The sequence below is a fragment of the Dasypus novemcinctus genome, chromosome 10, assembly GCF_030445035.2.
Source record: "Dasypus novemcinctus isolate mDasNov1 chromosome 10, mDasNov1.1.hap2, whole genome shotgun sequence".
Classification (NCBI taxonomy): domain Eukaryota; kingdom Metazoa; phylum Chordata; class Mammalia; order Cingulata; family Dasypodidae; genus Dasypus; species Dasypus novemcinctus.
The window spans coordinates 21142686-21200671 of record NC_080682.1 but is presented as its reverse complement, the minus strand read 5'-3'; the positions used below and the strand labels follow the sequence as shown (position 1 = coordinate 21200671).

Below are 57986 nucleotides of genomic sequence, written 5' to 3'. Positions count from 1 at the left end.
GAAGTTTTGTGGGACCAAAAGAGAAAGATTTTTAGAGTTGTAGTGAGAAATGACCCCTTCCACTGGCTGCAAGGAGAATACGGGCGTTAGTGTCCTTGTTACTGTACCGTACTCCAACTACTTTGTCAAATAGGATTGGATCCTTTTTGAAATGTCACTGTCTTCACTCAAAAGCCTCAAAACCATAACGGCAATTTATAGGCTCCCTATAAAGACCGGCAAATGGCAGTATCAAGTTCCAGCGTTGGTGTCACATTCACCTTGGAGCCAGACCTGATTTGAAATCACATCAGCTTGGGCTTGTGGAAGCCAAACCCTCCTCATATAGTCCCAGGGTGCATCTTGCAAAATCTGAGAAAGCCAGGCCTAGGAAAAATGTTTGAGTTTAATCCAATTTCCTCTTACAAATGAGAAAACTGGCCATCAGAGGAGTTGCCTAGGGTCTCCATGAGTTGTAACAAAGCTGGAGACTAGAACCCAGATCTTCTTACTGCAGTCTTCAGTCAGACTCACAATGACTCTACATTCAGAGTCATTGAGAATGTGTCCTATATGAAGACATTAGGATAGATATTAAACTCAAGATTTCCCTGACAATCTGACTTAAAACAGTTGCACCAGCTTGCTAACTCAATCCTGGGGTGACAGAAATGTACCAGTCTCTGGATAGTGGCTGTTCCAAGACAATCTAGCAACATAAATTCAATTGAATTCAATAAATATGTCTTGAAGACCTCTGACTGACACCTCCAGGCTTTGGGAAATAGTGAACAAGATTGAAACAGGTCCAGCGTTTGAGGGACACATAATCTAACAAATGACTCAAATAACTAAACCTACAGTTAAAAAGCACCGACGACAATGTGATAACTGGTATACAGCAGGTAGAGTTTCAGCCATTGTGAACTAAAGTTAGAAATATATGACTATTCACCCTATGCCAGGAGATCCAGAGAAATGTGCAAGAGACCCTTCCCCCCTGCCCACCTCCGACCCATGCCATTGGAGGCACCTTGGGGAGGAGATAGCTGCTGAATTGGGTGGCTTTAGACATACCTACAATCAGAAATGAAGGGCGTACTCAGCTCAGGCAGGCTATTAGGTGGCTGGAGGATGGAGCATCGCAAGGGGCTTTAGGGAAAGCTTGAGCTGGTGAGCCGGGACTAAGATGCAGTGTAAGAGAGCGGAACAGAGTCCGTAGACAGAGTGCAGATAAAGCATGACTCCCAGAGGGCCCTAACCAGCTGCATCCCAGGCAATCAGGAGCCCAGGATTGGAGACCCCACCCCTGCTGTGACATCACAGGGGAATGGGGTGGAGACAAACAAAAAGGGGGTCCCCCGCCCTGGCCCTGGACTCTTGGCAGCCCAGAGTATCAAGTGCAGAGAGAGCCTGGGCACTGGACTAGAGGTGCCTGGCTTAAAGGAACAGGATCCCCATTCCCCACACCCCTCTAAGCTGCCCCAGCCCCCCCTTCCAGGCCTCCATCTCTGTCTCCCTGTGCTGAAATCCTCTCCCTCCTGAGACTGCTTTCAGCCCCCTTCTGGGTGGCCCCTGAGCACTCAGCATGAACTGCATCTCAGACTTCTTCACCTATGAGACTACCAAGTCGGTGGTTGTGAAGAGCTGGACCATTGGGATCATCAACCGGGCCGTTCAGCTTCTGATCATCTCCTACTTTGTGGGGTGAGTCTGCAGCCCTTCAGCTCCTAGGAGGGGGGGCAGCTGCCTGGTCCTTCCCCCTCAACCCCCACCACACCGTGTGACCATCCAGCCTCCTGAGCATCTTCTCTCTTGGGGTAGTTTCTTCTGTGGAGCCATCTTATGGGACCAGCCTCTGCTGCCCACACCCAGGATCTGGTCCCCAGATGAGTCCTTGTTCCCAGGAAATGCTCCGGAGTTGGAAAGTGGTTCCTAGACACACATTCTGAGGTGTCGGGTCCTTGCCCAGCCTGCCCTCCACCAGGAAAAGTCCCAGGTGCTCCATCTCCCTTTCCTCATCCCCCCACCCACCCAGGCGGACCCCACCCCCATCCTCCTATTCTTCTCAGTCAGCTCTTTGGGATCTCAAAAGACAAGGGAACCCAAGAGGGGGCAGGGGAAGGCGCTGAAACAGGAGAGTGACAGGTTCGTCAAGTTGGTGGTGGGGAGGACAGGAGGGTCAGCTGGGGAGGAGGGCTCATTTTACAATCAGGAATTTCCCTCCTGGCTTGGTGAGATGGAAGAGGACTTGGAAAGGAGAGAAGCCCTTGCTCTTGGAGCGGGAGAGACACAGGCCCAGATTACACTCAAAGGAAGGGTAGCTGATAAGAAAAGTGGCTTTTCTGAAAAAAACGTGTAGGGGCCCTCTCCTCAAGAACCCACAAATGCTCTCCTTTGTCAGGAAGCATAAATTCTGCTTATACCCACCTTTGTGCTACTTAACCCATCCTGGGAGTTACTTAAAAGCCAGCAAGGTTCCCAAACTCCCTCTAGACCCCCACCTTTTGGAGGCACTCTATACACACAAAGGGCTATGGAGCAGACAATGGCTGGGAGGGAAAACACAGGTTCCTTCCTTCTTGTGATCATTTCCACAAACCGGTGGGCACCAGGGAATACAAGCAGAAACCTTGCGGGTTTTCTTTGTGTGTGTGTGTCTACTCTCATGTTGATCCTTGAGACAATGGGTCTGTGTGTGTGATACATGGAGTTAGTGACTGCCGTGAGTTAATTCAGGCAAGTTAAAGGAGATCTTCAATGTGAACATGGGCTGGAGAATTGCATGAGGGTGTGTGTGGAAAGGTGTAGATGCGTATTAAGCAGTCTTTTGGCTCCATGTGCTTCTGAGAGCCAGTGGGCTTCGGTTATGTGGGCATGACAGGCGAGGGTTGGACATCAGGTATGCCTCATGGGGCTATTAGAGAAGAGATTCAAGCTTTGGGAAAGGAATACAGGCCTTGAGGTTCCCCTCCAACTTTGAGGTTTAGAAAGAAAATGTTTGCGAATATCCCATGCCTGCATTTCCAGGGCCTGGCTCAGAGCTGGTTCTTAAATGTCCCATGTTCACGTGTGTTTGATTTTGATGCTATGATTATTTGTAATCACAGAGAGTATGTTGGTCCGGGGGAATGCAAAAGCTGCCTCAGCACATTCTAGCCTGGCCTGGCTCCATCGGCCCCAGGAGGGAGATTGATGGAGGATAGAGACAGCCGGCTCCTAGACTGGCCGCCCACTCTGCCCCCGCCGCCCTTGGCTCTCTCTCATCGTGATCCCATCCTCGGAGCTGGAGCCCAGCCTGCCCCAGCGAGCAGGAGAAGCTCTTTGGCATCTTGATATCCAAGCCCATCCATCTACTAGCCTGACAGCTCCCCAGGGGGCAACTCCTTTTTCCAATTACATCAGTACACTCTGCAGCCCACCCCCCTGGCCCAAACCCCATCTCCATGCACATGCCCTGTCATGACTCCAGAATCCATTGTCATTCATTTAGCAAATATTTATTGAGCATCTCTTCACACCACACATTGTGCACCCAGGAGGGTGCCCTTGTGAAGCTTGCCTCATGGAACTTATGGTATAATGCAAGAGTCAGGTGTGAAATCATCTCTGCAGACAAATGTAAGGTTTAAACTGTGGCTCGGAGTTTGAGGAAGAGGTGCACTGTGCTAGGAGAGCCACTAACATGGAGGTATTTGAAGGCCTGATTGGGGAACTAAAGGAAGATTTTCTGGGGAGGTTCCATCTAAGCCAAGATCTGAAGGACAAGTAGGAAGAACCCAGGTAAAAGCAGAGAAGGAAGGGATTCAAGACAGAGAAAACCATCTCTGCTAGGGAAACCTTGGAGAATAGGAGGAAGAAAAGAAAGTCATTATAACTGAGTAGAGGGAGCCAAGGCAAGGAGTATGGGATGGTGCTGGGAACCGAGGCAGGGGCCAGAGCTCAGACACCCTCAAAGAGCTTTCATTTTCACATGGGAGTAAATAATGGAAAGCTATTGAAGCCTTCAGCACATGCGTATGTGTGTGTGAGAGAGACAGACAGACATCTGGGTTGGGAAGATGGCGCTGGTTCATCTGCCAGCAGTGGATTGGAGAGGGCAGGAGTGGATGCCGGAAAGCCTGTTAAGAGGTTGTGCAGTGATGGAAAGAGAGACGATGGTGGCTTGGACTCAATCGAATTTGAAAGGAGTTTTAATGATGAGGTATTAATGCTTAACCAACCCTTGAATCTCTTCCTTATTACCCCCACCAGGTAGACAACACGCACAGCCTCACTAGACATGCCTACCGTGAACTGACCACCTCTCTTCTGCGTTCACAGCAACGTGCTGTCTGACAGGCTCCGCACAGGCTCCCGCTCCCTCCTCTGGCCTCACTGCTGGTCTGTGGTGGACGCCATCCCGCACTGGAGTCCTCCACCCAGCCCAGGTGGCAGTCACCAGGCTGCTCTATAGGGTTAATCCTCTTCCTCTATAGGGTTGATACAGTCAGTCCCCCTGCTGGATCAAATGGAGACCTAAAGGGCCAAACAGGAAATAGAAGGAAATCCCTGGAGCCCGAGGCCACTTTCAGGAGCCTTCCTGGAGGAAGCTGCCTTCCTGCGAATCAGTGCAGAGGGCATTCCCCAGTCCTTGCTGGTCCCTTCATCAGAGGAGCCTGTGCTGGTGATTTCTAGCCTGATCCTGCCTCTGCCATCCCTGACCTGCGCCTTCCCCTGAACTCACTGTCAGCACAGTCACCCACTTTGCTTCATGTGTTCAGCCTAAGTCCACATCTTATATAGAATCCCAATGCATAAAGCAGTTAAGAGGGGAAGCTGCTCTGGTTTAAAGAAAGAGATATGTAATTGCACCTTCTTGGCCCCCCACCCCATCCTTTCAACCCAAGGTAGCACCCTGAGGCACCTCATCAGTACAGTAGGTGACAAATCTGGTGGGAAAACCTGTTCTGATCCCTGTCTTATGTGGAAGGGGGGAGGGGGCGGGCAGAGAGAGACTCTCATCCCAAGCTCCTTTCTCCCCTCACCACAGGTCCCAGATGGGGAGACCATGGGATGGGGTTTGAAGCCTGGCTCTGATACTAACTCTAAATGTGACCTTGAATGAGTCTCTTTGAGCCTCTAAGTCTCTATCCTCACATCTGGGAAATGGGGCTCAGAATACCTCCTCCCAGGGATGTTATGGGGAGAGGAAATAAAATCTGTCATGTGCCTTGCCTGGGATGGGTGACTCAGTAGTAGATTGTGGCTCTTATCATTTCATCCACTGCCCCCCACACGCCTCTTCCCTCTGCCCAGGTCACACCCTCTGTTTTTTTTTAATATCTATTTTTTTAATTGTATTTTTTGGAAGATATATGGATCACAAAAAATGTTACATTAAAAAATATAAGAAGTTCCCATATAACCCCCACCCCCTCATCCCACTCCTCCCACATCAACAACCTCTTTCATCATTGTGCCACATTCATTGCATTTGGTGAATATATTTTGGAGCACTGCTGCACCTCATGAATTATAGTTTGCATTGTAGTTTACACTCTCCCCAATACATTCAGTGGGTTATGGCAGGATATATACTGTCCAGCATCTGTCCCTGCAATATCATTTAGGACAACTCCAAGTCCCAGGAATGCCCCCACATCACAACTCTTCTTCCCTCTTCTGCCCTCAGCAACTACCGTGGCCTCTTTCTCCACATCAATGTTACAATTTCTTCAATTGTTAGAGTCACAATAGTTCTATAGTAGAATACCAGTAAGTCTACTCTAATTCATATTTTAGTCCTCCATCCTGTGGACACTGGGGTGGTGATGTCCACTCCACCACTAAATTAAGAGGTGACTTAGATCCCACATGGTTGATGGATGTGATTCTCCTGCTTGTAGTTGTAGGCACTGTCGGTTTCCTGGCTCACACCCTCTTAAGAGACCCCTCTCCTCCCCACAGTGGGCCAGCTCTCACTCTACACACCCCCTCCCTGGTCTTCTCCTTGACTTCCTAGGATGGGCAGAAGGGTGCTGGATGCCTGCTCTGGCCTCCTTCCTGCATGTCCCACCTGCCAAGGCTCTGCCACCAGCTTTCCGCTCTATAAATAATAAACCAGGAACACAAAAGAAAAAGAAGTCAGAGCAGTGAATGGACTGCCAAGAATCAAGGCTCAGTCCTGCCCCTCTTCTCAGCCCGGGCCCCTAGAGACAGACACAGTCCCTCCTTTCTGGAAATGAAACATCCCCTCTTTTTGAACTTCCCGGATGACGTCCTCAGGTCCTGTGGAGCTGCTGAAATTCTTCCACTTGTTATTTACCTTGGAGAGAGAAGTCTAATGTGGCCTCTTCTCCCCGCTGGGCAAAAAAAGAGCCTTGAAGGAGAAAGAGTCCAGACGGAGGAGATCAGTTAATTGTTCCTCAGAGTTCTCGGCCCCCTCCTTCTAAGGTTTTCCTAAGCCAGGAGATCCTCTCCCTGGAGGTGGACCAGAGGCCAGCAAGACAGGTGCCAGGATCCAAGGGGCAGGGCTTGAGACCCTAGAGTGTAGTGGCTGCCTGGTTTGGAGCCCAGGTCCTAGCTGTGTGATCTGGGCAAGTTAACACACCCCTCTGTGCCTCCATTTCCTCATTTGTAACATGAGGACAAAAACAGAGCTATCTCATAGGGTTGTGGAAGGATTGGATGAATTTGTCCCCATAAAGCACTCAGTGTGATGACAATATTCCCAACTCAGCTTCCCATCTGCAAATGTCCCTAGACTTTAGGGGATCCATGGCACTAGATCAGCACAGAGAGATGCTTCCATTCTGTGGCTCAGCCCCCTGAGGTTCCCAAGGGTGTGTGTCTATATGGCATCCTCTCCAGTGAGTGTGAAGCCGTGGCCACAGTCCTGGTCCACCCACTCCTCACTCCAGAGGGCCCCAGGCAGGGGCTGAGAATGCTCATTTGATTAACATTGCCATTTTCTGCAAAGGGAACGCTCCCTTTTCTTCTGCCAGGACATGCGATGAGTGGATGAGATTTCTAGGTGAGACCTCGCTTCTTTGTGAGACTTTGACGAAACCCTTCCCCCTCCAAAAAAAAAAAGAACCCTGTTTGGGAGGCAAGCAAACAGCACGAGGAGCTTCCACAGAGCATTTTACAAGCGGGTGGTGCTCTGAAGGATGCATTAACCAGGGTGTGGCAACAACAATAAAACCGGTAACAGGTTAGGAGCCATTTGCTCAGACGCTGCCCTTTCTCTCCCACTCCTGAAGAAAGCATTCAGAATTCAAACAAGGAAGGGAAGCGCTGGTTAGGGAGATAACTCCGAGGCCCACTCCTTGAAAACTCAACAGGAACCACCTGCAAGCATCAGCACTGTTTGCAGTCGAGGCAGCCATCCCACAAGGGACCGTGATGCCCAGGGTGTCCCGGGAGCTGTGCTCCTCTTGGTCTTCCCACAGTTGGGGGCCCCGGGGTCGTTCCAATCCAACCTCTCCTCTCAGCACACCTGGCAGGTAGGCATAAGGCCTCTCCTTGAGTCTATCCGAGGATGTGGCACCTACTGCCTCCCAGAGTAGCCCATTGCTTGCAGTCCTAATCTACCTCCTTACCAATCCCTCAGGGTCAGCCCAAGTGCTGCCCTCTGCAGCGTCCCTGCCTGCAACTCCCACAGCTTTCTCTCAGGGCTGGACAATCAGGTTCCTTCCATTCATTTTCTGCTGACATGGTTTTCCAACCTTTCACCATCATGGTTAGAGGTTGAAAATGACCTAACCCAGCATTTCCAAAAGTGGGCTCCTTGATTCCATGAGATGTCACCAAAATGGGGCTCTGTGGTCAAATAGGATCAGGAAATGGTGGGATTAACAAAACAAACCTCTGTATGTATAGAGATATGTATTTGCGTTGCCTGGGAGACAGAGGGTCCAGAATTTTCCAAACGTCATTGACAAGGTTGTTCCATCTGTAAAATGGGACAGTAACAACATGTAGCATCCAGTGTGCCGTCAGTGACAAATGTGACACGGATGGGTCCCTGCACAGCAGCCGGCTGCAAGTGCTGGTGACAGAGCAGTGCCCTGAGGACTGTCGGTAAGGAATGTGATCAGTCATCTTGGCTGTGAGTGGCTTCCGGCCTTTCTTGCCACTAGGGAAGGCTGGGTGCCTCTGGGGAGGGAGGAGGGGATGGAGAAAAGGAAGGGGCCCTGCCTGATCCACGTGGCCCCAGAAGGGATTGAAGCTACCGGGAGATGCCAGGAAGGGTGAATGTCCACTGGGTGGCAGCACAATCCAGGGAATAAGGGAGGTGACAAAGGACCCCCCCCTTCCCAAAACACACACCTGGTCTCCCCTCCCTGTCCCCATTCCAACTCCACTGACCTGCCCTAGAGAAAGCTCAGCCGCTGGACTGTCTCCAGTCCTCCTCTCTCCTCCTCTGACTCTTGAATAGATGGAGACTGCCTCAGCTCCCAAGTGACTTCTTGGACTCAGTACCCATCTACCGAACACCTGCAGTGGGCCGGGCACTCAGGTTACCGCTGTAAACAAAGCCAGGGGCACACAGCACCTATCAGGAGGTCTGGGCCCCCTGCCCCTCCTCTCTCCTGGACTCCTGAGAGAGGCGGCCCTTCTCAGCCCTGCGGGGGGTGAAAAGTGGTTCTTGTGGGGTGAAAGCTACCTTACTCTGTTAATGTATAAAACACAAGTATCCGTACAGCACCTAAACAGAGATATTAAAATTTCATGGGGATTGATTAGGAAATAAAAAATCTTACAATACTCTTTAGGGGGATAGTAATTGGGAAAAAAACGGGGAGAAGCTTGCTCTAAGCCAGCCAAAGGCTTGCCCCAGGCCTTCACCTGCCAGGCAGACCCGTGTTGTCCTAATGTTGGAGGAAGGGAAACTCTCAGCTCTGATGGACTCATGGACTCTCCTCTCTTCCTCTCCACCCCTGCTCTCCTGCCCCAGGTGGGTTTTCTTACATGAGAAGGCATACCAAGTGCGGGACACAGCCATCGAGTCCTCGGTGGTAACCAAGGTGAAGGGCTTCGGGCGCTATGCCAACAGAGTCATGGATGTGTCCGATTATGTGACCCCACCCCAGGTATGGTCCCCAGGCTGCCCCCAGCCCAGCGAGGTGTATGGGTGCCCAGACCCTGTGCGGGATGGAGGGGAGGGGGCCAAGTAAGGGGAGTGCCAGTGGGATTCCCAATAAGAGCGCTAAGCATCAGCAATCCAGAGAACCCCTTTCCCTGCCTTGGGGAGGTGTGGACAGAAACTGAGCCTGCCCTCCAGAGTGTGGTACTGGGCCCCGGAAAAGCTGGGTCCCTCCCCAGACTCTTCCCAACTTGTGCTATAATCCCAGACAACTCACCAAGGGAGCAGGAGGGATCCTGTGGGCGATTGGAAAGAGCACAGTTTGTATCTCACCCCACCCTCTCCTAGCCCAGTGACCTTGGCCAAATCGTTTAACCTCAGCCTCAGTTTCCTCAGGTGTAGAGTGGGGATCATAAAACTACCTGCCTCGCAGTTGAATTTTTTCCTCTCCTTCCCTGTCCCCCCAAGGGCACCTCTGTCTTTGTCATCATCACCAAGATGATTGTTACTGAAAACCAGATGCAAGGATTTTGCCCAGAGGTAAGGGTGGGAGGCAGCTTGGACACAGCGGGTCAGGGAAGAAAACACTGGGGGGAGGCGAGGGTGGCAGGGAGAGGCTGGATATAAGCAGAGACCCCAAGTCCAGCCTTGGACCTGGGACCCTAGACCTCGGCCCTCTGGAGGCTGCCGGTTGTGGGGACGCAGTGACGGGGTTCACCCTGGGCCAGTGCAGGGCCCTCCCCCCACCTGCAGACTCGTGTCCCCACAGAGCGAGGAGAAGTTCCGCTGTGCATCAGACAGCCAGTGTGGGCCGGAGCGCTTCCCGGGCGGGGGTGAGTGCAGCCCTTTCCATGACCCCTCACACCTGCAGAGACTTAAGCAGGTCCCCAGGGGACAGCAATTCTCTGTGCGGAGAGCTCATCCCAGGAGAGGGAATGGAAATCGACTTCTGGGTAGTTCTGCAGGCATTCCTAGGGGCCCCCTCTGGGCCAGACCCAGCAGGGCTGCACAGGTGGCTCAGCCTCTGCCCCAAGCTGGGGTGGGGGTGGGGTGGGGGGGCAGATGGGTGTGCCACCACGGGGCAAGAGCTGCCAGCAATGTGCAAACGACTGTGGGAGCCCCAGGGAGGGAGGCCCCAAAACATCTTTCTAGAGCAATGACCTTGGGACAGACCCTGAGGATGGGTAGGATTTGGCAGGACAGAGGGGCTTTAGAACAGGCATTCCAGGTCGAAGGAGCAGCTGCGGCAAAGGCTCAGGGGTAGGAAGAGCCCTGTGTGATTGGAGAGCAAGGGGAATGAGGGGTAGTCTGGTGGCTGGGGCTTGGGATGTTACCGCCCTTTGGCCTGACTGGGGGCTGGAAAGCGGAGCTCTGCAGGGCAAATGTGCGACATGCCAGCCCCCCTGGCCCTGCCTGTTCTTTCCCCCCACATGCCAGGGTCCTTGGGTGTGGGTGTGGGGGATGTAGTGGGCCCTGAGGAGGAGGGACAGGGAGCTGCTAGAGGCAGGCAGTCACCCAGCAGTGTGGCTCTGCCCTCCCAGGGGTCCTCACCGGCCGCTGTGTGAACTACAGCTCTGTGCTCCAGACCTGCGAGATCCAGGGCTGGTGCCCCACCGAGGTGGACACGGTGGAGATGTAAGGACTGGAGCAGGTGGGAGGGCCGAGGACACGGCCCAGCTCCCTGTGGCCAACACGGGGAGCTCTGCGTCTCTGAGCTGGGCGAGGATCTCATGGGCTTCCCAAGGAATGTGCCTTCCTGGAGGGGTGGGCAGTGGCCTCAGGATATCCACGACCCCAGCCTGCCTCCCCTGCCACCCTGCTCTCCCTCTCACCCCAGACCCAGGGCTGCCCTTCCCAATGCCGGCTCTCGGAGCACTCGTTTCTGTTAGATGCAGAGGCTATGGCCATGTGCCCTCTAGGAGACATCCCCCAGGACAGGCAGCCCCTGGGGCGAAAACTCCCTCTTCCCCCTCTTCCCAAGAGCTAAGAGCTCTTGTTCTCGCCCCCAGGCCTGTCATGATGGAAGCGGAGAACTTCACTATTTTCATCAAGAACAGCATCCGCTTCCCCCTCTTCAACTTTGAGAAGTGAGTCCTCTCTTTCTCCCTAAAGCCAAGATGCACCCCTGCCCCACCCTGCCACCCCCTTCTCAGGAGGGTGAACAGATGCCCTGTTCACCACAGCTCTCCCACTTTCTCTTCTCTTCTCCCAGGGACTCCTATCCCCAGTCTCTCAGCCCCCCTTCCCCCACATGTGCACCTTGGGGCCATCTTCTCTGCCAGCCTCCCTGCCTCGGGGCTCAGAACCCAAATGGGAGTTTTGCTGGGGTCAGGGGAGGGGGCGATTTAAACCTGGCCCTGGGACAGGGACGTCTTCGGAGATTGGGGTCCCAAGGGACTCATCCGATTTCTGTCTCCCCACATCAAGGCCTCCTGTGGGTACCCCTTTCCTGTTCCCCACTTCAGCCCCTTCTCAGGGACTCATTCATTCAGTAACTACCGGATGTGCCTCGGCTGCGTGCAAAGCAAAGTGCCAGGGACCATAGGTGTACAGAAAGTAATCGGGCGCGACTCCAGCCCTCCAGGAGCCTCCAGCCTGGTTGCTGGGGAGAGTAGACATGGCACCCATAACCTAATAGGAGATGGAGGCGGGAGGGGCTCCCAAGAAATAGGCAGGGAAAGGAGCGAGGGAGGGGGTGTGTCCCAGGGATCGGGTCTCGGATCCCCCTGCCTGGGCGTGGAGGGACACTGAGGCTCCGTCAGGCTGGGGGAAAAGTTGTTCCTGGCTGTCTTCTCATAATGGGAGCCCCCCACCGCCTCTCGTCCTCCCCAGGGGAAACCTCCTTCCCAACCTGACAACCGCCGCCATGAAGACATGCCGCTTCCACCCGGACAAGGACCCCTTCTGCCCCATCTTGCGGGTGGGGGATGTGGTCAAGTTTGCGGGGCAGGATTTTGCCAAGCTGGCCAGCACGGTGAGGACCCAGACCCTCTTCCATGACCCCAAGAGTCGGGGACCTCAGCCCTACCTAAGGAGGGCATTGGGGAGAGGGAGCCGCCACGAGGCAGCGCCACCTGGTGGAAGGCTCCTTTCTAGCCACCCAGGCTCCCCCAGCCCCAGGTTCCCATTCCCACCTTCACTCATCCCCTGCAGGGAGAGGCCCAGGCGAGGGGAACACGGCTCTACGGCCTCTTGCTCTTCTCCTGTGTTGCAGATGGAGGAGTAAAGCTTCCCAAAGTGGGATTTAGAGGCCTAAGGGTTCTCACCCCAGCGGCAGCGCTTACTGACCAAGGAACGTGAAACCAGTCACTTTTCGTTCTCCCTGCCTCAGTCCTCCACCTAAAAAGTGGGGAGAGACCGGCTGCCACACTCCTCCACCCCCACCCTCACCCAGGCCGTGGGCAGGGTCAGAGGGCTATGGAGGGGCTCATATCTGGGTTGTTCCTTCAGGGCGGAGTTCTGGGCATTAAGATCGGCTGGGTGTGCGACCTGGACAGGGCCTGGGACCAGTGCGTCCCCAAGTACTCCTTCACCCGGCTGGATGGCGTTTCGGAGAGGAGCAGCATCTCCCCAGGCTACAATTTCAGGTAAATCCCCCAGTCTTCTGGGTCCTCGGGATGGGGAGGCAAGGGCTGTTGTGAGGAGCTTCATCTCAGCCAGCAATGCATATTGAGAAGAAAAGGTTCTCCCATCAGTTCACGGCTCAAAACCAGGAAGGACTTTCCAACAAGTCAGCCACTGAGCGAGGGATGGGCCGCCTGGGAGGGGATGACTTCCCCATCGCTGGAAGGGATCACGCCAAGGATTCAGGGCCACGGGGGCTGTTGGACCAGATGACCAAGGTCTCTTGAAATGTGGGGGTTCTGTGATTCTCATTCCATTCTTAGCTCTCACCCTGAAGCTATAACTCCCAAATACCCTATTCCCTCTCCTGTGCCTGAATTTTCTAAGGTTTCTTGATCCACAAAGTAAGGACAATAACTGGTATCATTTTACAAGATGGTAATTTTGTATTTCTGTCCATAAACTTCTAAAAAGGCCCCTATGCATCAAAACCATATTTATCTGGGTCACAAACAACAACAATAATAATAGTCATTAGTTCTTCTTCAATGTCTTTCCAAACAAGAACTCAAACCAGTCTTTAAATACCATCTAATTTATATTCCCAAGGACCTTGGGACCTAAAGGATCCTTTGCTTTCTCCATTTTGAAAAAGGAGAAAGGAACCAGAGATAAAGTTTTTGGGACCAGCTGAAAGCCCCTGAACAAACCTTGACCTTTTCACACCCTACTTCTCCCATCTTTGAAATGGCAATTAGTATTGTTATCTTGAGGACCCCATGAACCAATGTGAAACACTTCCACTTTCTATTCTGTTGTTCCCTTAATTTTGGAAGATCCATAAATTTCTGGCAAGGCCCTAATTAACTGCACAAAGTTATACACAAAATGGGATAAATAGGATAAATAGGGGGTAATCAGAAAAAAGAAAACATACAAGAGTATATTTCAGTTAGCTGTCCAAAGAATTGTTACTCAAAATTTCTCTGGTTTTATATCCCCTTTCAATGTTGTGATATTTTCCAATATAACGCTATACACAAACAAAAAAAATTAAGGTTTGCCTTTTTTTTACCTTTATTTGTAACTTAAAAAATAATCACCCACCCCTTTAAGGTTTCTATCTAATAGTTTAAAATATGTATGTATAGTCTCTGGAAAGAAGAATTTTTAAAAATTGAAAGTGCTGTCGTAATCAACTCCAAACTTAAAAAACTGTAGGAAACAACACATATTTTAAAGCAGGTTAAAAATACTGTTTGGCTCACTGGCAGAAATTGGCATGTTTATTCAATCAGTACATCCCACTGAAATCAATACAAAGGGTATTTGTATGGCACTTAAAATAGTAACATATTAATAAAATTCTCATGATCCAAAAGGCAAGTTTTCATCTTCATAACTTCCCTCTGGTCAGTAGGAATTCTTTATCCTCCAAATAACTCATTTGACAGAAGAGCTTATTATAAAGACTAGAACGCTATGCAGACCCCAACTATTAGTGTCCTACAATTTCAGAAAGTTTTCTACTTAACAATTGGTTTATTGTGCTATGTCTGCCACACCCCCTTCTAGCCACTACTAGTCCTAAATAAGCGTGGATTGTATTTGGGGAGACAGGGCAAAGGTCCCTAATCTCTAAGGACCCTCTAAGTATAATATCTGGGAGCCTAAGGGAGACCATCTGAGAAAAGCAGGTCCCTCTTAAGACCTCAAGCTGACTCCCTCACCAAAGACCTCCAGGCCAGAAGTATGAAGGGGACAGAGCTGCTCCATTTGACACTTGTGGCTTAAAAGTTTCCAGAAGGCCTAAGGAATAATGCTGATATGGAAGAACACTTGACACTCATGCAAGCAGAGGGCTCTGTCCACACCCCCTCGGAGCCCTCCACCTGGGAGCCCACCCCCTGCCCTCCCGCTGCCTTCAAGCCACTGACACCACATCACACCCAAATCTAAGCTAAGTGCCCATGTTGGGGGGGAAGGCTCTGCAAGACCACCTTTCTGAATTCTCAGATAAGAGTCAAGGGTCACAAGCCAAGTTCAGCGGAGGACACAGTGAGGTTCCTATGACTCAGTACAATTTTTACTGCCCTGGAGAATTTCACAAAGCTACTCATTAGTAGAAAGAAGGCTCACTGCTCTCTGTTGAGCCTATGTGCAAAGCATCTTGCTTGCTGTGGCCTTTTGTTCCTCACCAACCCTTCAGTTGAGTTTTGGCTCATTTGTTCCTCACCAGCCCTAGCAGTGCTACTAGTCCCCCACTTCACATTTGAGCAAGTGGATGCTCACAGAGCTAAATAAATTCCCAAAGTCACACAGCCAGTAAGCAAGGGAGCCTGGCCTCAAATGTATTTTCTTAGTTGCTCTCCATTCCTGTCTAGGAAGGCTAGGGAATGTGCCATTTATTTATCCTCCAAAAAACATCTCAATGTGGCTGAGACTCTCCTCCCTACTGAAAAACAAAGAGAGGCCCAGAGACTAGCAGATGCTGGAGGCACAATTCATAGCCTGGTCTTTGGTCTTCCAAACAAATTCATGGATCTCTCTTTAACAGTAGAGGCCAGATTTTTCAACTCCCAACTGTTGCTCTTTTGCTCTAGAGGAAATGGAATTATTCAGCCAACATTTAGCCTTGATTTAATCTGCAAACTCAGACATCCATAGGCAGTAATAGACTTGAATTTGCTGCTCCTTTCCAAATACCCCTTACTTTTTGTAGCTGCTTGCGCATAGTATCAGGGAATTCGAAAAATTATAGCTGTTCAAGGCCCCTGGGAGACTCCTAGACTGAGGCCCTTATTTTAGAGATGAGAAAGCAGAATCTCAGAAGGCGACAGTGGCTTGCCCAAGGTCGTGATTGTACCTGAGAGTAGCCTTGGAAGTCCTTTTTGTTTTGAGGTCCCCATATACCCCCCACCCTCCTCACCCCACTCCTCTGCCCTTAACAGCAACCTCCTCCATCATCATGAGACATTCATTGCATTTGGTGAATACATCTCTGAGCATCGCTGCACCTCATGGTCTGTGGTCCACACTCTCCCACAGTCCACCCAGTGGGCCATGGGAGGACATACAATGTCCAGTAACTATCCCTGCAGTACCATCCAGGACAACTCCAACCCCCGAAAATGCCCCCACATCACATCTCTTCCTCCCACTCCCTTCCCCCAGCAGCCACCATGGCCACTTTCTCCACACCAATGCCACATTTTCTTCGATTACTAATCACAATAGTTTATGAATAGAATATCAATAAGTCCACTCTAATCCATTCTCTATTCCTCTATCCTGTGGACCCTAGCATGGCCGTGTCCACTCCACATCTATATCAAGAGGGGGCTTAGATTCCACATGGATGCTGGATGCAATTCTCCTGCTTTCAGTTGTAGACACACTTGGCTCCCTGGTGTGGTGGTTGACCTTCTTCACCTACATGTTAGCTGAGTGGGGTAAGTCCAATAAACCAGAGTGTAGGAGCTGTGATCTTTGTCCACAAGCCTTGGAAGTCTTTTGATCCCAACTCCTACATCAGTCTCTCTGCGATGCAGCCCTGGACAAGGGACTGCCTCATGGGGGCGCCCCGCCCATCATGGGACAGCTCCACCTATTGGGAGTGTGACTCATATTGAGCCAAAATATCTCCTTTCAACTCCTACCCAGTGTACCAGGTGCTGTCCATCTAAATTCATCTTTATCTGCGTTAAGCTCCTGAAGGATTCTACTCCCTTCCCCCCAAAATTTGGCAGAAAGATTTTACTTTTACTCCTAGGTGTATTCTGCATGGCTAAAAACATGGTGTACACTTTATAGGAATCTTCTTGCCAAGTACATTGAGGACACAGTTGATGGGTTCATCTGGATTAGTAGTAGGCAAAGTGCAGCATTTCTGAAAATAGGAGCTGGTGAGAGCTCCCACACTGCAGGAGGCAGCACCCTACAGGGGGCAAGGGCCTCCCCACCAAGGGCTGGTTCCTACATCCTAGGTGGACTCTTGGTTCCCCAGGATTTTAATCAGAGTACTATGTTGGGAGTAGGCAATGCTGTTTGACTGTGTGTTAGTGTGAATATGGAAGTGTGCATATGAGTGTGCGTGTCTTTGTAAGCATGTATCTGAGTGTGTGTGAGTGCGTGTGAGTGATATGTATGAGAGCATGTAAGTGTGCATATGCATATGAGCATTAGTGTATGAGGGAGTGTGACTTTGAATGTGTCTGTGAGTGTGTGTGTTGTATAAGTGGGTGTACACATCTGTGTGGATGTGTGTGAGTTTGTGAGTATGTGTGTTTGTAAGTGGGTGTGTGCGTGTATAGGCAGAGATGGTGCAATCACATTTAAAATACTGTACCAGTCAAGGTCCCAGAAGGAAAGAGATGGCATGTTCAAGGAATGTATAATAAAGGGACTATTTCAAAAGTGTGGGGAGGGTATAAGGAAACCACAAAGATAGAGCAGTATTGGGGCTGTCCCAGGTCTGAAGGGGTGAGGGGAGGAAGCAGGTCCTGGAACGTGGAGAGAGAGCTGTGAGGAGAAGACAGCTTGACAGGAGCTGTGACCCAGCCAAGTCCCAAATCCAGAGGCCTGGCAGCAGCCTGTGCAGCCCAGGGCAGGGGGGAGAAGCGAGAGGCGAACGTGGAGGACAGTGTGGGGGCCAGCAGAGATGTCCAGTGGAAGTTCTAACTTTCATTTAGGAAACAAAATACGTTTTCCATGTGTTTATAAACTTATTATTATTGAAAGAATAAATATCCATGGATATAAAAAACAAACAATCAAAATACCATGGTAAGAATTAACAATTTAAAAAAAAATGTTTTGCTCTCCCAAGGTAACCATGAATAAGGTGATTTGTATTTTCTTCCTTATACATTGCTGTAATTTACAGACTTTCTCTAATGAACATGTATTGTTTTATAATGGAAAATAAGGCCACTTTCTCTAATATTATGCCCCTGATAAAAACATTATTGCCGCCCCTGATAAAAACATTATTGCCTCCTGCCCCCCGCCCCATGCATGTATTAGTAGACATGAAAACTTTGCAGGCAACTACCATTTTAAAGACCACTTTATTTCTACAAATAAGATACAAATACGTTCTCAGAGTAATAAAGCCAAACTACACTGTAATATTCAGAGTAATGACACAGAAACCCTCCTTTGCTCTCTAGTCCTGCTCCCCAGCAGGAAGAAAACATCCTGGAAAGTCAGGTGAGTTTCCTTCCAGTCTTTTTCCTATCTGTTTATATTTATGCAGCATAAAATTCTGGGACTTTGGAGACCTGTAAAAGCCCATCCCTGAACCTCAGATTAAGAGCTGCTGGAGCTCAGTTTGCCAAGCCCTTTCACTCCTATTTTTGATTTGGGCTTCACAGCTTGCCCTCCTCCTAGGGTAATCAGAGGAAGTTTTTATGATTCACCCAAGATTGCACAGCCTAATAAGAGGCGAAAGGGAACTTCAACCCCTTAACCTCATCTATCTCCATGGCTTCTGGTACACTTTCCAACTTTGCATAGCTTGCCAAAAAATAAATAAATAGTAGCCATGGTGACGATCACTGGAGTGAAAGGAGAGAAGAGAAACCTGGCATTTAGCAATGTCTGATTCTCGTTTCCTCTCTGAGAGTTCTTAAGACAGCTTTGCTACGAAAAGGCAACGCAGTTTTGGATTTCCTCTCTTGGTGTCTGGGACAAAAAACACTTGTTCAGCTGCTAGAAGCTCCTCGTGCAGTAGGTGTTTCTAGTGATGGTTTGGTGTTGGAAATGTACCCACAGCAGCTTTCATGAAGCTCTGAAATTTGGCGCCTGTTCCACTTCCATGCCGAAACGTGCAGATTAGCAAGCTTTTAGGCCAATTGACAGAGACAGACTCTAAGTGTGCCCTTGGCTCTGATCATTCTTTCTACAATCTGGATTTTTCTCCTTCCAAAAGCTCTGTGTTAAAAGCAGCCATTTCCATCATTTCTACAAAACCCTTGAAGGCCCTCTTCCATTGAGGCATATAAACTTGAATTTTCCATGACCCATTGTCCAATTCATCTTCCTTGGGTTACAGTGAGAGAAATAAGATCAATCCTGAATTTGTACAGCCCATTATAATGTTCATGGCTATTGTAGCCTCACAACAACCAATATTATCAGGTGACAATATTGGCTAACGCTCATTGAGTCTTACCAGGGAGCCAGGAACTTAGCAAATACTGGATTATCTCAGTATTTCTTAGCTGGGAAACATGGAGCTCAGGGGTTCATTTACCTGCCCGAGGCCACATGGGTCATTGGACTGGGGCCAGAACTCAAATTCTGGAATTCTGGCTGTGGAGCCTGTGCTTTTAACTACAAGCCACCTGGTAGGGCAGGAATGGTTATCCCCATTTTACAGATGAGGAAACGGAGGCCAAAAAAGATAACTCTCCTGACCAGGCAGCTCGTAACCTGACTCTCAGGTACATCTTCTGGCTCCATATCAACTGAACTTTTTTACTGCATTAATTACAGATAAATTAATGGTAATACATTAAAGAAAACTCAACAGCAAAGCATGTTTTTAATGTCTGCCCTTGAGGATGATTAGGTTTCTAGAATATCTGTAAATAAGCCCTTTTCCAAGGGGATGGGTCCCAGCCTGCTTGAAGGATATTGCCCCATCCTCAGTGCAATGAGTCTGCCAGGAGGTATTTCCCTATCAGTGTAAAATCAACTGTAAACGTGTACTTCAGCTGGCAAAACTACTTCCCACCAGCCAAAAGCTTTGCTGAAAACACCACCTCTTTCACGTAGAAACCTAAGTTCCAGGCCCAAGTTTTCCCTTGCAAGTCAAACCCAGATCCAGCGAGTTTGTTGCTGTTTTTCCTGCTGCTGCAACAGTTACATGTCCCTGCTTTGGGAAGGAATTTCCACCACTCTATGGGAGGATGGATCATTTCTAAACAGATGTCTGAAAGCTTCCAAGGGATTTATACATCATGATAAAAACCCTTCTTCATTCAGCAAGTGTTTATTGACTGCTGACTGCTACAAATGCCAGCCCAGCACGGGGAAGCACTTCTAAGAGCTGGAGCTATATAAAGCCAAAATTGGGCTGTCCCTGCAGGTAGTCGGTTTCCCTTCACTGGAAGAATTCAGGCAGCATCAGGGAAACCCCTTCAGGATACAGAGGGAGGATGTTGGAGGTCTCTCCCAACTTCCAAATTGTATCACAGGCTGGGCTTTATGGCTGATACAGAGATGAACACGACAAATGTTCAAGAGATTTTTTTTCTTCTTTATTTTCCTTTTAAATGTTACATTCAAAAAACATGAGGTCCCATATACCCCCCAACCCTCCCACATCAACAACCTCTTCCATCACTGCAGCCCATCCACTGCACCTGGCAAATACATTCTGGAGCACCGCTGCACCACATGGACAGTGGTACACATTGTAGTACACACACTCTCCCCCAGTCCACCCAGTGGGCCATGACAGGACACACAACATCCAGCATCCATCCCTGCAGCACCACCTAGGACAACTCCAAATCCTGAAAATGCCCCCACACCATATCTCTTCCATCTCCCTACCATCAGTAGCCACCGTGGCCACCCTCTCCAATTCACTACTACAATTTCTTCCCTTACTAATAACAGTAATTCCCCAGCAGAACACCAGTAAGTCCACTCTAATCCATACTCTATTCCTCCATCTTGTGGACCTGGGATGGCTATGTCCAATCCCCCCCTCATCAAGAGGGGGTTTAGATTCCACATGGATGATGGATGCAATTCTCCTGCTTGTAGCTGTAGGCACTCTTGGCTCCCTGGTGTGGTGGTTGACCCTCTTCACCTCCCTGTCAGCTGGCCAGGGTAAGTCCAAGAAACCAGAGGGGTAGGAGCCGCACATCTGCTGAGGCCCAGGGACTGGCCGTCACATGGACAGTTCTGAGATTCAGGTCTCTTGAGTATACACCAACCCAAACGCCAACCACAGGTCCGGTAAAGTCACAGAAGAGGCATGTGTAGAAAGGTCATATTTGAGTCCAACTCCATCACACTCAGGAACAGACACTCCAAAGTAGGGCCAAGAGATTTTTAATCCAGTGGAAATGATAAACTTGAAGCCAAATAACAAAAATGTTTTGCAAAAATATATATTTTATGTTGGGGTAAGCCAAGAATAATGAAGTTGAAGCAGGAGTAAAGCAGAGAGGCCCAGTGGTAAACCAGGAGTCACGGGCAGCTGGGTTAGGGTCCGGGCCTTGCCACAGAATTTCAGTGTAACTGTGAGCCAGTCCCATCCCTTCCCAGGGCCTCAATTTCCACCTCTCTAAAATGGGCTGGTCAAACGTTACAATTCCTAAAGCCTCTTGAACACTAAAACTCTGAATCAACACATGTGGGTGTTTGGGAAAAGTCTTGGAAACTTGGGCTGCTGAAGCATGCACTATTATTTATAGACCTATTACATTGGAATGCAGCTTCAGCCCTGCCCTGCAGACGCATATCTGACAAATGATTTATTATGGCAATTGACTCATTCTTTATCTATTGCTGCTCATGGCATAAGGGAACACACATGCACACACACACACCTATGTACAAAATGTCTCTGGTCTCAAAATTGTTCAGTTTGATCCTGGAGCAGGTATCTCAGCAAAGGTTCTTGTTGGGAAAAGCACACTCAGTCAGGGGTTGTGAAGAAGCTTACACAGTAGGAGCCAACAGGGAAGTTGAGGCACACAGGAGCTCACCAAGCGGGAAGCTGTCACCACCCCCAGACCTGCAGCCCCAGCAGGGATGAGGGAGAGGGAATGGTAGCCTCATCGAGAGCTGGGGTCCTTGGCAGGAGCAGCAGTTGCAGACAGACACAGCCACTGGCAGGACCACCGCCAAGCAGGGGGTCAGTGGGAGGAAGAAATACCCCAGCCTCTCTCCTTCCCACCCTTTGGTCCCCTGAGGGCCTCACATAGGGCCACCCCCTCCCACCCCCCACCCCCAGAAACCAGAGGGCGAGGGAGCCTGCAGGGTGGGAAAGTCGGAGACCGGATCGAGGCCCAGGTGGGCAGTAGTCAGCATGTCAGGGAACCCTCCCCTTTCCTTCAGATGGCTGGGCTCAGGCGGCCCTTCCAGCTGGGTCCATCAGGGCAACCTCCCAACCCTGCCAGCTCCAGGCCTGGCCCCTGTCCCTCCCAGGCCTTCCTTCCCCTTCTGGCCCCCATGCTGGCAGGTATCCGGACTGCTCTTTCCTTGGATCGTTAGGGCTTCTTCGTAGTCACAGCCTGGCTGTGCTTTCCTCAGCAGCTGAGGTGGCTTCCCGGGCACCAGCTTAATGAGCTCCTGTGCCTCTCGGGGCAGCAGCAGGCGGTAGGCAGGGGCTTTGGTATCAAGCCGCCAGAGTTCACATCCCAGCTGTGCCACTTGCTGACAGGGCAGCTGCCGTGCCTGACTCTTGGGTTTCCCAGCCTGTGAAATCAGGAAGGAGCTGCTTGATGATCAATAGCTAATGTTGATTGAAAGCTATGCTTCAGGTGCTATGCTCAGCTTTCACGTCCAGTAGTCGCGGAATCCTCTCTATAAGCTACCGCTATTGCTATTCTGTCCGTTTTACAGATGGGGATTTTATGTCTCAGAGAGGCAAAGTGGTATTCCTAAGGGTATATAAATAAGTCCAAGTGACAAAGCCGGTTGCAGCCCAGGGCTGTCTCCTTTCAAAGCCCCTAAGCCAAGAACAACTGTTGAGCTGTTGTTGTGAGGCCTAAATGAAATAATGGATATGGAAGGCTGTAGCCTGGCACTCAGCAGGAGTAAGTGCTCCCCAAATATGTCCCTACTCTTCACCCCATTTCCCCTCCACAGGGATGGGTTCCCACCAATAGCAGCTACTTTCCTACCTAGCCAGCTGCTGGGTCTAAATGTATTCTGTTTGAGAGAGAAAGAGCCTGTTACCACCTTTATACCAGCTCCACCTGCAGAATTGGGAGAATTTGGAGAACCCCTCGTCAGTAGGAGGAAACCTGGAGGCCAGCATTGCTAAACGCAATCTTTGAAATATGTAGAATCTCAAAAATTCAGATATTCTCCCAGCAAACATTTATATCCCCTCTACTGTTGGTCTCTCTCTGTACCACACACTTGGGCAAACAAACCCAAACTATTACACAAACTGTTAAATAAACCTGGTGTGATAAGAAAGTCATCCCAGGGGGATTTCACAGCCTCAGCTCTATGCTGGCAGACCAGATCTCTGGAGAAGAAGAAAACAAAACCGTGGTTTGTGGCATGTGCCAATTTCCAGAGTGTAAATGTTCCACCGTGGTAAATTTCAAGCTCCAAGTGAGAAGTCACTGAAGCCAGGGCGAGGTGGCTTCAGTCACTGCCATTTCCCTCCACCTCTGTGCTCCAGCCCACCCCACCAGTGTTCATTCAGCTTCTTCAAAATCATGTCCTCTTTCCCAAGAAGTTTTGTTTTTTGGTTTATTTTTGCAAGGGCCATGCAGTGCCCTTGCCTCTTGCCTCTTGCCTCTCCATCCTTCGAGTCTCAGCTTTAGGGTCACTTTCACAAAGAAGATTTCCTTGGCACCCCAGCCTAGAAGGAAGGTCTTTATTAAATGTGCTCTTAGAATGGTATTCCTCTCCATCCCAACCCTTCTCTCTGACTTTAGTCATTTATGGGATTATATGGCTAACATTTCTCTCATTCTCAAGGGAGTAGAGCTCACCAATGGCTCAGCAGTGCCTGGTGTACTCTAAACACTTGTTGAATGTAGAAGGAATGAGAGGCCTTCTGAGTTGGGCCCTAGTGGATGAATAGGAGTTTGCAAGGTGAGAAGAGGGATGAAGGCATTCCAGGAGAGGGGAACAGCATAGGAAAGGCATAGAAGTCCATGTCCATGGAGTGTGTTCAGGAAATACAGGGGGCTTGTAACAGGTGGACGAGGAAGATGGACTGGGCAGGGCAGGTGAGGGGGGTGGCTTGGCTTCCAAGCCAAGGTGGCTGATAGTGATGTCATTCTCACCGTCCCCATTTCCCAGCTAAGAAAACCAAAACTAGAGAGGTTAGAATCGGGGCATTTGGGAGGAATCGGGGCTCAGGTGTGGCATAGCTCAGTCCTTCCCCTTTCAGACTGACTCCGAGGATGGAACCTGTGCCTCCTGTTTCCTCCTGGCCAAGGACTCTGAGTATTGACCCCAGTGGGCAAATGTAACAGGGCCCCCCCAGCTGGAGACCTGAAAGAAATGGCTCAGGACCTAATAGGAACCAAGCAGCAAATAGAAGAGTCCAGAGTGCTGTTTAAGTGTGTGGGCTCTGGGGCCAGACTGCCTGGGTCTGAATCCCAGCATCACCCACTGACTTGGTTTCGTGACCTTGGATAAGTCGTTTAACCTCTCTTTTCCTGCTTCCTCCTCTGTCAAATGGAAAGAACGTTACCGAACAGCCTGGGGTTGTCATGTGGATTAAATGAGTCGCTACATGTAAATCCCTTAGCATAGTGCCCTGCATGTAGCCAGCGCTCTGTGAATGTTGTTCCAATGTTATTACCCAGGAGGCAGGAGAGTGTAAGGGCTAAGGGCACGTGGCCTGGAGGCCTTTGATTCTGACTGGACTTCCTAGTCATTTGACCAGGTCATTACTGTCTGTTTCCCCATCTGTGAAACCAAAATGTTGAGCCCTGCCTCATGGATTAACATGCAAGTCTGCTGGCATCACTCCTGGCCCGCAGCACGTGCTAGGTGAATGTAGATGATATTATTGCCCTGTATCCTTATCTCAGGATACAAAAGAAAAGGGACATGCTTAAAGCACTTCGTATCTGTAGGAACAATCTTACCTCATCCTACCCAGAGCTCTTTTTACTCCTACTTTTCAGTTGAAGTAAAAGGCTCAGAAAAGTTGAGTCATTTGCTCAAGGTCACATTTGCCCTAGGACCCAAACTCAGATCTCCTAGAACTTTCTTAGAGGGCTTATTCTTAGGAATGCAGCATCATGGGAATTTGCCCTCTCTCTGTCCAGTCCTGAATGACTGCTCAATTTTAACTCATTTTATGTCCTTCACAAAGCATGTCCCCTCCCTGAGTCTGTTTGCTCAGCTATAAAATTATGGGGAGGGAATATAACACTATATAATGTAACAGTGGAGTTGGCATTGTTGACTGCTGTAACAAATAACTCCGGCGACTCAGTGGCTTAACACAAAGATTTACTTGTTGCTCGGGGCACAGTGGGGCCAGGGAGCTCTGGGCTCCTTCCATCTCTTGACTGAGTTTCCCTAGGGTCTCTGAGTTCTCCCCTGGCTCCGCTGCAGCTGGCCATCAGGTGAGGTAAGAGAGAGCAGGAAGCAGGTACACTGCTCCTACACACCTCAGTGAGGAGGTAATAAACCTATTTCCATTCACATTCCACTGGCAAGAGCTAGATGCAAGGGGGCTGGGAAACGTGTGCCAAGAGAGAAGATAAGCCAGACCTTGGTGACTGCCGAGCCACTCTCCACCCCAGAGTTGGGCCAGATCCTCTAATCTCCCCCAGCCACTCTGAAGTTCAGAGTTGGCGGCTGCCTTCCCCTGTCTGCAGCCTGGGCCCTCCCTCCCTGAGTTTTGTTCCTCTGCCTCCCGCCTGGAAGAGAACCAGTCCCTGCCAAGCCTCCTCAGAGGGTGGGTGGCTGGTGAGATAATGATCTTACCAGGCTTATTGCCTCTTGGAAGGCAGGTGCTGGAGAAAAACCAAGTCCGCTTTGATTTTTCTCCCTGTTCCTTTCCCATTCCTTCCCAGGATAAATTTAGCCAGCCCTCGCTCTGAACGGCAGTGCCTCAGATACCGACTTTTTGTTCCCGCTACGATGTCAGAGCATTTTTCATGGTTGCAGCCTTGGGCTGGGAATGCAGACTTCAGGCCTCCCATCCCAGCCTCTGCCCTGCCCCAAACATCAGTGCCCCAACACCCCCACCTCTCCTAGTCCCCCAGGCATCAGTTGCCACACCTGTATGCAAGGGTCAGAAACTCTCGAATGGCCAAAACAGAACTCGGAATTTAGAAGGGCTTTGAGATCTCACACAGGAAGGGCAGCCTAAGTCCCTAACAGCTCAGAGGCAAGACGGTTCAGAGGTGAAGAGGTCGGACTTGGAGTCGGCTGTGTAGCTCTGAATCCTGGGTGCATCTGGTTACCTTCTCGGTCTGCTTCCACCATCTGTCAAGTGGGTCAGCAACAGTGCCTTCTTCACAAGATTAACGGAGATGTTGGGACTGAAGGATTTGCACACATCTCTAGTGTTTGCTAAATGGTGGGAGTGGAGATGACGATGGACCATCCTTACTCCTCTAGCCAAACTGAGAGCCACATTGGGGACTCGTGGAGCCTCTTGCGCATTCTGGATGCTTCTCTTCCAGATTTCTTAAAATTGCCTGAGTGGCCTCTTTGGAGATGCATGTCCTAAGCCCTCATCATTTTTCCAGAAACACTGTTCTTTCTGATGTCTCTCCCTCCTGCTGTGGCAACTCTAATTCATTCCATTTTGCTTGCTGCCATCACCCAGACCATATCTTAGCATATTTTTCAAGATGATTTAGCCCCTCCCTCTTTCCATCTTCAAGGAAAGTAGTTGCACTTCCTCCAGACTCCCTCCTGGGGCCTCTTTCAATTTTCACTCTCTTGAGAAGACCCTCTTGCCTCTCCTGCATTGCCCACAGGGAAAGCCCACAGCGAAACACCTTCCCCGGTTGGCTCTTCAGGAACCTTTCTCTCACAGAATAGTTTCGGCCATATGCAGGCAGCACTTGCGTGGCTCACTGGTGCTCTGGCTGTGTGCAGCCTCAGGCAGAGGTGGAGAGCGTGCTGCCCTCCATTCTGACCCAGATCAGCCTCTCTCGGCTTGAGTTCCCTCCTCTGCAAAATGGGAGTGATAAGGGTTGGGGTACTGAGAGGAAACAGATGGTTCACAGAGCACAGACAGGATGGAGGGAACCACCAAGGCTGGCGAAGCGCCCTAGGGCTGGAACACGGGGGAGCAGCTACCGCTGGTCTGTCAGGCTGTCAGGGGCGAGGACCAGAAGCACCCTCTGGAGAAAGCCGTGGCTATAAACGAGGTCGTCCTGTAGCCTGCGGCCTTAGGTAGGGGAGCTCAGCCATGGCCCAGCAGAGAGGGAGCCGGGAGCCTCGACACCCTCTCCTTACTGTCCTCCCCGCTCCCCCTCCTGGCAGTGCCTCCCATTGGCTGAACCCAACAGAAAACTGAGGACAAGGGTGCTTCGTCGAAGCAGTCCCTGCGAGCCAGGCTCTCAGGGCCCAGAGCTGGGCAGAGAAGGACAGAGAGGGGGCAGAGGGGCAGGCGGAGCCAGATGGTGCCACCTCGAAGGGCTGGTCAGTGAGCGTTTGGCTGCTCCTGCTAACAGACCTGGGAGGAGGTTGTGAGCACCCTGGTTGGACGGACGGACGTGGCAACGGGAGCCCTGAGGGCTGGATAACATCAAGGCCGTGCCCTTAGCAAGTGGTGGAGTCAGGATTTAGGCTCGTTTCTCCATGGTTCCCACAGTCGGTATAGGGCAGCCAGAGCTGGCAGCAGGCAGCGTTTTGTGATTTCAGGTGACACGCCCTCACCACCGAGTATCTTCTTCCCCTGCCTGTGACCCCTCCATTGTTGATTCACCTGGTCTGCGTGGCTCCTTCTCCCCGCCGCACATCTTTTTTTTTTTTTTGTTCTATAATCTCTTTTTTTTTTTCTTTTTAATGTTACATTAAAAATATATAAGAAATTCCCATATACCCCCACCCCCCCTCACCCCACTCCTCCCACATCAACAACCTCTTTCATCATTGTGGCACATTCATTGCATTCGGTGAATACATTTTGGAGCTCTGCTGCACTGCATGAATTATAGTTTACATTGTAGTTTACACTCTCCCCCAGTCCATTCAGTGGGTTATGGCAGGATATATAATGTCCAGCATCTGTCCCTGCAATATCATTTAGGACAACTCCAAGCCCCAAAAATGCCCCCACATCACATCACTTCTTCCCCCTCCCTGCCCTCTGCAACTACCGTGGCCACTTTCTCCACATCAAGGCTACAATTTGTTCCATTACTAGTTAAAATAGTTCCATAATCTTCAGATGCAAATATCCCTGGGAGGGGAGCATGCCAAACACTGCACCCTTTCAGCAAATGCGTTTCTCAGACCTCCCCTTCTGCCTTGAGAGGTCTGGGGCAGACCTTTTGAATTTGTGGAGACTGAGAGCACCGAAAGGGACGCAGCAGACACAGAGTAATAGTGATGTCGACTCTGTGCAGCCATGGAGCTTTCTGAGCCTGCTCACGCCCATCCTTTCCCTTGACCATCACCATTCTCCTGAGATACAGACCTCAGGAGCCCGTTTAGAGCTGCAAAGAGTCTACTTCGCTCATGTTAGAGTTTTGCCTCTGATGGGCAGGACCAAGCAGGAGGAAAGTGTTTTGGCTTAGAAGCCAAAGACTCAGATGATTTGAGTCCTAGGTTCAGTGCTTACTGTGAAACTATGAGGCAAGTCCCTTCACCACCATAGGTGTCTTCAATACAGGAGTATGAACGCCCAACTCGCCACGTGGTGATGAGAATTAAGTGGGATAATTTTTACAAATGCCCCCAGCATAGTGCCTGGCCTCCAGCAGTAGAGGCAGGGAAGGTCAAGGGGGAAAGCCTTGGACTTGAACACATCTAGCTTTGAGTCCCAGCCAGTTGGATAACCCTGGACGAGCCACTTAACTCCCCTCCCTTGGAGCCTCTTTAGAAAATTAAGGCTGTCGCAAACCTGTTCCACAGGTTTGTTGTGAGGGTGTTGAAAAGCACTTCTTCAAACCGTTTTATAGATGTAAATATATTTCTTCAGCAATAATCACAGCCAACATCAGCGAACATTTGCTGAGTGCTTGCTGTGTTCCCGGCACTGTTCTGAGCACCTGACGTGCGTGTAGTTTCATTCGATTCTCATGGCAACCCTGGGAAGCAGGACTTTTGTCTCACTCCCACTCACAAATGATATCGATTCTCAGAGAGGTTAAGTAACTGGCCCCAGATTGCACAACCGGTAGGTGACAGAGTCAGGATTTGAACCCAGATAGTCAGAGAAGCCTGTGCAGAGGGAGCTCCAGCCATGAGCAGGGCCCCTGAGGTACCCAGACAATGGGAGTCAAAGAAGCTTAGAGACCAGCAGTTGCTCAGACACACAGGAATCATTTAGAGATATTTTTTAAAAGGCAGACTTCCAGACCCCACCTACATAAATGCTGATCCTAGAGTTCCAGAATGGAGCTGGGGAATCTGCCTTTTTAACATTCCCCAAGGTCAAAACCATCATGAAGCCAGGGGCTCCAGAAAACCTTGACGGTTCAGGCAGGAGGGTCTGGAGCCCACAGCAGCCCACCTTCACCTCTGGCCTCCAGGTTTGCCAAGTACTACAAGATGGAGAATGGCAGCGAGTACCGCACTCTCCTCAAGGCTTTTGGCATCCGCTTCGACGTGCTGGTGCATGGAAACGTGAGTCCTTGGGCCGAGTCCACGGGTGGAGCGGGAGGTGACCTGGACCAGCTCTTGGGCCAAATGGGGCTTCTCTGGAGGACAGGGTTCTGCCCTGAGCAGCCCTGAGACCCTCAGCTGGTGACGTAACCCATCTGCTCCCCTGTACCGTGAGGGGGAGGGCCTGCTGATCCATCAAGAGCCCCTCTGGCTCCATGGCCTCGCTGGCTGGGAGTCCGAATTCAGTCCCAGGCCCACCCCCACCCTTCTCTACCCACCCGCCTTGGTCTTTGTGCCCGCAGGCCGGCAAGTTCAACATCATCCCCACCATCATCAGCTCCGTGGCAGCCTTCACCTCCGTGGGAGTGGTGAGTTAAGTTCCTCCAGGCTGGAGGCCAGTCAGGGTGGAGCATGGAGTTGAGCTCCGGGGTTCAGGCTGGCTCAGGTAGTAGGCATGGGAGGGACCCTGCTTCTGAATGTAAAGTCCATCTTCCTGCCAGGGCTTCAGTCCTCTCCACCATCTCCCTCTCTTGATCACCTCCAATCATGGACAGCTCATTACCTCCAGAAGCAACCTCTTCATTTTCAGGAGGTGCCCACTATTCTCAAAGTTACTCTTTCTCACCTTGAAGGTTGAGAAGGAGACTCCAGGGTTTCCAGAGACCCAAGAAGCTTGGACGAGGAACAGAGCCCAACTGGCTGGGTGGGGACTTAGCCCCTCTCCAAGGGACTTCTATTTCTCAGACCCTCTGCTTTTCCCACCACATCCTCTCTCCACATCAGGGTCTGGGGTTCCACCAAGGAGCGGGAGAGGCGGGTCGTGAAGATACTGCAAAGTCCCTGAGAATTTTTCCTAAGTGAAAACATCAGCCGTGGCGTCCCTGGAGGACTCGCTGCAACCCCTTCCCTGCCGCTCTGCCCAAGGGCAGTCCTGCCTGCTGCCTGGGCAGCTTGGGGGCCACCTGAGCCCTCTTCCCTGCCACTCTGTGCCCACCCATTCTGGGCAGCCCCTCAGAGCCCACCCTGCCTCTCCTTCTGCTCTAGGGGACTGTCCTCTGTGACATCATCCTGCTGAACTTCCTCAAGGGGGCCGACCAGTACAAAGCCAGGAAGTTTGAGGAGGTGAGCTGGTGACCTGTGGGAGGCAGAGGGGACAGGCAGGCGGGGCACAGGACCCCAGGACTCTCAATGGCTCACTTTTCAGGATCCCACCCCCAGCATAGCTGAGCCTCAGGTAAGAGGGGCTTTGGCCAAAAGTGGGCTCTGCAGAGAATCTCAGGGGCTTGTGGATCCCCAGTGTCAACATTCCCACTGGCTCCTTGTCCCCTCTCCATTTCTGGGGCAGGACAGACCCTGCTATGGGTAGCTCAGCTGTGTTTCCCCTTGCAATGTGGGCCACGTCTACCAAATGGGGTGACATAGGACTTTGCCCATAGAGGATGATCATGCCAACCCTCCTGCTGCAGGTGAGCGAGACGACACTGAAGGTCGCTGCCTCGGCCAACCCAGTGTTCCCCAGTGACCAGGCCACGGAGGAGAAGCAGTCCACGGACTCGGGGGCCTACTCCATCGGCCACTAGGGCCTCTTCTTGGGGCCCTGAGCTTGTCCTTGGGCTCCAGGCCTCCCAGCAAGGAACCCAGCCCGGGCAAGGTGGAGAGGGTGAGGGGAGGGCTCACATTTGCACTGGTCACCCCCAGGCATCCAGTTGTGAGTGCTCAGCAGACAGGTCGTGCTCCCTGCCGAGACCTCGCCTCTCCTCCCCCCCTTGCCTTGCCACTCTCCGCTTCCCAGGACCTGGGGCCAGCGGCACCTGAGTCATCATTCCCCTTCCAAAGAGGTGAGATGGTAATAGTAAGGATGGGTGGCCACAAGGCCACGCGGGCATGGGGCACCTCCACACCCTTCACCTCGGGTAATCCTTTGGGTCATCATGCAAGGTCGATACCAGTTTCCCTGTTCTGAAATAAACTGAGGCTCAGGGAGACTGAGTGATTAGTTCAGCTCCCCAAGAGTTCAGGCTGCATTTGAGGGGGACTGGTTTGATGATAGCCTGGGGGGCTCCAAATTCAGGAGGAAACCGGAGACATGACTGTCAGTGATTTTCCCTTAGCTCACCCCAGAGCTCTGTCCCCAAACCAGAGAAGGGGCTATTCATTTCCTCCTTCTGGGACCTTCCGTCACACCCCAGGGCTCAATGTGACTCTGAGACCTGGACCCTGTTCTAGGAAGCCAGTCGCCCCAACATTGATGGAAGGTCCCCTGCTCTTTCACTGCTTTGGGGGAGGCACTGCTCAGCCAAGCCTCCCCCCTTAGGGTCCTAAAAGGCCTCAGGGTTCCAGTACTAGAAGCTGAAGGAGTCTTAGGAGCCATCTGTCCGGCACTCTTGGTTAAAGGTGAGCATTCTAAGGCCAGCAATGGGAACTGACTTGTCCAGTGTCACTTAGTGCCTCAAAGACAATCCGGTGTCCTCCCTCTCAGGGAAGGAGGCAAGAAAAGGAAACTGGCACAGCCATGGAGAGGTCAAGTCCACCCCTGCCTCCATTTACCCAGACTTCCCTCTTCCCCTTTCTGGGTCTTCCTACATTAAATGGCCTGGAAAACCCACCAGGGCATAACTGGGGAGCAGATCCAGGTTCTGGGAGGCCTGAAGCATATATACTTTGGGGCTTTCTTTTTTTTAAATATTGTATAAAATTAGATATTAGAAGGGGCTCAGGCAAGTGAGTGGCCCTGAAGTTTAGGTTTCATTAACTGCATGGTCAATCCACCTCTGGGAAAGGCAGAGTGTGGGCCTGGCGGAGAGGGCTTGGCAGGAGCAGAGCTTGACTGTGGGTACAGGGCTGGCCTCCCGACAGAGAGGGCAGGGAGACGGGCGGGCGTGCGGGGAGACGCTTTGAGAGGAATTATAGTCAAACAGGGGCCACTTATAAAGGCCTCACCCCAATGATCCCCCACCCCAGGGGGAGAAGGGGTGGGATACCCCACAAAAGGCCTTGCCCTTTCCCTCTCTCTGCCTTCACCCACAGCCCCATCCTCAGAAGCAGGGGATAGGATCTCCCAAGAGCCAGCCTCAGGAATGGCTCAGTGTCTGGATAGCTGACCAGACTTGGCTTTTGCAGCAGAGGCTTCAGGGAAAGCAGTGCCGTGTGCCCCAGCCTGGAGTTCCACGGGGCACCCCTGGTGAATCCAGACCTCAGGCAGCAGGGTATTGTCTAGTGAGGAGATAGGTGGAGGCAGCTGTTCTGGAGAGACCCGCTCCCCCAAACCCCTCCCTCTCCTCCAGACTGGGGTGGGCCGCCTGGGGGAGCATGTGAACCCGCCAGCGAGCATGTGAACCTCGTGTGCGAGCCTGCTGTTGCCCGCCCCATAGGTGAGCTAAGGTCTCGCTTCTGCGTGCTCGACTTAGGGTCAGTGCTGGTGGAAATGGCAATGGCTAATTCGTCTTGGTTGCACCATGATTCACTCAGCACAGTCACCGACACAGTCACACCAACCCTGGAGAGGTTGCTCTCGTTCTTCATTGATCCTGTTTAGTAAAAAAAAAAATGGAATTTACAATATTCAGATATTAAAACTGGACCCCTGATAATTCCTAACATTACCTTGCTTCTTTAATTACTTAGCATAAAAACTAACATTTATTGAAAAACTAACATTTATTGATTACTTGCCACTGCCAAGCAATAGGCTAAATGTATCGTCTACTTCAATCTTCATTTTATGGAAGAAGAAACTGAGGTTCGGCAAGGTTAAGAAATGCATGTGGTAGAACTGGGACTTGAGCCCGGAGCTTCATGACTCTGGAGCCTGGGGTTTTGATCTCTGCACTACGTCTGTCTGAGAAAAATTAGGAAATTTGTTGGCACCCTCTTTCTGTCTGTGTTAGTTAGGATAGACCAGGCTTTGCTAGTGTAACAAGTGAATGCCAGAATCTCAAGGTTTAATGCAGCAAAGCAGGCAGCACAGTCCCCTTCACCTCTTAGCTATGCCATCTGAGACACGTGGACTTCAGGCTACTGTGTCACAGAAAGTGAAAACTAGAGTACTGCAGGGGATCGTTTTTTTTTAGAAGATTTATTTTTTATTTATTTCTCTTCCCTCCCCCCCTCCCCCCCCCACCCCGTTGTCTGCTCTCTGTGTCCATTCACTATGTTCTTCTTGGTCTGCTTGCATTCTAGTCAGGTGGCACCGGGGATCTGTTCCTCTCTTTGTTGCGTCATTTTGCTGCATCAGCTCTCCGTGTGTGTGGCGCCTCTCCTGGGCATGCTGCACTTTTTGCGCAGGGCAGCTCTCCTTGCGGGGTGCACTCCTTGCACATGGGGCACCCCTATGCGGGAGAACCCCTGTGTGGCACGGCATTCCTTGAGACTGCGCATGGGCCAGCTCACCACATGGGCCAGGAGGCCCTGGGTATTGAAGCATGGGGGATAATTTAAAGGTAACACCTGGAAGTAGTTTATGTAATCTCTAACCCCATGCCATTGCTCAGAATGCAGTTGCATGTTTCAGAGCCCAATTTTACTGTAAGGAATACTGGGAAATGCAGTCTTTCTGGGCCCCCTGGAAGAGAAAATGGTGAACACAGCTGTTTTAGTTTGCTAGGGTGCTGAAACTGTTATATCAGAAGTGTGCTTTTACAATGGGAATTTATTAGCGTACAGGCTTACGGTTCTGCAGCTGTGAAGAAGGCCAAACCAAGGAACCATCAAGATGATACCTTCTTCCTGAAGATCGGCTGCTGGTAATCCTGGACTCCTCTATCACATGCCAAGGCACATGGCAGCATCTCCTGGTCTCTCCCTTCTCTTCCAGTTTTTGTTGCTTCCAGCTCCCTGCTTCTGTGGCATTTTCTCTCTTTGTCTAAATTTCTTTCTCTTATAAAGGATGCCAGTAAGAGGATCTGTAGCAGTTTGGCATTATTTATGAATTCCAAAAATAGATATTGGATTATGTTTGTAAACTGGTCTTTTCCTCTGGGCATATTAGATTATATTGGATTCAGATGTTTCACTTTTACTTGATTAAATAATGATTAAGGCTTTGATTGGGCCATGTCAGTAGGATGTGGAGTCCCTGCCCCCTTGGGGACTCACAGAGAAACCACACTGAGAAACCACACCGCAGAGAAGGGAGGTTGGAGTTTTGACCTAGAGCACACAGAGGAGCAGAGGCCCCAGAAGAGAAACGAGCCATTCACTTGATAGTCTACAGCTGGACTTCTGGAACTAGCAGAGCAGATGATCCCAGAGAGAAATGATCCCTGGAAAGAGAGGAACCCAGGGATCCTGAACCCTTGCAGGCATTGGCAGTCATCTTGCTCCAACACATGGCAATAGACTTTGGTGAGAGAGGTGACTTGTGCTTTATGGCCTGGTAACTGTAAGCTTCTACCCCAAATAAATACCCTTTAAGAAACCAACCAATTTCTGGTATTTTGCATCAGCACCCCTTTGGCTGGCTAAATAGGACCTACTCACTAAAGGATTCTATTCTCAATGAGTCCACACCCAAGGAATGGACTAACTTTAAGAACATACTTTTCTGGTGTACATACAACTTCAAGCCATTGTAACAGCACTGTCTCTACTTCATTGTCTCCTTTTTAATGGATTCTCTTCTCCCCTTCACTCCTACTAACTGTCCACACATCCTCCCTTTAGTAATTCTTCTCACAAACCTTGTTCTCAGCAAGCTACCAACCTATCTGCTAGGGGTACAAATAGATAACACGCTCAGGAGTTTCTTCTCCCAGGAGTATTTACTTTCTAATCAAGGGCTGTTCAAGACTGGAAGGCCAAAGGAATCAATATATAATGGTTAAATTCTAGGCCCAGTAACAGTCAGCCATCCACCCTTATCTACCCTGGGCTGCCTCAAGCAAGCTCCAGCCTAGAGGGGTTTGAGCCCCCCTCCCTCCCTTCCCACCTGCACCCCTGACCTTGGCTGGCAGGATGTTGGGCTACCGGTCTTGGCTAGAGCCCTTTCCCCATCAGGGAGAGAAGTGGAGGTGATAAAAGGGGCCTCGTCCTTCAGCCATTGCTCTGCAATACCAATCCCAGAGCTGCTGAGGCAGAGCTTCCCTCACTGCCTAACCCTTCCAACCCCCCACAGCCAGGTCTGTTCTTTGAGAAGCAGAGCATCAAGAATTGTTTCTTTGCCATGTTAACTAGTGAGAGTAGGATCCTGGTTGGGAGCCTGACTCCCCAGAAGCTCTTCTTCCATATTCTTGGAGGAAATGCCTGCCTAACCTGCTGTGTTTAGGAACTGCCTAAACCCATTCTCCACCCAAGACAGATGGACAGACCCCTCCACGGGGGACAGGCCTTTTCATCTGGAGACAGCCTGGGCCCCAGGCTTGGTAAAGTTCACTGCAAATGCTGGGGTCCATTCTCCAGTTACCAGAGGCCAGTCTGTGGCCAAGGGATTCACCCCTGCTGTTTCTTTACCATCACTTCTCCCCAGGTTCTCTGATCCTGTCCTGTCTCCTCCATTCCAACACCCTTGGAAACAGTATACAGGTATACTCAGAAACAGTCATATATATACTCCTGCCCACACTGGCCAAAGACACAGAGGCACACATACATGCACGCACGTGTGCACACACAGATTCAGGATACAAAGACATACACATTCACAGATGTACACAGATCTACAGGCACATCCATAAATTCTCAGAAATGTCTAAAATGCCTGCACACAACACACAAATACACACTAACTCACAGAAATGTATGCACATTTACATATATATTCACATATGCATGGGAATATGCACAAGTATGCAAAGAGTGGCTTGTGTGTACACACCAAGATTCATGTACACACGTATACACACGGAAATTCTCAGACGTTCCTCCTGCGCCCTATGTAGACCTCTATCCCAGGAATCTCCCCCCAGACACGCTCTCTCTCCCACAACCCAGGGTCCTCTGCTCTCTTCGTGCCCAGTCTCAGGTCTCTGCTTCCTGTCTGATTGACCCCAAATTCTTCCTGGAATCTAGCACCCCACCCAGGACAAAGTTAGGAACAGAAACCATCTTCTCTCCTAGTGTCCCCAGGGCCTGGTGAAACAGGAGGAGGGGAAGAGGAAGAAGTTGAGGCCTGGGGCTGTCAAAGCAGGAATTGGCAGCAGGCTCCTGACTGGCTGTAAGGCCCTCCTGGGGGTGCTAAGTCCCTACTGAGAGTGTGGCTCTCTACAAGATAGGCTGAGTGGGGAGAGGGGTCAGTCACCCTCCTAGGAACGGACTGAGGGGCACATCTCCGAAGCCGCTGGGGGGGACTAAGAGGGAAAAGGGAGTCAGGACAGGAGGCCAAAACAGGCAAAGGGCTAGGGGAGCAGACGGCCCCAAGACAGGACTCCTTTCTCCGCCCTTCCCTTGGATGACTCCACCCCAACCCATGAATCAGCTCCATTACCTCCATTTTGGAAAGCCTCCCTCACGCCATTTGCCATGCTGACTCCAAGCAAAGCGGAAGGACCAGTTCCCCACCCTGCCTCAGATTGGATCATCCTTGATCACCACAGCCTGGGGAGGAGGCGGTACACTCCAGGCCAGGGCTGAGAAGGGCTTTGGGACACTGCTACCTTGTCCCTGAGAACGTCCCCAGGGGGTACTGCAGCTAAACGGCTCAGGGCCACCGCCCTCCCATTCCCACAAGGTCACCCTATTGCACCACTTTTGACTTTTCCTCAGTGCCCCATCACACAGGAGTGTGCACAGCCAAGATTTTCCCACCCAGAGGGAAAACCCCCCACCCCCAAGGTAAGCAATGAAGAAACAAGAGTCAGGAAGTGCTGCCAGAAGTTGATTTATTACCAGGAGATACTGGAGGCTGGATCCCAGTGCCCAGGGTGGGACAGGGGCAGCAGAAGCATGTGAAGGGAGAGGGCTCCAAGGAAGGGTCTCCGTGCCACTGGCTTAGTAGGAGCAGACGAAGGGCAAACGCCTCCTGCATGGCGCTCGTCGCCAATGACCCCCTAGCAGCAGAGAGCACAGTGAGGTCAGCTGCCCTTCTGGATCTGGCCTGTGCCCTCCCTCCTGCCTCCTCAGGGACCTCATACATCCCCTTCATCTGCTGTCATTAATATCTGTCACCTGTTTGTTTCCCACAGACCGCTACTACCCAACATTTACTGAGCTCTTATCAGGAGCTAGGCAGGATGCTAAGTGCTTCATGTGGATTATTGCACTTAATCTTTACAATGACTCCAAGAGATAAGGGCATCATCCCCATTTCACAGGTGAGGAAAGTGAGGCTTAATGGAGGTAAATAACTTGCCTATATCCCAGCAAGTGGCAGAACTGGGATGTGGATCACGGCTGTCTTACTCCAGGCCATGTGGTCTCTGTTACTAAACTAAACTCCGTCACATCTGGCATCCAGGCTGTTGTCCACAGCTCATGCAAAGCTGGCATCTTCTCTCCCGGCCATCCCTCATTCCCACATCTTTCTTTTGCCCCTCACCCACATCCTATCTTCACATCTGCTACTCTCATCTGTGACATCAGTTGCTCACATTTGCCGCCCTCAAATCAGGGGAGGTAAAGGATTCCCCAGGCTCTACCCATGAAGAGGGAGAGCCCACATCCCACTGTCCACAGGGCACTCCTAGTTTTGCTTTGAGGACTCCCTATAGCTCAGCTCTCCTCACAGGCAAGAGTTTAGTTCCCTAGTTGGGAGAAGGTATTAGCTTGGGAGAGGTCTGTTTAGACAGCTCAAAGGCCAGTATGTAAAAGCTCACTTTGCCACTTGCCACCCCTTCTCCTTGTCCTAGTGCCCATTTCTCCTCACCTTTGGTGCATAGGGCCACGCAGCAGCCACCCCCATTCCCAGGCTGCCCTGCCGCCCAGTATCCAAAATTCCAACGGCTCCCATCAGTCCACTTAAACTTCTTCCACAGGAACTAGAAAGGTGATAGTCTGAGTCAGAAGGCAGAATCCAGGAAGAATGAGGGTCCCGGGATTGCCCACTGCTGGCCCTTCTCACTGCCCACCCTGCCAGGAGCCAGATGCCTTAGAGAACCTGAGGGTTTGCAGGCTATGACAGTGAAAGAGCAACCAACATTCCCAGCCGACACAGAGCAAGTTTCTCAAATTTTCTGTGCACACAAATCTCCTTAGGATCTTGTTAAAATGCAGATTTTGATTCAGAAGGTTTGGAGGGGGACTCAGGATTCTGCATTTCTAGCAAGCTACCAGGTGATGCTGATATTGCTGCTCCATGGACCACACTTTGAGTAAGGTAGATAAAGAGCACTTGTTCAGCCAAAATCCCAGCATCATCCTGAGAGAAGACAGTTCCCATTTTAGCAATGAGGAAGCTGAGGTTCTGAGAAAGTCATCCAGTTAGTAAGTGAGCATGCTGGGCCTGGAACCTGTCTTCTGACTCTAAGTGGTGTGCTGGTAAACTCTTAACAACCACCTCTGGGGGTGGGGGCAGTGAGAAGGTGGGCTGGGGCAGGTAGGGAGAGAGCCCTGGTGAGTGACTATTGCCAATTTCCTTGGTAAATAACCCCACTATGCAAGCATGAAGTCACTGAGCAGGGAATTCAGAAGAGATGCACACTATCAGCTCTCCCAAAACAGTTCAAACCCACTCGAACACCTCACCATTCCAAGGGCACCTCAGCTGGTGGGCTGAGGCTTGGCACCGGCAGCTCCTCCCTGAAGACAATCTGAAAGAACTGCTTCTGGGGGTTGGCCCCGCACTTACCCAGCCCCTCAGATAGCCTCCAATCCAGATTTGGGCCTGGTTGAGTGCCCTGACTGTGCTTTGGATAAGGTAATTAAAGCTGAAGCTGTGGATGGAGACGAGGTTGCCGTGGTAGCACCTCCTGCAGACATTCTTCAGGGAGAAGAAGGACATCATGAGAAGCACTGGGGTAGAGAATTCACTCTCACATTGTTCTAGTCCCTGAGTCTCCAGGAGAGGGCCCCACACCCCTCAGTCAGAAATCAGGGACCTACTCCCCTCCTCCCCCTCCCCCAACTCAGTCCTGTCTCTTGTTCCTTTATCTGTTGCCTGGAGCCTCCCTATGGGAAATAATAAGAATACTCATAACAATTATAGCTACCATTTATTGAGAATTTGTGCTGACCCAGACCTGTTTGAAATGTTTTCCATGTATTACCTCATTTAATCTTCACCACAACTCTAAGAGGTTGGTGCTATATGTCCCCATTGTACAGACAAAAATACCAAAGCCCTGGACCATGAAATATAGAGGTGAAGCCCAGGCAAAAGAATCAATGAAAAGCAGAGTCAGGATTTAACACAGGTATATCTAATACCAAAGCCTGTTGTCTAAATCAGTGGTTCTCAAAGTGTAGTCCCCAAACCAACAACATCATTAATGATTTATTATAAATGCAACTTCTCAAGCCCCACCCCAGGCCTGCCAAATCAGAAATTGTGAGGGTGGAGCCCAGCAACCTGAGTTTTAACAAGGCCACCGATGATTCTGATGCAGACTAGACTTTGAGAGCCACTGGTCTGAATGAACAAGGAAAAAATGTTGAATCTACTCTGCTCTCTCCCAGCCCCTCTGCAATAATTTCAGTGCCACTTACCTGAGCTGACCTAAACCTCTTGGGGGTCCGCACCAACAGATAGCGGCGGGTCTTATACCCAGGGCTGCCCATAAGTTGAACCGTGTCTTCTTCTCTGGGGCACTGCAAGTTCTTGTCTAAGGCAGCTGGGTCTGACTCCAGGGCCTCCTTGTCCTCAAAGTCATCTTCACACCCAAAAACCTTGACCTCCTCTCCCTCTGATGGAATCATCTCCTGGGATGGGACCAATTCTCCCTCCTGCTTTGCTGAACCTTCCAGATCCTGGCTCAGGTCTGCCTCTGTCTCTAGGATCTCCACTGGGGGGGCATCATTCTCTGGGAAGGAAAAGTAACCTGTTACCAGTCGGGCTTCTCCTTTTTCCAGCACCACGGACAGCGCATACTGCTCCCCTGGGTTCTGACACCGTCAGCCTACAGGAATGCTCTCCTCATTGTTGGGTGAGGAGAGATCTCCTGGGTCACACCCTTAAATAAATGAGAACCTGACTTCTGGCTAACACCACAGGTGAGTATTTTGGGAATGAGGGAAAGCACCTGTGAAAAACCTGGTGAAATCACTAGCCTTTAAGAGATGTGGTGTCTGTTCCTTGTGGAGGAGCGCTGGCAGAAAGTTCAGCTTCTGAGTCCTGGAGGAAGCTTACCAGAGATGAGCTGGGTCAAATGAGGAGGGGAGGCTGTCACCCTAGCCTCATGAGTTCAAAACAATGTAGGAAAGAGAAGAGAGAAAGACAGATGAGAAGGGAATGGGGGGACTTACTCAGATGAAGAGCAGATACTGTCCCCAGCAGGAGAAGGGTCAGAATCAAGGGGTGTTTCATATCCACTCAGTCTTATGGTAGGACACGCAGTTCCACCTTCCCTCCTTGGGGTTTGTCCTTATGTGTCTAGCACAGTTCCTGGCACATGGGGAAGATGCAAGGAAAGTTAAATTAATTGATCTATTAAAAGGCAAACCAGAAGGATTCCTCCTCCTTCTCTTCCTCCAATGAACAGATCCTAGGTTGGAGAATCAGGAAAAGGGCATGAGGGCAGAGGCAGTTCTGATACAAAAGTCCCCTTTCCCTGAGATCTCCATTGCTGCTCTCCAGGACAATGCTTAGTCCAGACCACTGGCCCTGCCGTAACAGGTCTGCTCAGGGTCAGGGCCAATCTCACTCATGCTGGGAAAGGAGGTGGTCAGGAAGGACAGTGACCATGACCACGGATAGGCCTCCTAGGGGTTTGCCTTAAAGGGTCCTCCCACCTCCCAGGCCCCAGATCCCTCCTCCCTGGGCAGCCAAGGAGCACTCACCTCTCTGAGAGTCAGAGGTCTCCACTTTCAGTGCCTCTGGCTGCTGGGTGCCAGAGGCAGCCTTTATAACCAGCTTTTGGGGAAGTGGGAAGAGGCCAGGATGATTGCCCCAGGTTGGGGTCAGAGCAGTGGAGCTGATAACAAGAAGTTTGCTGGGGCTTCTCACCCTGGGCCCTGTTTTCTGCTGGGCCTACTGCCATAGATGTCTGCCCACACATTCTAGTTTGCTAAAAGGGGCCTGAGATGTTTTACCTATTGTCCAGTCATAATTACTAACAGTGTCACTTAAAGTTCTCCAGCCTGAACCCTACCCCTTAATCCCAGGAACAATCTACGCTCTGGTCAATATCCTACAAAATGGAGAATCTCAGGGAGCTGGTGGAAGACCAGTGAGAGGGGAGGTTGGGGATGCAAAGAGGAGGTTCAGCCCTCCTGAGCTTTTGTCTGGACATTAAATCTCTGAATTCTTGCCTTCAACCTCATTCTCAAATGGAATGTATTACAAGCCCTCTTCACAGATGAGAAAAATGGGATTCAGAGAGGGAAATCAAGGTCATACAAGAAGTGGGAGATCTTAGATTTCTGTCTTTTTGGACCCAAAACTTTCTGCCAAGAGCTAGTAGGCTCATCAGAATGGGTGACCCAACTCTGTCACATCCTAGCTGAGCAGTTTTTATTTATACCCCATATTCCAACCCAGCCCTCCAGAGCTCAGAGCACCTACAGGAAAGTAGCCCAGAAAGCAAAAAGTCTTGGATTTCTTCCCCACCTCTGCTCAACCAAGGGACTCACAAATAGAGAAGTATCTAAGAGGCCACTTCTGGGCCTAATTACAGAATAACAGCCTTGGCTGTTATCTCCCAGCCCCAATAGACCAGACCCTCAGCTTATCTACCCAACTGTGGGGGGATTAGCCAATCTCAAGGCCCAAAACCCTGGCCTCCCAATTTCAACTTCAAACCTCCCTAGCTGGGGAGGGGATGGAGGGCTAGACCCTCTCCCCATGATTCTCCCCATCCTGATCCTGGAACCCAGGTGAGGAACACCATTTCAGTTGGTGACTAAGACATGATCCAGCACCACAATAAGCTTTACATCCATTTTCTCCTTTCAACCTTCCTGTTTTACAAAGAAGGAAACAATGTTTCAGAGAGTTCAAATGAGTTGCCCAAGATCACACAGAGACCCTGAGCTTCTGGCTCTTTATCCACCCCAAACCCTGTAACTGTCTTCTACAGTCTCCTCACATCATCCCTCGTCTTTTGCACTATCTTCTCCCTCACAGTTGAACCTGTTTTCTTTCTTTTCTTTTTTTAAATTTATTTCTCTCCCCTTCCTCTCCCCAGTTGTCTGCTCTCTGTGTCCATTCACTGTGTGTTCTTCTGTGTCTGCTTGTATTCTTGTCAGTGGCACCGGGAATCTGAGTCTCTTTTGGTTGCATCATTTTGCTTTGTCAGCTCTCCATGTAACCCCAGGAAGGTTACACTTTTTTCACACGGGGCAGCTCTCCTTATTGGGGCACACTCTTTGTGTAGGCTCCCCTACACAGGGGACACCCCTGCGTGGCATGGCACTCCTTGCATGCATCAGCACTGTGCATGGGCCAGCTCACCACACGGGTTCGGAGACCGTGGGTTTGAACCCTGGACCTCCCATGTGGTAGGTGGATGCTCTATCCATTGAGCCAAACCCACTTTCCTGAACTTGTTTTCCTTGCACACAAACCCGTAGCCAAGATATTCCAATGATTCCAAGCAGCCTCCTAAATGACCACAGTAATTCCTGTGTGATATAAAATTGGAAATAACATTTTTGAAGCTCCAACATGGACTAGACATTATGCTTCATTAAGGTTTTTACTTCCATTATCTTACTCAATCCTTAAAATAACCCTAGAAATTAGGTATACAAGCATCTCTTGTCTACATACTTTCTACCAAAATCAGAGAGGTTACACTACTTGCCCAAGTTCACATGACACAGCAGGAAGTGGCACATCTGCCCAACACCCAAGTCCTTGCTCTCTTTGATATACCCAAATGTGCTACCCCCAGAAAGCTGAGCCAGTGGCATCAAAGTTGTCAGCATTCATGGAACTCCATGTTTCCACATATGATATTCATGTTATGAAGTTCCAAGATCAGTACAGCCCACATAATGCAGAAAATGGGTCTCGCTATCTTGGGAGACAGTGTAGAGTGATGTAGGATGAAATCAAAAGCTCTAGAGTCAGTCGCTCTGTGTCTGTTTCCTTATCTGTAAAATGAGAGTAATGATAGGATCCACCTCTAAAGGCCCCAAGGTAGATTAAATGAGATCAGTTCAAAAGCTCTCAGCACAGTGCCTAACGCTTGGAGTTGGTGGCCCTTGTCAGTCACCTTCTCAGGCAAAGCACATGGAGTTGGAGGTAGCCCTTGTCAGGAAACCAGAACTAGAACTGTGACCCTTATCAACAATTTAGCAGCAAGTATTGATCAAAGTCCTACTCTGTGTGGTATGCCATGTGAGAAATACCAGAGATTCAACTGTAAAGAGTTGACCTTGGTTTCATAGAGTTTAGTATCTTGTTGGAGAGGAAAAATGCACACACAAACCCATATTTCAAGATATAAGGCCCACCCCTTTATTAGTTTTACTTTTTTGCTGTTGACGTATAACACATCCTGTAAAGCAGAGTAGACTGCTCAATGTATTTTTAAAGTGAATGCACCCACAGAACCACCCTGAGATCAAAATGTAGAATATTTTCAGGAACCCAGAAGCCTCCTTCTTACCCCCTCCTTTATATTACTTCCCCCAAAGGGGATCTCCATGAACTGGAAGTCACATCTCTACCAAGCACACACAACCAACAGAAGAGATTCATAAGGGAGAAGACATGGTGTACCAAGCACTTAGCACAGATTGGTACCTGGTAAATCGATAAGTCTGGGACATTATCATTATTGGAAAAGAAGGGCAGCAACCCCTTCTTACACCAGAATATAAGGTCCAGGACAAGGAGTGAAAGTTCTACTTCTGCTTGTCCACAGCACCAAACACAGAGCTGAACTCATAATGTTTCAGAGTTTTACCATTTTTGAAATCAACAGACTATCATAGAACACCAGTTGCAGTGGATCTAAGTTTAATTTCTATCTCTTTCTCAACTTATTGTGTGTAACCTTGAGCAAGTAGCTTTCCAGCCCTGGGTCACATTTAAAAAATTAAAGCCCTTGATTTTTCTCTCCCAAAGACACTGGTCGTTTCTAAAAGTTCGTGAACTTGAGGAGTCCTGGAGGAAAAAAAGCACTTCAGGGCATGGAGCTTTTCCTTTTTGCTCACCTCCTTAGTGCAGAAGTGTTTTTATAAAACCTTCCGTCCTCATTTCTGATTGGGGCTCCTTCATTTCCATTTGGGTAAAGGTTTTATGCCCCAGTTGAACCCAAGGGTAAAAGAGCCCATGTTGCCTCCCCACTGTGCTCCATCCCCAGTTGATCACATCAGGGAGAGTTGAGCAGCCACCCTTCCAGTCATGGAAGCATAGCAGTTAAAGGAACATGCTATGTAGCAGATAGAGCTGAGTTTCAGCATTGGTCTCATTTAGAGTTTTAACCTTTGACAAGTCTTTTACCAGGTCAGAACCTCTCTGAGCCTAGTCCTATAAAATGAGGATAATGACAATCACAAAAGGTCATCATGTAAGTGCCTGCTGCAGCAGTGGGGTACATTGTGGGTGATTAATAAGTGGTAGCAATTAGCAGATGTTGTTGCTCTTATATTATAAACAACTGTATGCTCCTGAATGCCAGGGTACTGTGCCTTGGCTTGTACCCAGCCCTTATATAAAGCCTGACACGTGGGAGGTCGTCTTCTATTGGGTTTCCCCAGAAAGCAGACCCTGAGACAAGGATTTGAGTGCAAGCAATTTATTAGGGATGTGCAAGGAACATTGGTAGAGGAGCAGAGATTTGGTATGGGGAAGGGAAGGTAGACAAGAAAATAAGTGTTATAAAGCCAACTACCTTAGTGGGCAACTGGAGGTGAATCCCACTGTGAAACCCTGTAAATGGTGCCCAATACAGGCTTTAGAATTATTCCACCAAAGAGTCAAGGGACTTGGATATTTAAATATCATTCCTGAGAATTGTAGAGTGTTCTGAGGGGCATGTTACTTTCCTGGCACTTCAAGCCAGCCACAGTTCTGGGGGAAGACAAGGTCTTTGAGCACGGAGGTACAGGGCCAGGCAGTTGGGAGTCCACCCAGCACCTTGAAAGGTCTGAGAGATTAAGGAGTTCCAGCAGCACCTGCTACACAGGTGCCTGGTAAGTGGGTTTTCTATGAAGTGAGATAAATGATCCCATTCCTCTGTCTTCAGGAAATCCCCACCCCACCCGCTATCCTCCATAAAGTGATAACTTCTGGTCCCTTCTATGAGACAGTGGAGTGGCAAAGAGCAGGGATTATGGGGCAAAATGTTCAACCATGGGACTAATGAGAGTACATCAATGATCACAAGAGAAAGAAGTCCGTTTCAGGGAAACAGTTTTATTGCTGGATAGTGGAAGGAATGGGAATTAGGCAGGGGAGGGAAGGCAGCTGCCCAGGAGGGAGCATCTCTGAACTCCTGGCTGGGTCTAGCTCAGTAGGAACAGATGAAGGTCAGGCGCCTACGGCAGTGAGCTCGGCGCCAGTGGCCTCCTGTGAAGACAGAATCAGAAGGGACTTTCAGCCTCTTGCCTACCTCCACTCTGTTCAGGGAGGGATGTTCTTTGCTCCACTACCCTCTTCCTCAGTGGAGATGGAGTCTAAGGACCCAGGAGGCCTCCAAGGATTTGGCTTTTCCTCCCACCTCCTCCATGAGGTACCTCCCACTGCCCAGGCCTTTCTCATCCTCTTTGTCCCCAGCCCTTCCTCACCTCGGGTACACAGGGTCACACATCTGCCACCACGGGCCCAGGGCTGACCAGCAGCCCAGTATGCAAAATTCCAGGAGCTTCCATCAGCCCAGCGAAAGCGTCTGCACCTACCCTAAGGATGCAGGAGGGAAGAATTGGGCTGGGGTACAGGGCAAAGGAAAGACAGATGGACAGAGCAGGAGCTGTCCCTGCTAGATCATCCTGCTGCCCCAAATTGCTGGGTCATGAAGGACCCTGTCCTGTTTAATGCAGCATTGATTCACCATGGTCATCACCACCACATTCCATGCATCCCAGTCACATGCTTTCCCTTCCAGTCCTAATAAGAGATAGGGGAATGGTTGCCAACCAAGCTTAGAGATGAGGAAACAAGCTCACCGTCTGGCCTCAGTCATAAAGATAGTCAGAGCAAGAACAGGACTTGAATCCAAAATTCCTGACAAAATCCTTGTCTCCTCCCAAAGCCATACCTCAGGTGTCTCACCCAAATGCCAAGTCCCCCCAGTTCCCACGTCAATTCTTCACAGGGTCATTGGAGAAAGAAATAGCAGAGTCTCTACAGACAAAGCTGCAGCAAGCTGAACTCTAGTTGGGGCTGTCTGGGTTAGGAAGAGCTCCTCATTTAGAGCTGTGACCCCACTTACCCTGCCTGTGAGTCTGCCTCCAATCCAGACTTGTCCCTGGTTGTATGCTCTGAGTGAGTATTGGATACGGTAATTAAAGTTGAAGCTGTGGATGGAGACGAGGTTACCCCGGTAACACCTCCGGCAAACGAACTGCAGGACAGGATAAAAGAGGAAGAATGGAGTGCTCACTAACAGGACCTCAGATGGCCTTAGTCCCAAATCTCTAAATCTCCAAAATTCACCCCAACATCCCTTGAAGGCTAGAGACCGAAATGCAGCTTCTATTTCTTCATGGTCTTCACCTCTGACCCCCACTACCTCTTCAGTCCTCAGCCTCTGCTGACACCTCCAGACCTCTCCATATGGAAAATAACCAGTGATATGGAAGCTGGAGATATGGCCTTTCTCCTGACCCTAGATCTCAGCTCTCTCCACCACAGAACACTCACCTGAGCCCGATTAAACCTCCTGGGGCTCCTCACAAGGAGGAAGCGGCAGTTAGTCTTGCATCCAGGGCTGCCCACCAATTTTACTGTGTCCTCTTCCTTAGGGCACTGGAAGTCCTTGTCTGCCTCCGCCAGGGCTGAGACTGACTCTGCATCTCCGTCTTCCTCAAGGGCCTCTTCACTTCCAGAGCCATCCTCCTCTTCTTCCAACAGCATCAGCTCCTGAGGGGTGGCCTTCTCTGCCTCCTGTTCTGGCTTGTCCCCCTCCTGAGGCAGGGTCTCCTTTTCCAAGGGGGTCTCAAAGTTGGGAGTTTCATTCCCTAGCAGGGAAAATGACCAGTTGTCCCTCCTTCTCATTCTTACTTCTCATATTCGCCCACTCCTCCCCAGGACCATGGACAGCTCCCACCTTGCCCTAAGCTTCAGAGGGCTCAACCCTAGAAGAGAGGAACCTAGAACCAAGTCACCATGGGATGACTCCAGCCTCCCACATGAGGACCTGCTGGCTAAGAACAAGGCCTTAGTGTCAGGCAGCTGTGGGTTTGAGTACTGGATTCATCATCTGCTAGGTTTTTTCATTTGCAAAGTGGGAATATAACAGCCCCTACCTCACAGGGATGCTATGAGGATTAGAGGAGATGATGCAGAGAAAATCTTAGGACAGTGCAGTTTGTAAGTTCAAAGTAAAAAGCAGTTATTATTATTGTGATTATCTATCATTCACGCTCTGTAAAAAAGATAAAATTGGGAATATCACAGTAGAATAAATACTGCAGATATAAGAGGAGACCCATCAGTTCCCAGCTATAGTCACTGCTCCTTTAAGTGTGCAGAGATCTTAAAAGAGGGGATGGCCACAAAGGAGGTGAGCATGTGGCTCTGACCCCATGTACTATAATAAGGAGCAAAATGGAGGGAGAATGACTGAAGACAAAAGAGACTTACTCAAATGAACAGCAGAAGCTGCCCCAAATAGAAGAGCTAAGAGTAGGGAGAATTTCATCTTGGCTTTGTCCTGCAATGGAGAACACAGTTTGTCACACACACACCAGCCACAGAATTAGGAGGCCTTAGGAGCAAAGTGGAGAAAAGAAGGTATGAAAAGAAGCCAGGATGAGCCAGCTAATGCTGAGCCCAGCCCCTGACTCTCCAGGACCCTGAGATCTCTTTCTGAATAGAATAAAGCAGACCAAGATGAGCAGCAATGGTTGACTTTCCTTGGGCCTGGAAGTGAAGAAGGGAATAACATTTCATTTATTTTCTGAACTAAATTGCCCCTCAGAATCTATGAAACAAGAGAGGATTGAGGAAAAATCACTACTGGCCTCCCAAGGGGCATACAGCCTTTTAGAAAGTGTGTCCTCTCCTCAAAGCTCAAAAAGCCACACATCCCCACTTCCTCCACCCTCTGCCTTCCCCAGCCAAAAAGAGCTTTCACTTGCCTCCAAAAATTCTGTCTCCACTATACTCACATAACCTGAAATCCAGTCCCCCAGGCCCTGTCAGTGTCTGGACCCCTGCAGAAATTGAGCATTCACTCAGAGTCAGCTCCACCACACAGGGAAAGCACTCACCACCCAGAAGTCTTCTTGGGTCGTTAGGAGTTCCCAAAGCTCAGATCCTCCTTTGTTCCCTCCACGGAGACAATGATATTTTATATAAGGGCCTTGGGGGAAGTTGCCCTGGGGAAGGAGAGTTTGCCCCATCCTGAAAAAGATAGGAGGGCTGATAAGAACCATTTCTTCACTTCCCTGGGGAGCAATCATTCTTTTGCTGCCAGTTTTCTCCCAACACCCCTTTTAGGGACCCTGGGGGTCATCTGGGCTCAAAACCTAGGTGGCACATTGGAATCACATAGGGAGCTTTTTCAAAATACTCAGCTCTCCTGTATTACTTGTGGGAATGTGAATTTCCACAGATATTTTGGGAACAATCTGTCAATATCTATTAAAATGTAAAATGCACAGGGAAGCAGACATGGCTCAACTGATAGAGCGTCTTTCTACCATATGGAGGGTTCAAGGTTTGATATCCAGTGCCTCCTGACCCGTGTTGTGAGCTGGCCCATGCACATGCTGCTGCACTCAAGGAGTGCCATGCCAGGCAGGGGCACCCTCACGTAGGGGTGCCCACGTGAAAGGAGTGTGCCCTGAAAGGAGAGTCACCCCGCATGAAAAAAGCACAGCCAGTCTAGGAGTGGCGCTGCACACACAGAGAGCTGACGCAGCAACATGATGCAACAAAAAGAGACGCAGTTTCCCAGTGCAGCCTGACAATGCAAGCAGATGCAGAAGAACACACAGCAAATGGTCACAGAGCAGAAAACAGGAGGGGAAAGGGAGAAATATAAATAAAAATAAATATTTTTTAAAAAGACCTGTAATCTATTTAATAAATAAATAAATAAATAAATAAAATGCACGTATCATTTGATCATTTTCACTCTTTGGAGACTATCCTTTGGAAATAAAAGTGCCAATAAATAAGATCACTTTTACACAATTAAATATTTTGCTTCACTCTTTGTAGAAGCAGAAGACATAAAAATAATCCGAAAGTCCATAAAGAGGGCATGGGATAAAATGTGGCCCAACTAGTCTACAGAATATTATGAAGCTATTAAAAGAAGGGCTGTACCAGAATCTATTAATCTATTAACCTAAAAAGAATGTCTACTCTATTGTGAAGTCAAAAAAAAAAACAAAAACAAGCTTCACAGAAAACCATGGTTAATATCTATGTTTCAGTATTTGTTCATCAGTTGTAGCAAATATAACATCCACATGTAAAAAAGATCATTGTTGGGGAAGGGGGGGAAGGGGGGATGTCGAGTATATGGGAGTCCCCTATATTCTATATGTGACTTTACTGTGACCTAAAACTTCTTTGAAGACATAATGATAATTTTTAATACTCCAATTTTTTTAATTTTAGTTTTTCTAAATTAATATATATTTTATTTCAAATGTTTAAACCTATCATTACTATTTCATTTTCCTATTAATTAAATTTGGAAATACATTAGGCTTCATTTTTTAAGAAGTTTTGGATCACAGAGGGGTTCAACTAGGGCAGGGGAGGAGCATGGATGTGGGGTGTCATTGATGGGGGATGCATGAGAGGGAGTTCACCTGGGCAAGAATATAGGGTATATAGATACGTTTGGATGTTCATTGGGTATTGACACAGTGGGCAGAGATTCACACAACTGAGGGGGTGCTGGGTTCCCATCCTGGGGACTCTGCCACATTCCCCAATAGAACAGCAACAATCTCCTTAGTGCAAGGGCAATGATCAGTGAAGAAGGGTGTTTCAATGATGGGCCCTTGATACCAATGACTGCTTATGAGCCTGTTGTGCCTGAAATTTCAACTTGGCCTAATGTTGCAGGTGCCTAAGAGTTACCTCCTGAGAGCCTGCATGTTGCTCAAATGTGGCCACTCTCTAAGCCAAACTCTGCGTATAAATACATTACCTTTCCCCATCATGGGACATGGGATGAACCTCCCTGGCATGGGGGGGATTAATACCAAGCACTGCCTAGTGATGCAGCTAGAAAAAAGACCTTGAATATAAGGGGGAAATGGTAAAGAAAAATGAGTTTATATGGTTAAGAGACTTCAAAATGAGTTGGGAGGTCAACAGAGAGGTAGTGCTTACGCACGTCTCAGCAGGATCTCAGAGACAGCCAAAGTAGATACAACCTCAGGTAGTGGTGCTCCTGAGGACTATGGAGACACCCAGGTCCTACAGTCATGGCAGATGGTGCAGAGTTTGGTGCCTTGCCAGGAAAACCTACTTTGGAATTTGTGCTCCTAAGTGTGATGGAGTGGACTCAGATGTGACTTCTCTACACATGCCTCTTCTGTCCCTTTTATTGAATCTGTGGTTGGTGTATGCCCAGGAGACTTGAATCTCTGGGCTGTCCATGTGCCAGCTGGGCCCTGAGCCTCAGCAATGTTGCAGCACCTACTCTCCAGTTCATCAGACTTACCCAGGTCAACTGACAGGGAGGTGAAGATGGACAACCACCAAATCAAGGAACCGAGAGAGTCTACAACTGTGGGCACAAGAGTCCCATCCACCAGCCATGTGGGATCAAAGCCCTCTCGCACTTGAGAGGTGGAGGGGGCATCACCACTCCAAGGTCCTCAGGATGGAGTAATAAAATATGGATTAGAGTAGGGGAAAAAAAAAACTTCACAGAAAACATTTGGATTTTTCAGGATTTTCTGTATGTAGGATCATGTCTGCAAATAAGGGAAGTTTTGCTTCCTTTCCAGTTTGGATGCATTTTACTTCTTTCTCTTGCCTAAAGGTTCTGGATAGAACTTCCAGGATGGTGTTGAATAACAGTGATGACAGTGGACATCCTTGTCTTGTTCCTAATCTTAAAGGGAAAACTTTCAGTCATTCACCATTAAGTATGATGTTAGCTGTGGGTTTTTCTTATATGCCTTTATCATGTTGAAGAAGTCTCCTTCTATTCCTAGTTTTTTAAAGTGTTTTTATTGAGAAAGGGTGCTGGATTTTGTCAAATGCCTTTTTTTGCCTCAATGGAGCTGATCATGTGGGGTTTTTGCCTTCATTCTGTCAATATGGCTATTACATTCATTGATTTTCTTATGTTGAACTACCCTTGCATTCCTGGAATAAATTCCATTTGGACATTGTGTATAATTCTTTTAATGTGCTGCTGGATTCAGTTGGCTGTATTTTGTTGAGAATGTTTCATCTGTATTCATAAGAGATTGGTCTGTAATTTTCTTTTCTTGTGTTATCTTTATCTGGCTTTGGTATGAGACTGATGATGGCCTTACAGATTGAAGTATGGAGTGTTCCCCCTCATCAATTTTTTTTGGAAGTGTTTGAGCAAAGTTAGTGTTAATTCTTAGAGTTTAGTGCAATTCCCGTGTAAAGCCTTCTGGTCCTGAGCTTTACTTTGTTAAGAGGTTTTTTATTACTGACTCAGTCTCTTTACTAGTTATTGATTTGTTTCCATTTCTACTTGAGTCAGTGCAAGTAGTTTGTGTGTTTCTAGGAATTTGTTCACTTCATCTAGGTTATATAATTTGTTGGCATACAGTTGTTCACAGTATCCTCTTATAGTCCTTTTCATTCATTGAGGTTGATAGTAATGTTTCCCTTTTCATTTCTAATTAAAGTTATTTGTGTCCTCTCTCTTTTTTTTCTTCATCAGTCTGACAAAATATTTGTCAATTTTATTGATGTTTTCAAAGAACCAACTTTTGGTTTTGTTGATTCTCTATATTGCTTTTTTTTTTTTCATTTCATTTATCTCCACTGTAATCTTTGCTATTTCCTTCCATCTGCTTACTGTGCATTTAGTTTCTTGTCCTTTCCTAGTTCTTCCAGTCTTGAGGTTAGGTCTCTGATTTGAAGTCTTCCTTCTTTTTTAATGTAAGCATTTAGAGCTATAAATTTCCCTCTCAGAACTACCTTTACTGCATCCTATTAGTTTTGGTATGCTGTATTTTCATTTTTATTCACCTCAAGATATTTCCTAAGTTTGCTTCTGACTTCCTCTTTAATCCGTTGGTTGTTTAAGAATACATTGTTTAATTTTGACATATTTGTGAATTTTCCATTTCTTCCTCTGTTATTAATTGCTAGTTTCATTCCATTGTGAAGAAGAATACATTGCCTTATTTCAATATTTTTAAAATTTATTGAGACTTGTTTTGTGACCCAAGACATGGTCTATCCTGAAGAATGACCCATGTGCATTTGAGAAGAATGTGTAATCTATTGCTGTTGAGTGAAGTGTTCTATGTGTCTTTTAGGTCTAGCTGATTTTGAGTACCATTCACATCTTGCATTTTCTTATTGATCTTCTGTCTGATGTTCTATACATTATTGAAAGTGATATCTTGTCCTATAATAATTATGTAGAACCACAAATTTTTTCCTTCAAATCTATCAGTATTTGCTTCATATATTACAGGACTCTGTTGTTAGCTGCATATATATTTATAATTGTTACATCTTCTTGTTGAATTGACCCTTTTGTTAGTGTATAATGATGGTCCTTGGCCCTCATAACTGTTACTTAAAGTCTATTTTATCTGATATTAGTATAGCTATCCCAGGTCTCATTCCATTACTCCTTGCATGGTCTGTAATTTTTCCATCCTTTCACTTTCAACCTACTTATGTCTTTGAATTTAAAGTGAGTCTCTTCAGTGGCCATTGGAAGTGCTGAAGTCAGGAAGAGGGACAAAGAGGTGTAATACGGGGGCAATTTCAGGACTTGGAATTGTCCTGAGTGACATGCAATGACAGATATGGGTCATTATATATATGGCAATAACCTACAGAATTGAGTGGGAGAGAGCATAAACTACAATGTAAACTAAAATCCATGATTAGTGGCAATGTTCCAAAATGTGTTCATCAATTGCAAAGAATGTACCACCCTAATGAAAGAAGTTATTAATGTGAGGAAGGTGTGGGGAGAGGGGTATATGGGAATCCCTTATATTTTTTTATGTAACTTTTTATGTAATCTAAGTATCTTTTAAAAATAAATTTAAAATATATTTTAAAAAATAATAAAGTGACTGTCTTGTAGACAGCATAGAATTGGGTCATGCTTTTTTTTTTTAATCCATTCTGCATATCACTGCCTTTTGACTGAGTTTAACCCATTTATATTTTTTACAGATTTATTTATTTATTTATTTATTTCTCTCCCCCGTCCCCCGCCCCAGTTGTCTGTTCTCTGTGTCTATTTGCTCCATGTTCTTTGTTTGCTTCTGTTGTTGTCAGCGGCACTGGAATCTGTGTTTCTTTTTGTTGCGTCATCTTATTGTGTCAGCTCTCCGTGTGTGTGGCACCATTACTGGGCAGGCTGAACTTTCTTTTGCACTAGGTGGCTCTCCTTACGGGGCCCACTCCTTGCCTGTGGGGCTTCCCTATGCAGGGGACACCCCAGCATGGCATGGCATTCCTTGTGCGCATCAACACTGCACATGGGCCAGCTCCACACGGGTCAAGGAGGCCCGGGGTTTGAACCGTGGACCTCCCATGTGGTAGACGGATGCCCTAACCACTGGACCAAGTCTGCTTTCCCATTTACATTTAAAGTCATTACTGATGATGCAGAACTTTCTTCTGCAATTATGCTATTTAGTCTCTCTAAATTTTTTAAACCCCTCTCCCCTCATTCTTCTTTTTCTTTTTTATTTATTTTCCCCCACCTTGCTGCTTGCTTGCTGTCTGCTGTCTGTGTCCATTTGCTGCACATTCTTCTGTGTCTGCTTGTCTCCCTTTGTTGCATCATCTTTGCTGTGCCAGCTCTCTACGGATGCAGGCCGTCAGCTCTCCACAGGTGTGGGCCAGCTTATCTTCACAAGGAGGCCCTGGGAAGTCTCCCATATGGTAGACAGGAGCCCAATCGGTTGAGCCACATCCGCTTTCCAGTCTTTCTAAATTTTACATGCTTTGTCTCTCAATTTTTCTCTTAATGCCTATTTTCATATTAATTTGACTTTCTTTGTATTGTGCCATATTATGTCCCTTCTTATTTCTATCTGATCATATTTTTCATAGATTTTCCTTTTGGTTACCATGGAGTTAAAATTTAACATCCTAAATATATAACAATCATATTTTATTTAATACCAACTTGACTTTAATAGCCTATACATACTCTGTTCCTTTACCCTTCTGTCCCTCACCTTTTTTTAATACTTGTTACGCATTTTATCTTTGTACTTTGTATGTCCAATACCATAGATTTATCATTGCTTTTTATGCATTTGCATTTTAGTACCTGTAGGAAATAAGAAGTGTAGTTACATACTAAAAAATACAAGACCATAGTACTGGAATTTATAATTATGCAAATGGTTATATTTGCTGGAGGTTTTTATTTCTTTATGCCACTTTAAACCACTGTCTACTTTCCTTTCCTTTCAGTTTGAAGGACTCCTTTAGCATTGCTTGAAGGGCAGGTCTGCTGGTGATGAACTATCACAGCTTTTGTTTATCTGGGAATGTAATTACCCTAATTTTTTTTTTTTTTTAGATACTGGGAGCCACAGATTGAACCCAGGACCTCATATGTGGGAAGCCAGTACTCAACCACCAAGCCACATCAGCTCCCCTGAGTTGGCTTTTTCATTTTTTTTGTTTGTTGTTTGTTTTTATAGTTTTTAAGAAGGTACTGGAACCAAACCCTGGACCCTCCCATGTGGGAAGCAGGTGCTCAACTGCTTGAGCCACATCTGCTCCCCCCTCCCTCATTTTTGAAAAAAAGTCTCGCTGGATATAAAATTCTTGGTTGGCAATTATTTTCTTTCAACACTTTAAGTATTTCAACCCAGTGTCTTCTTGCCTCCATGGTTTCTGTTGAGAAATCACCACTTACTCTAATTGGGCTCCCTTGTACACAACATGTTGCTTTTCTTTAGCAGCCTTCAGAACTTTCTCCTTGTCCTTTGCACTCAACAGTTTGATCAGTATGTGATAAGAAATATTTTTCTTCAATTTTACCCTGTTTGATGTTCTCTGGGCATCTTGGATGTGTACATTCATGTCTTTTGCTACATTTGGGAAGTTTACTGTCATTATTTTTTTTAATATTCCTTCTGCCCTAAGCCAGTTTGAAGTTTTGTGTATCCCAGAAAAAAATCATATTCTTTGAACTAATCCATTCCTGTGGGGGTGAGGCCATTTGATTGCATTAGACTCAGTAAAGGGATCTTGATTTAATCACTTTTGACTAGTTCACTTCAGGGCCTTTGATTGGACTTTCAGTGAGAAATTATCCAGATTATGCCTCTGCCCTCTTTCTGAGGTCTTTTATAAACTGAGACTGAAAGCAGAAACACAGAAAAAGACAACTGACATTTTGACCCTGGCATGTGAGAGAGAAGACTGCCATAAGACAGAGAAACCCCAAAATGTTGAGAGAGAGGCTGGAGGCTGGAATCAGCTGATCACAGAGGCATTTAAAGAAGCCCCCAACTCCAAAAAGAGCTGGAAGGTTATCAGAGGGGTTGCCCTTATGCACACCTCAGCAGAGTCCCAGAGACAGGTAAAGTAGATACAACCCTGGATATTGGTTCTTCTGAGGGCTACAGAGACCCACAGCTTCTATGGTCATGGCAGATGGAGTTCAGTGCCATGTAAGTTGGCCCTTCTTTGGAGTTTGTGTTTCTATGTGATGAAGCTGGACTCAGATATGATCTTTTTTCACAAACCTCTCCTGTAATTTTTACCAGAACTGTAGTTGGTGCTGGGGTTTAATATATACCCAGGGGACCTGAATCTCTGGACTGACATATGATAGCCAGGCCCTGAGCCTCAACAGACTTCAGCTCCTACACTCTGGTTTATTGGACTTACCCCACTCAGTTAACATGGAGTTGAAGAAGGTCAACCACCACACCATGGAGCCAAGAGTGCCTACAACTGAAAGCAGGAGGACTGCATCCAGCATCCATGTAGAATCTAAGCCCCCTTTTGATATAGATGTGGAGTGGACATAACCATTCCAAGGTCCACAGGATGGAGGAATAGAATATGGATTAGAGTGTACTTACTGATATTCTATTCATGAACTATTGTGATTAGTAATTGAAGAAAATGTGGCACTGGTGTGGAGAAAGTGGCCATGGTGGCTGCTGGGTGTGTGGAATGGGAGGATGAGATGAGATGTGGAGGCATTTTCGGGACTTGGAGTTGTCCTTGATGATGCTGCAGGGACAGATACCAGACATTGTACGTCCTCCCATGGCCCACTGGGTGGAACGTGGGAGAGTGTGGGCTATGATGTGGACCATTGACCATGAGGTGTAGCGGTGCTCAGAGATATATTCACCAAATGCAATGAATGTCTCATGATGATGGAGGATATTGTTGCTATGGGAGGAGGAGTGGGGTGAGGGGGTGGAGGTATATGGGGACCTCATATTTTTTTACTGTAATATTAAATAAATAAATAAATAAATAAATAAAGGTAAAAAAAGAAAAAAGAAAAAATATTATAAATAAATAAATAAATAAGCCCCCAAGAGATTAGGCCCATGGCAACCCTCAAAGCTGAAGAGATGAGCCCTGTCACATGCTTGATTGCTCACAACTGAGCTCAGGGACAAAGCAGCCTGGAGGAGAAGGTAGAGATCCAGAATGAGAGCCTTCATTTTGCCTCACGATGTGACAGGAGTCCAGGATCCAGCAGCTGACCTTGGTGAGAAAGCGCCTCTGATGATGACTTGATTTGGACATTTTCACAGCCTTGGAACTGTAAGATTTTACCCTAATAAATTCCATTTATAAAAGTCAACCTAGGGAAGCAGATGTGGCTCAAGTGATAGGACTTCCATCTACTATATGGGAGGACCCAGGTTCGATCTCTGGGGCCTCCTGATAAAAAAGAAAAAGAGAAGCATGCTTGTGTGGCAAGCGAGTGCCCACAGGGTGAGCCAAGTGCCCATGTGAGTGCCTGTGTGGCAAGCTGAGTGCCTGTGTGGCTAGCCGAGTGCCCACACGGTGAACCAGTGCCTGCGCAAGTGAGTCACACAGCAAGATGATGACACAACAGAGACAAAGGGGAGAGTCAAGGTGAAGCACAGCAAAAACCAGGAATTGCAGGGCACAGGTGACAGGAAACCTCTCTCCACATCAATGGTCCCCAGGATCAAATCCCAGAGAATCTTAGAGGAGAAAAAATGAGAAGAGAAGACAAAAAGAAAAATAGAGATGATCACACAGCAAATGGACACAGGCAGCAAAAAACAGCAGGGCAGGGAGAGGGGGAAATAAAAATAAATAAATAAATAAAGCTAACCTGTTCCTGGTATTTTGCATTGGCAGCCTTAGCAAACCAAAACATGCCTCTTTCTCTATTTTTTCTCCTTCTGAAACTCTAATAATGCATACATCGTGTGCTTGATATTACCCCAGCGGTCTCTTAGACTATTTTCATTTTCATAATTCTTTTTTTCTTTCTGCTCCTCAGCTTGACTAATATCAATTGCCTTGTCTTTGAGTTCATTGATTCTTTCTTCTGTTAGCTTCAATCTGCTTTCGAACCCCTCCTGTTAATTT

General features: G+C 48.6%; 3 protein-coding genes across 3 annotated transcripts; 1 reads left to right on the top strand and 2 right to left on the bottom strand.

The window, feature by feature from the left end:
* Nucleotides 1-1420: 1420 nt before the first annotated feature.
* On the top strand, nt 1421-34494 carry P2RX3 (purinergic receptor P2X 3). The gene is made up of 12 exons (XM_058305427.2): nt 1421-1686; nt 8921-9056; nt 9518-9589; nt 9819-9882; nt 10591-10684; nt 11059-11136; nt 11882-12023; nt 12500-12636; nt 29002-29095; nt 29377-29442; nt 30119-30196; nt 30541-34494. Exons 1-12 carry the CDS (start codon nt 1568-1570, stop codon nt 30652-30654), a joined length of 1194 nt encoding a protein of 397 aa, XP_058161410.1. The 5' UTR covers nt 1421-1567; the 3' UTR covers nt 30655-34494.
* A 2384-nt stretch (nt 34495-36878) lies between these two features.
* PRG3 (proteoglycan 3, pro eosinophil major basic protein 2) lies at nt 36879-40538 on the bottom strand. Its single transcript, XM_058306381.2, has 5 exons — nt 40406-40538; nt 39650-39963; nt 38793-38924; nt 37872-37983; nt 36879-37056 (listed from the first exon to the last, which is right to left on the bottom strand). Exons 1-5 carry the CDS (start codon nt 40464-40466, stop codon nt 36998-37000), a joined length of 678 nt encoding a protein of 225 aa, XP_058162364.1. The 5' UTR covers nt 40467-40538; the 3' UTR covers nt 36879-36997.
* A 4919-nt stretch (nt 40539-45457) lies between these two features.
* PRG2 (proteoglycan 2, pro eosinophil major basic protein) lies at nt 45458-48529 on the bottom strand. Its single transcript, XM_004471022.3, has 6 exons — nt 48485-48529; nt 47856-47925; nt 46914-47230; nt 46483-46614; nt 45839-45950; nt 45458-45620 (listed from the first exon to the last, which is right to left on the bottom strand). The coding sequence occupies exons 2-6, from the start codon at nt 47911-47913 to the stop codon at nt 45562-45564; spliced, it is 678 nt and encodes a 225-aa protein (XP_004471079.1). The 5' UTR covers nt 47914-47925; nt 48485-48529; the 3' UTR covers nt 45458-45561.
* Between the last annotated feature and the right edge of the window lie 9457 nt (nt 48530-57986).

Bases quoted from the DNA above. Each gene is read 5' to 3' on its own strand.
- PRG2 (XM_004471022.3), bottom strand. From the start codon at position 47,913: ATGAAATTCTCCCTACTCTTAGCTCTTCTATTTGGGGCAGCTTCTGCT. The intron at 47,231-47,855 runs GTAAGTCTCTTT...TTTCCCTGCTAG, and splicing joins AGCTTCTGCTGTTCATTTGA to GGAATGAAACTCCCAACTTT. The intron at 45,951-46,482 runs GTAAGTGGGGTC...CTGCATCCTTAG, and splicing joins GAGGCAGACTCACAGGCAGG to GGTAGGTGCAGACGCTTTCG.
- P2RX3 (XM_058305427.2), top strand. From the start codon at position 1,568: ATGAACTGCATCTCAGACTTCTTCACCTATGAGACTACCAAGTCGGTG. The intron at 9,883-10,590 runs GTGAGTGCAGCC...CTGCCCTCCCAG, and splicing joins GGAGCGCTTCCCGGGCGGGG to GGGTCCTCACCGGCCGCTGT. The intron at 11,137-11,881 runs GTGAGTCCTCTC...CGTCCTCCCCAG, and splicing joins CCCCTCTTCAACTTTGAGAA to GGGAAACCTCCTTCCCAACC.
- PRG3 (XM_058306381.2), bottom strand. From the start codon at position 40,466: ATGAAACACCCCTTGATTCTGACCCTTCTCCTGCTGGGGACAGTATCT. The intron at 37,984-38,792 runs GTAAGTGCGGGG...TCACCTTTCTAG, and splicing joins GAGGCTATCTGAGGGGCTGG to TTCCTGTGGAAGAAGTTTAA. The intron at 37,057-37,871 runs GTGAGGAGAAAT...CTCTGCTGCTAG, and splicing joins CGTGGCCCTATGCACCAAAG to GGGGTCATTGGCGACGAGCG.